This window comes from Vicia villosa, linkage group LG4 (genome assembly GCF_029867415.1).
Source record: "Vicia villosa cultivar HV-30 ecotype Madison, WI linkage group LG4, Vvil1.0, whole genome shotgun sequence".
Taxonomy (NCBI): Eukaryota; Viridiplantae; Streptophyta; class Magnoliopsida; order Fabales; family Fabaceae; genus Vicia; species Vicia villosa.
The window spans coordinates 165,925,579-165,996,838 of record NC_081183.1 but is presented as its reverse complement, the minus strand read 5'-3'; the positions used below and the strand labels follow the sequence as shown (position 1 = coordinate 165,996,838).

Below are 71,260 nucleotides of genomic sequence, written 5' to 3'. Positions count from 1 at the left end.
TGTGATTATTAAACCAATACATTCCGTGTTCTCTTTTGGATATTTTGCTTTTATATTATCATTGGATGAAATTTTAGGGTGACTATTGCAAAAGAGAGGGGAATAATTTCTATGCGTTAATATGTTTTTTTTAGAGATGACAAGCACACCTGAACTTACGGGGTTCATCCGCACCCGAACCCGAGTCAACGGATGAAAACTCGAGTTGACTGGGTTTGGGTTCGAATGCTACCCAATATTTCGAGTGTGAGTTTAGGTAGTGTAAAACCCGCACCCGAAATCCAAAATCATATATATATATATATATATATATATATATATATATATATATATATATATATATATATATATATATATATATATATATATATATATATATATATATATATATATATATATATATATATATATATATGCAATGAAATATATTGAACGAAGACGAAGCATAACGGGTGCTCCTCCCGATACAAAAAATCACTCCCCACTACTCGAAACAAGTAAGTGGTGAAATGTGCCAAACATGGAAATTACAATTATTTGCTATCTTACCGCTAGAAAATAACCACTTCCAGAAGCTAAACATAATTTCCGACATACAATTTAGGAAGTTAAATTTTTCATTCTTGAAAATGATCGCGTTATATATATATATATATATATATATATATATATATATATATATATATATATATATATATATATATATATATATATATATATATATATATATATATATATATATATATATATATATATATATATATATATATATATATATATATAAAAATATTATAGATATTGTAGGAAAAAAGTATTTTTTATATTTGCTGCGGGTTTGGGTGAAAAAACTCGAATCCAACGGGTGTGAATGTGAGTGTTATTTTTTCACCCGAACAACCTTTGGGTTCAGGTGCTGATTTCGGGTGCGGATTTGGGTAGTGCGAAACTCGTATCCGACCCGACTCGTTGCCATCCTTACTCTTTTTACGGTGACTATTGCAAACGAGAGAGGGGAATAATTTTTGTACATAAGAAAAAGAAGTCCGTTTCAGTAGAATGTGAAATATTAGACTCCATCTCTTCTGCGTCTTTTGTTGTTCCTAATAAGTTCGCTTCTGGTGCGGGAAAGGCGGTGGTCAAAGTCTATGGGGTCAATCGGAGGATTCTGCATCTTTAGGAACAACAGGAGGATATAGGAAAACTTGGGTTCTAATATCAGCAAGAAATTGTGGAAGTTCATCTCCAAAATATGGGTGGAATCTATTGATCTTAAGAAGAATTATGCTATCAGTATTGATGAAATGGAAAGTGCAGTCAAATCTAGAAAGTTGGCTAGGAAGGAGAACATCAATTTGTTGTTATGATTATTGGCTCGCTTAATATTAGAGAAGGTGGGAGTAGTACGAAGAGAAGGACGGCCAGCCATATCATTAATAAGGTAATGTTGATTTCTTTTTAATTCAAGAGACGAAATTGAGTTTGATTTCTGAGTTTGTAGCTGGTAGTTTTTGGAGGAACAAATCTCTTGATTTTTCTTTTCGGCCTTCTATTGGAGCTTCGGGGGGTATTCTGTCGTTATGGAACACAAATAGTATTCAGGTTCTATGCAGTTTTGGAGGGGGGTTCTTAGGGGTGAAAGCAATATGGAAGGGTGAGTTGTATTACATTGTAAATGTATATTCATTGTGTTCGTTGGCGGAGAAACGTTTGTTGTGGGGGAAGCTTCTCTCGTTGAAATCTATTTTCTCTAATGCAGAATGGGTCATCGGTGGAGATTTTAATGCGATTAAGAATAGGAGAGAAAGTAAGGGTAGTTTGGTGTTGAATTCTTCTTGTGAGTGGAGAGAATTTATGGAGTTCATTGATATGAGTAATTTGGTGGACACGCCTTGTAAAGGGAAGAAGTATTCGTGGTTTGGTGGGGATGGATGGACGAGAAGTAAGACTGATCGTTTTTTGGTGGCAGATAATATTATTAACAAATGGGGCGTGGTTGGTCAATTTGTAGGAGATAATGATATTTCGGATCATTGTCCGGTATGGTTGGTTAGTGAAAAATCTAATTAGGATCCTAAGCCTTTCAAAGTCAACACTGAGTGTTTTGTTCTTAAGGAGAAATTGAGACTTCTTAAAGAGAGATTGTAGTGGTGGAATGTGAATGTTTTCGGGAAGTTTGATTTGGCGGTTGAGGATGGAGTGTGTATTATGAATGAAGGAGATGAATTGGCAGAGGAGGAGGAGGATGTGGTGGATTCTAACTCCGATATTGATAGAAAAAGATGCGCGTCTAGAGATTCTTAGATAAATCTAAAAATCAAAGAGAATATATTGATCCAAAAATCGAGATTGAAGTGGTTGAATGATGGAGATTCGAATAGCAAGTTCTTCCATATGGTAATGAAAGCTAGAAGAGGCCGTAACCATATTGGTTCCATCTTGACGAAAATAGGTGTTATTGACTCGGTGGTGGAGGTAAAGGAGGAATTTAAGACCCATTTCATGAAATGTTTTCTAGGGCGGAAAAGGGTGGGTCGAGTTTGGAGGGCATCTCGTTTGGTGTTTTAAGTAGTGTTGATAAATTTTTTCTTGAAAAGCCTTTCTCGGAGGAGGAGATAAAAGAGGCGATTTGGAATTGTAAAGGATCAAAAAGTCTGGGGCCCGATGGATTTTCTTTTATGTTCATCAAGAAGTGTTGGAAGTTTTTGAAGGCGGATTTTGTTAATTGTTTCTTGTGTTTTCATAAGGATTCTATTTTATCAAAGGCTATTACTTTATCTTTCTTGTCTTTAATTCCAAAATCTTCTAATCCTTTGGGACTCTATGATTATAGGCTGATTTCTTTGATGGATTGTGTGTATAAAGCTATATCGAAGCTTTTGGCTTCGAGATTAAAGAAGGTGCTGAGCTCGGTTATTTCCCATTGTCAAAGCGCTTTTGTTTCGGGAAGGCAACTTTTAGATTGTGTTTTGGTAGCAACGAGGTTGTGGACATGGCAAAGAAGGATGGGAGCAATTGTTTACTTTTTAAGGTGGATTTCGAGAAAGCTTATGATAATGTGTGTTGGGACTTTCTTAGATTTATGATGAGAAAGATGGGGTTTGGGTTACTTGGATGAAGTGGATGGAGGCTTTGATCTTTTCGAGCAAAATGTCAGTGCTTGTGAATGGTAGTCCCACAATGAAGTTTATGATGGAGAAAGTCTTAAGGCAAGGTGATCCGTTTTCGCCGTTTCTCTTTGTCATTGTAGCAAAAGGTTTGAAGGGGTTGGTTAGTAAGGAGGTGGAGTTTGGGGAATATGTGGGTTTCAGAATAAGGAGAGCTTGTAGTATGGATATTTTACAATTTGCGGACGATACTTTGTTGATAGGCGAAGGTAATTGGAAGAAAATTTGGGCGATCAAAGCTATCTTAAGAGGTTTCAAAATTGTTTCGGGTCTTGGGATCAACTTTCATAAAAGTAAGCTTATTGGAATTAACATTAGCGATACTTTTATGGATATTGCTTCTAGTTTTTTGTCTTGTAGGAGGGAGGAAAATCACTTCACTTTTCATGATATTCCTCTAGGTATTAATCCTAGAAGGATATCTTTTTGGAACGTGATCTTGAATAAACTTAGTTCTCGGCTTTTGGATTGGAAGGCTAGATTGTTGAGTTTTAGGGGTAGGCTAACTCTTTTAAAATTCGTTCTTTGTAGTCTTTCAATCTTCATGCTTTCTTTTTATAAGACTCCCAAGAAGGTTATTAAGGAGATAACAAGGTTGCAAAGCAATTTCCTTTGGGGTGGGGTGGGTGAAGGGAGGAAAATTCATTGAGTTAGTTGGAAGACTATGTGTTTACCTTTCAAGAAGGGTTGTCTTGGTTTGATAAGGATTAGGGACTTTAATTTTGCTCTTCTTCACAAATGGAGATGGAGAATTCTCGGTGGATCGGATGCGCTATGGTATAATGTGTTGAAAGGTAGATATGGAGATATTAATCTTCATGTGGTTTCTTGTGATAATATTATAGATAGGAAGATTTCGAAATCTTCGTGGTGGATGGACATTTTATCCTTGGAGAATTACTATGATAAAAACTTGTTGGTTGATAATTATAGGTTTATTATCGGTAACGGTTTCAATTCTTCTTTTTGGCATTCGCGATGGAAGGATGATATTAGTTTGTTGCATCTTTTTCCGATGGCGTACAATTTTTCGGATTTGAAGTTTGTGTCAATCGCTTGAATGGGAGGATGGGTAAACGACATTTGGGTTTGGGGGATTTTAGGGTCTAGAACAGTAGTAGCCCCGTGACTGTCTTAGAAGTGCAGCGGCTGCACTCTTGGTTGGCTTCGGTTCAGCCTGTGTTGTCTGCTAAGGATAGCGTATTGTGGCTCCCGGACCCGACCAATGGGTATTCGGTAAGGAGTTGTTATGGTTTGTCGGATTGTTACATATTCCATTGGGCCCGGGTATGGAGTTCTCAAAAGCTTTCAAATTTTTATGGAATTTGGTTGTGCCTCAAAAGATTAAGTCTTTTGGTTGGAGATGTTTTATTAATAGAGTGCCTACAAAGGATCTTCTACTCTTGAGAGGTATTTCTTTCCCTTCCTCCTTTGATTGTGTTTTTTGCGGGGTGGAGACAGAATCTTTGATTCATATTTTGTTCAAATGTCGGGTTTTCTTGTTAATTTGGAAGGAGGTGGCTTCCTGGATTGATTTTGTTGATTATGGTGTGGATTGTATTTTAAGTAGTTATTTAGTTGGTTTAGTTTTTGTAAACTCAATATGGTGAATTCCGGTAGAGAAGGACCATAATGTTGGCAACATGTTGATCAATTTGGAAGCTTCGGAATGGGATCATCTTTCAAAATGATCCTTGGAATGTTTTCGATATGGTTTGGAGTATAAAGACTCTCATTTGGAGGTGGTCTTTTATCGGGAAAATTTCTCGAACCAATTATAATCTTTATGAGTTTAGCAAATCCCCTTTGTTATATCTTTCCTAGGTTGTATTTGGTGATGAATCTTCTTTTGTTCGAGCTTAGCCTCACTTCTTTTGTAATTGTTTGCTAGAACTGTTGGTTCTATTTATAATATATTGATTAAAAAAAATCTCTCTTATATTTATATGTTTTAGAAAGAAAGTTATATTAATTGATTTAGTGATTTATGTGCACTTTTAAAAAATTTTAAATGTTAATTTTAATAACAAAGGTAATATTATCTATTAATATATCTTATTAGTTATCATGTTAGTAATAGTTGAATAGAGTGAATTTTAATTAACTTTAATTTTCTTTCATATATGATGGTCATATGCAGTTTCAAAAATTTGTAACTGTTATATTGTAGTAGAAAGGCCATAATCGAATTTTAGAAGCTAAAGGATATATCAGAGAAGGAAATAACAAGGTATACGTGCTTCAACCAAATAAATTAAGTTATCCTTACCTTTTGATATTAAAATAACATGTTCATAACTTTAATTGTTGAAATTATTGATGATTGCATTATAATGCTTGATATCTCGTGACTTGAGTTTTCTATACGAAGATAAATTCCTATCAGGTGGAATAAATGAGTACTTAAAGCTAAACATGAAATAATTTCATTAGAAATAATGTCTGCACCCGCCTTTTGGACAAATATTTAATGTCAATTGTAGGCGTCATAATGATTTAATTATGTATGCAATAATTTCAGAACATAGGTATGGATCGTAGTTGGATGAGAGCTAATCGATTAAGTGCTGAGTACGAATATGGAGTGATGGAATTTCTACAGTTTGGTGAAAGTAATGCTAAAAAAAATCTTCCTCCTCCTAAAAGTAATGTTGAAGAAAGTCTTCCTGCGTTTTTTCTCTGTCCATGTGTATTTTGTTACAACGTAGGTTTATCTCTTATATGAATTTTGTTATAATATATATATATATATATATATATATATATATATATATATATATATATATATATATATATATATATATATATATATATATATATATATATATAAAAATTGTTACAAAAGTAATTTCATATTTTATGTGGCTTTATAAGGATTTTTTCTAAATTAATGCTTTTGGGGTTCATTAAATGGCAAATAGCAATTGAAAAAAAAGGCTACATGGCTTCCGCCAAATGTAAGCGTGATGTAAATTATAATTGTTTAATTTTATGATAAGTATTCACTAATTATGTTGTTCATTTGTAGACAAGGCAATAAGATAACTCTAATGATTGTAGGTACTATGTGATGAAAAATATGTTGGATATTGTCTCTGCCAATATAACCGAGTCTTGGATGAAGGTAATAAAAATAATTTTACTTTTTTATTTACTTTGCGTTTTACAACTTAATGTGAATTTTCAAAGAATAACTCTATATTTTTATTTACGTATTGTAGGTATTTGATGACCCAACAGAATTAACACAAGATGATTTGTATGATTTGCGACTCCGTTGGGAAAAATGTTTCTTTGAGTTATATAAAGATTAAGCTTTATCTGGTGAGTTATATGAAATTGTCTATATATATTTGATTTAAGTTTCTTGACTTTGGTGTTGTCTGTTCATGTTAATTGGTGTTATTGTTTATTGTCAGCAAATATGATTTTGGTATTGTCTACCGAAGTTACAACTCATCTTCTTGTGGATTGCATGTTGGTATTTCAAGTGTGAGAAATGACTTATAAATGGTTGGATATTTTTGTATGGTTTCACTTATTTTGTTATTGTTGTAGTAGTCCACCGTGTATAAATTTTCTTATAATTTTGTACACTTGTGTGTATCCTAGATTAATACTTTTGTAAATCAATTGTTCATTTTGAAGAATATATATATGCATCCTAGTTATTGTATGCAATGAAATTATTCTTCACAGGTTAGAAAAATATGAAAATAGTGACCTAAATATGGTCAGTGTGATGTGGGAAAAAAATAAAAAATAACGACCTAATTGTGGTCTATGTGATATTGGAAAAATATGAAAAACTAGGTACAAAAACAATTACAGTAAAAGCACCTTAATTTCGCTAAAAAGTAGAAAACATATTACATCAGGCCATTGAGAAAACCGATGTAAAAATCTATATATTACATCAGGCCATTGGGGCAACCGATGTTAAATACAATATATTACATCGGGCCACTGAGGCAACCGATGTTAAATATTGCATATATTTTTTATTTTTAAAAATGGATCTTTTTTCACATCAGACATAACATTCAACCGATGTGGTATGTGGATTTTTCACATCGGAGTATGAACCGATGTAAAATGTCTTTGATTTACTACATCGCTCAGATTTACATCGGACTTAGGCCTGGTGCAAAATGTACTTTTCGTCCGATATAAAAAGTATATCATGCACTAGTGATTTTAGAATCTCCTCCCATGGAACTGCAAAGATGTACAAAATGAAGCTTTCATAATATTTGTCTAATTTTGAATTTCTTTTCTTCCTCTAACTTCATTACAAGAAATACACGAATTACATGCGGATTTTCCTAGGACATTATTAAATAAAATAAAGTTTCCTGCGGATCAAGATTTTGCAGAAATTTCCGCATGAATACCTGCTGATTTTGTTGCAGAATATATATTTTGATAAAAAACCAAACTTTATTACAGCATCCGCACGTAATTTCGCAGGAAAATTTTCTGCGGAATTTCTATTTTCAGTAAAAAAACAAACTACATTAGTTAGTTCGCAGGAAAATTTTCTACGGATTTTGGTGCGGATTTTCTTTTGTAATTTATGTTATTATTTTTTGAAATAAAAAATAATGTAAAATATTTTTATTTTAAAATAAATGGTATGTAAATTTTGATATATATTTATTTAATTCTTCAACTTGTATTTTAAAAATAGGTTTGAATGTTTTGAATTGAAAAATAAAATTAAAAAGCTATAAAAAATTGAAAAAAAATCTGATAAAGATTAAAATTAAAAAAAGGTATAAAATTTGTTTTTTTTTATGAGGATTAGACTAGTACTAAAAATTGAACCCAATTTTAACACTTAATGCACCAAGTATCTACCACTAAAAATTTTGAAATTATTTTTCCTCCTTTTAACTCAAGTAAATTTATCTTATGATCTTCCTAGTTTTGGTTTCACTCATTCTACTCGTTATTCTACATTTGTTGAACATAATTTTGTTATTCTTTAGTTGTTGCAAGTGAGATTAAGAATAATCATAATCTCATATATAAATATATATTAAAATAGTTACAAGAAAAGCTATGATTATTAAATTTTATTTTTAAATTTAAAAAATAAAAATGATTGTAATGATAAAAAAAATCCAAAAATAATAAGTAATATTTGAATTTCAATAATTGAATAAAAGTGAAAATTTATGATAAAATATGATAAAAATATCATAAGCAAGAGTTGAATTTAAAACGTGTAAATATTAACCATTAAGCTAACGGTGATTATGTGTCAAAAATTAAGTTAATAGTGATTCTAGTTAAACAATACTAAAAATAATTTCTCAAATGCTTCAAGTTGAAACGATTAAATAAAGACAAATTCTCATCTTATTCAATGACCTTCTTATACACCACCGAATTAATCAAATTGTCCTCGTACTTCCGTATATGTACTTTCGGAAGCACCTTTTTTTTTTGTTTAACGTTGTTTTATTTCATAGCTGCACTTACGGAACTCTTCCGTAGATGCATCTACGGAAAGATTTGACGTTATTACTCGCGCCAGACCCTTCCCCTCCCTCATTCTCTTCATTTCAAACTTTTATCTCTCAAACTCTCTAAACCCCAAACACTCTCAAACACTCGGCCTACATTCTCAATATCATGTATCAAGATATTCTATCAAGTTCAAATTGTTATTTAATCGGTAAGTTTTTGACATTTTGACTTATTTTAGAGTATTTTGAAATCGAATTAGAATATGAATTTTGGTGTAGAAATGATTGGATAGGATTAGAGATATTGCTTAGAGAAAATGTAGGTTCTGTTTGCGGTTTATTTTGGACGATCAAGCAAAAACAAATGGGGTTTTTGGGTGACTAAACAGTGCAGTTACGCCATTGTTGTGTTTTTGAGCTTCAGTGGCTTCCCTAGATAAAACATCCATGTATGTCTAAACATGATTATGTATATAATTATATATGGAATTGTTAAGTGGGATAGTTAGAATAAAAAAGAAATTGTTGGAATGGAACTACATGGCAAGAATGTAAATAAGGCTTAGTTGGAGGGCAAAATAGGCATTGACATCTATTTGTATGAGCATAAGGGCATGTTTGGTGGGTTGGTAATTAAAGATCAGAATTTTTTGAATAAGATACTTGGAGACAAAGGGGAAGAGCAAGAGAGAGAGAGAGAAAGGAGAAGCTCGTGTTCATCATTATCATCTCCATTTTCGTATTCCATGAGCAGCATTCACATATCATGCCATAACTTTCTGCTCATAGCTCCAAATTAGGTAACTCTTGAAGTTTTGAATTCTACACAAAATTCCTTTCAATTTGCATATTAATTTCGTACCCATAGCTTATGTATTGATGGAGATAAGCAAGTTTGAAGTTGGATGATTCATGCTGAATTTGTGTGGAAGGGTGGTTACGGATTTGACAATGTTTGGAGAGGAATCTTGGGCAAGTTTGGGAATTTGCATGCAAGGGTTTATGTTGGGATTTGGGGTTTGAGTGATAATTCTTGATGATAAACATGTATATATGAAAATTGTTGATTCTATGTAATACATACTGACTGGATATATTGTGAATCGTTACATGCAGGTGATTTGGAGGGGTAAGAGCACCCCATTGCAGAATTGGTGTGTTATGAGTTTTTCTGCAAATTCGCTATCTCGCTAAGCGGACTTAGGTCGCTAAGCGAGTTCTGTTATAATTTTGCAGAAATCGTGAGCCCGCTCAGCGTGCCTAGCCCGTTAAGCGAGATTTCAAAAGTGGAACTTTCTCTTTTATGTTTCGGTTAGCCCACTGGAACCTTGCTAAGCGAGCCCTGTGTTGTAGAATTTCGTTATTGCTTCCCCTTAGTGCAGAATCGTTCCGTGATGGGAACTGATTGCATCCTTGACTTTGTGGCTTGTCCAGGCATAATAGAAAGAGTGTAATGTTTTAATATACTTTAAAAAGTAATTTATCATACTATTCTAGGTCAAATCTCTTATGTTTTTGTTGTAATAACAAAAAATTGCTCTCTTTATGCTCTCTTGTACTAGTGGTGTAGATCATGATATGTTATATATGAAAGAGTGGTGTACACCACCAAACTATTAAGGAAATTGAAGTTGTTACTGTTGTTAATTATATTGGCTTCAACTGTCCAGTTTTTGAAGTCTAGGTTGCTATTTTCCAAGACTTCGCTTTCCATGCTTGTTGAGTGTTTTAACCCGAGAATTGTACATGCCATGGCTTGGTTCGCTTACATAAAATGGTCACCGCATCGTACAATTTTTCAAAAAACATAAATATAAAAATTGATATTTGTTTAGTAATTGAAAGTGAAAGTATGATATAGAAGTGTTTGCTTATATCAAATAGAGGCCCTATAGTTTTTAGTTTCGTTTTAGATTTTTCATGTCAAAATCAGTTACCTATACATGTATAGATTCTCTAATGTACTACTCGATGTTCAGGTTTATGTCATTGGTGGGGATCGTATGAGTTACAGCTTGCTGGCTGCACAACTTTTGGTGGTGTTATTGATTTATAGATCCAAGCTTCTGCACTACGTAATACTAGGAGTTGGCAAAAGTAGCCTTTGGTGAGATTTACATGTCTTACTATAGTAATTACATAGTAATTACGTCAAATGGTTGTTTTGTGAAGTATTTGAGTTGAAATTTATAGTTAGGCAACATGGCTATTTTAGGAATTTGTAATATGGTCTTTTAAAGTGTTATTTTAATGATAGGTTGAAAACTACTCAACTTTTTCTTATGATACACTTTACATACTCTACCTAGGATATTTTTAATTACTTTCCGTGTATGTTATGAATGTGAATTTTATTAATTGAATCTAAGCATCTTTTTATCTTTACCTACTCTTATGTCATTTGAGTTGTATAGGATGTTAGCTGGAAATGTTAGTCCAGTGACAGGTGAACCTGTAAAGCCTGCTTATTGGATTGAAAATGAGGCATTTCTAATGTAAGTAACAAAACCAATATATGATACAATATACAAGGTGTGTTTTCGCTTTAATTATAAACTGATTACACATAATTCTTCCTCATAAGGCTTCCAAAAACTCGAACGTTCACCGTGCTAAAGAACATGAAGTTGCTTTCGGTTCCTTTGAGTTGATATTGGATGATGTTTGATTTTAGGGGTGGGGGCTGCAGTCTATATGTTGAATATGTGTGGTTTCATTGAGACTAAATTGACTTTTATGTGTTTTTTAAAATAGTAATGTTTTTTTTTTTTTTAAGAAAATACAGTCTCAATTTATTAATTAAATTTAGTCAATTTTTTTTTAAATTTTGAAATATATTTCCTGCGGATTTTCCTGCGGTTTATAAGTCCTGCAGATTTACCTGCGGATTTTTGTTTCTGCAAATTTACCTGCGGATTTTTATTACCCACAAAGGTTTTAGCTGGTTTCCTGCGGATTTTTAGCTTAATTCCATAGGAAAATCGAGTATTCCTTGGATTTTTTTATTCACCCGAAAAAAAAAAAAAGAATGACTAAGAATGAATGTTGGTTTAAGGCTATAGATATTTTAAAAGATAACTACCACATTTTTTTTAAAATGAGAGAAAAAGAATTTATTTACAACAATGATATTGAATATTGATGGTCATTTTACATTTATTAGTTAAAATTTGAACTTTGTTACTTGAGATCACAAAATCCAGTTCTTATGAACTCACATCATAAACTAATGAATAATAATTAGTTTGACAAAAAAATATTGAAATTTGCTAAACAAATTAAAAGAGATATAATATTGTTCAGATCAATGATTTTATTCATACAACACATAGCAAATTCCATTCTGAGAATTATGGTACAAAGAAGATTCAGAGAAAGAACTTTGACAATCAGCCAACAACAGCAAAAACAAGCGGAAGGAAAAGACATCACTGCAACCAATCATACAGAAAACCAACAATATTAGCCAAAGACTACAACAACGATTTAATGATAGGAGATGTTGGATCACCCTTAGTAGGATTGTTAATGCTATTCTTAAGAACACTATCTAACTCTTCAACAAACCTCTCCATGGCATGAGCTGGCAAACGAAGCGGTAAAACCAAACCTTTCTCTCCTCTACCGTTTTTAAATGGTAAGTAGTAACTAACAATGCCAGGAAAAGAACTATCGTTGGCTGGTCCACCATAAACAGCTTTCCCCCAACCAAAATCAACATCTTTAATTCCAGCATGTGTAACATTGGATACTGCAAACAATCCCTTTAAGGAAAAACTAGGTCGACCTTTGATAACCATTAAGTCGGCTAAAGAATGGATATACTCTTTGGTGACATTAGCTTTTGATTTCTGAATTAAATTCAATGCATACTCCAATGGATTTTCAATTAATTTTCTTGCTGATGTCACTGCAACAGAATACACAATAACATTACCATAGTAACCATTTGGTAGTTGTAGGTTAAACGATGTGCTACGTGCATTGACTACGCTTATCATACGAACTTCTTCGTCTGAATCTGGATGTAACGCTATTGTACGACAACGCCAAGCAAATGCAGTGATGATTTCAAATTTGGTGTACTTGTGTATCATGTTGGTCGGAAGGAGAGAGTGAATTTTGGCTACCTCGGCCGGTCCAAAGAAGAAAGTGCGTTGGACCATGTTGTCTAATAAGGATATGATTATGGCTTCATTGTTACCAGGTTCCTGTTCGATTTCAGGATGAATACATGTCACTCTTGGTGGATCTCTTGCGCTTAGAAGCTCTCGGCACCACACTGGTGAGATTGAAGGTTCATTCATCCCGCGAGATATTTCAGCTAAGGCATTCATGAATTGAACTATACCGTATGCATCACTCATCGTATGGTTCATTCGAAGAGCTAAAATGAAACCACCACACTTGAGGCGTGTAACCTAGACGAGGTTATAATTCAAATATCTCAATATTAATCGAATCAATAATGAATAATAATAGATTTATAACGATTAAAAATTAAACACGAGTATCTTCCTTAACTAAAAAGAGCTAATCTACACCTGAATAAGCAGCAATGGAGCATTAAGCAAGTCTGAAGAACCAGGAACATCATAAAGTAGCTCATCCAAGCAAGGAAATGGAGGAAGAAGATTATCACCGAAATCTTTAAGAGAAACATCAGCATCAGCTTCAATAAACAAAACACCTTCTCCAGTACAATCAACCATAAGTTTCCTACCAACACCTTCTCTCAATCTACCTGCAAATGGATAATAAAACACAAGTGTTTTCGCAAGTGCTTTTCTAATAACATCAACAGGGTCTTTCCCTGCCATATTTGGATCATACTTGTAAAATTGTATGCCAGCAATATGAAAACGTAAGGTATCATGGTCATCAAGGTCTGAGAGTAATTTTATTTCACGAGGTGTGGGTTTAGATGGAATGACCAACTCAGGGGCACGTCTCTTCACTGTGAATAACAGAGATTGAGCCATAATTGAAAATGGTTTTTGATGGTATGATATATGCAAGTACCGAAAGTGGAGATGGTGTATATATAACATAATACATTGTTAGTAATGCATGCAAACGGATTTTAAAATTGAAATTTTTAGTCTAAGTTATCACAACATGGGTGCCATTTTTATAAAAACATGTGTTGATTTTATTTATAATTTATTTCCGTTGAAATCATTTTTTAGAAATATTCCTAATACTAGCTTTACAAACAATTAAGATAACTATACAATAAATATTGGAAATGGAACATACATGGCAAATCTGTGAGATCCTTGAGCATATTACACGTAATTAAATGGGAATAATTTAAATTGCAGATGGTAATCCTTGATTTCTTCAAGTTTAATAATATACATAATCAATAGAGAATAATGAACATGGAACATGCTAATCACCCATTTTATCCGGTATTTCCTCCGGCTTTAGAATAAACAATATTTAAATTTTTGGGTAAATAGCTTTTTTTTATCCCTACCATATAGGCGAGTTTTGAAAAATCCCCTTGTAAAAAAAATGTGGCCTGGATTGTTCTAACATTTTCAAAATATTTTAATTTTAACCTTAAACAGGACACATCATAAAAAATATTGACGTGGCTTCGTTTTTTATTATTTTTACTACATGTGTTTATTTTTTATGAATTGACCAAAATGCCCTCTTTATTGGATAAGAATCTTATTCCTCTCTAAGGGTCTGTTTGGTTGGGAGTAGATGGAGGGGAGGGGAGTGGATATTTATAAAAATATGTGTTTGGTTCATTTTTTATAAGGGGAGGGGAGGGGAGCAAAATCCCTCCTAGACTCACTTTTTGCTCCCCTCCAAATTTGAGGGATTCGGAGGGGAGGGAAGATTCAATAATCATAATTTTTTATTTTCCCTATTTTAACCTCAATTATTTTTTTAATTTTAAGATTGTCCTTATTGAATTATTAAAGACTAGATTTTTTCTGTATTATTTCACGTTTATTTTTTTTTCTATTGTGCGGTTGCTATTTGTGCGTTGGTGCTCTCAGGTGAGTTTTTTTCCTTTTTATTTTGTTGAAGTTCCCTTTTTGATATTAGGTTTTTTTTTTTATAATAATAACATACTTATACTTATATCAGTTCTTATTTATAATATATGATGGTAATAACGTTTTTTTATTATACTATTAATAATAATAATAATAATAATAATAATAATAATAATAACAATATACAAAATATGCAAATATAATATATTTATTTTATAAACAAAAGTTTTAACTCTAATATTATTTGTTCAATTTTTTTAATATTCTAACATTATTTTATTTATTTTTAATTATAAAATTATTTTATTGGGTTAGATGAATCATATGATCAGATAATGGTTTGATTCGCGTTGAAGATATATAATTCAACTAATGTGTGTTGTTGTTTACGGTTATATTATAGTTTATGAATGAACAAATTTTTATTTGGTGAAATTTACTCAATACTATTGTTATTTAGAATTATTTTTACTAAGTACAAATAATAATATTTATAAGGATAAAAAGGTAAATTGATTTTAAAATCCCTCCCATCCCCTTGTGAATCAAACATACTTTTGTTAAAAATCTCTCCCCTCCCCTCCCCTCCCCTTCTTTGAACCAAACATATATTTAGTTAAATTCCCTCCCCTCCCTTCCCCTTCATTCCCCTCCCCTCGATTAAATTCCCTCCCCTCCCCTCCCCTCCCCTCCGTTGAACCAAACGGACCCTAATGCCTAGCCACAGCCTTCTTCGTTTCTTCGTTCCTCCCTGATGTTCGTCACTCTTGCACCATCGTTTCTTCATCTTTTTCTTCACCAACTCCTGAAACATGAATAACCCAATTTGCTCCAACTCAAGCATTTCTTCAAACCCCAGAACACGACAACAACGTTCAAAACTCATCACCAACAACGTTCGAGACCTTCGTCCGCGACCTACACCCTCACCAACACGAAGCTCCATCATAACCGATCAGCTCACATCCGTTCAAAACTTATCACCAGCATCTGAACGACTTTAACACCTCATCCACGCGACACTACACCAACTCTCCTTCAACCGCTTCATAACATCGAAACGCGGTCTACTCGAATTCGCAGTAGAAGAAGAGAAGTTCAGGCAGAGAGTTGAAGTAGAAGAAATTGTTTTCTTCAATTGTTTTTTTTCGATTACACTTTCTTTTCTCTTCAATTGCGTTCGAATTAGGAATCTAGGTTTTCACCGTGAATGTTTTTTTGTGTTGATTTGTTGATTTCTGTAGTTTGTTGTTTAACCGTGAGAAGAACAGAAGCAAAATAGAAGAAGATTTTTATAAGAATAAGCGTGGAAAGAAATTTGCAGAGGAGAAATTTGACAAGAGAAGAACAAGGTATGGTCAAGTTGGAAAGAAGAAGTTGATTCCATCTCTATGTGTGTTTTTGTTGTTTTATGTACAAGGGCAAATTGGACTTTTCAATAGGGAATGGACACATCTGGCATAAGTTCAGAGTTAAAAATAATAAAAAACAAAGTCACACCAGCATTTTTGATGATGTGTCCTGTTTAAGGTTAAAATTAAAATATTTTGGAAAAATTAGGGCAATCTATACAACTTCTTTTTACGGGGTTTTTTTTCAAAACTCGTCTATATGGCAGGGACGAAAAAACTATTTACCCTATTTTTCTATCATTATTATTCATTATATTATAGAGAATACATTTTGGGATTTTTTAAAATTGTTTTTTATTAATTACAACAATTTCTTTACATTACAGAAAATAAATTATGAGATATAAATAAATAAAAAGTAAAAACTAGTTATTGATGGGATATAATTTATATCAAAACTTTCACCTTAATTAACAAATAACTAAAGTATAATCTTTGAGCACACTACGTTTATTTTATTTTATTTCTAAATATCATCAATTTCCTCTGTTATGGAAAACGACAGGTAGAAAAAATGACTAAGAGTGTGTTTGTTTCAAGGTTTAAAAAAATATTCCTGGGAATATGGCTATGGGAATCCTATATTCCCATGTTTGATTCAAGTTTAAAAAAATTATTCCAAGGTATTTTTTATTCCTTGGAATCTTATTTACACATGATTCTTTTTTATTTATTCCAAGGATTAAAGGGTGGGAATATAACATTCCCATGGGAATAAGTTCAACCACCCATAACTTCCCATTATCATTCACATCTACTATTATTTTTTATTTTTTTTTATAATTTTAAATTAAATCAATTTTACAATTATTCTAGGAATCAAAATTTCTACCAAACACATGGGTTGGAATAATATTCCCAGGAATAATAATCTTTGGAATATCATTCCAAGGAATATTTCTATAAACCATGAAACAAACACACCCTAAGGGAACACATATCAAAGCTCATTACTTTGCAATTTTTACTTTTATTTATTTTTTAATTGGCGTTTTTTTTAAATTTTTAAATCAATCAAAATAACCTATACTCTCTCGTTGTAACAATCAAGTTCCACCATTTTGCATTTTTACTTTTATAATTTTTCAATGAGCGCCTTTCTTATTTTCTTTTTTAGGTTAAATGCAATTCACTCCTGTCATTAGGGCGTGTTTCGGGTTTGCTCCCCTGAACCTTTTTTTTTTAAGAAGACACCCTTATAAAAGTGTAAAGCCAAATTCACCACACCCTTTTACTCCTCATGCTGACTGGGCTTTGACTGAATGACTGATGTGGCAAAATAATAATAATTGCTGACTGTGTCATCTTCTTCAAAATAAATAGAATTCTAGGGTTTTCTTACTCCCCCAAACTGAAAAATTGCTTGTACCCTGTTCTTACTTATCCATTCAATTCAATCCTTGTGGAAACATGGTTGGTTCAGAATCACTATCCATATTTACCGCACATAGTCGCCTTTCTTGCCAATTTTCCCTTTCCTACCTAAAAATCAATCCATTTCTAATACCACCAAAATTTCACTCTCCGAACCAAACAACACTCAGATTTCACACCCTTTCTTCCAATCCCTCTCTCTCTCTCTCTCAATCTCGCAATTTCTTTTTCCAGAAACTTCGATAATGGAGTCTACACCGGTGAATTGGGAAGCTCTTGATACTGTCGTAATCGAATTCCCCAAATTGGAAAACCTCATCGAAGATTCCTATTCTGCACCATCACCATCTCCTTCTTCTTCCCCTTCTTCCTCCTCTTACCACTCCAGACTCATCATCCGCCAGATCAGACGGTTCTTGGAGACAGGCGCAATCGACGTCGCCGTCAATCTCCTTCGTCTCCATGCTCCCTCCATTCTCTTCCGCTTGCACAAACAGGTTGGTACATATATCTCTATTGATTTTGTGGTTTTTGATATCGTTATTGTTATTGTTCTGATTTTTTGTTGTTGTTGTTGTGTATAAATTTGTTGAGCTTCTTCGGAAGGGAACGAGTGAGGATCGTGACTCTGCTATTGATTGTTTGAGGACTTCTCTTGCTCCAGATGTGACTGTGTTATTCCTTTGCCACATAAGCCATTCAGTCAAAGCCCAGTCAGCATGTGGAGTAAAAGGGTGTGGTGAATTTGGCTTTACACTTCTATAAGGGTGTCTTCTTAAAAAAAAGGTTCAAGGGGACAAATCCGAAACACGCCCTAATGGCAAGGGGTGAATTGAATTTAACCCTTCTTTTTTTTTTTATAGTTTTTAATGTATTTATTCTCTCAGATGAGAGTTCCAATTGAGTGGAAATACCAATTTTGTATTTCAAATGATCTCTCTCTTAAAATTTTTGTATTCCTTCAGTTTTGTATTCCATCATAGAGAGAAAATAACTATTTCAGATATTTTCCAAAAATAAACTCTACCTTCATTTATTTTTCCAACGTTTCTTTTCATCTTCATTTCTTCTACGAACGAAAGGGTCCATAAAGCAAACATATCTTGGACAATTTTCATCTTCATATGCTTCATTGATAGGCATAAAAGTAGAAAATTATACCCCGTACCCCTACATTTATCCCAATACCCCTACAATTTTAAAAAAAATCTCAATTTTGTCCTTATTAAATTTTTAACATTTTTTTTATTTTTTTTTCAATTTTACTGAACCGGATATCCCACGGGTGGGTGTTCCAGTTCCTTTTTTTTTCAATTTTACTGAACCGGATATCCCAGAATTGGGTGTTCCGGTTCTTTTTTTAAAAAATTTTAACTAACCGGATTTCCCCTAGAAAACCAAACTAAGTGGATAATGTTTACCAAGTTCAGCCTGTGCTACACGAATATACAAGTCAAGTCCTCCACTTGAGAATTGTCATATGTCAATTAGATTTCCAGTCCAGGACATACAACCAATGTCATCATCATATGAGTATGAAACACAGGAGCAATTCTCCAAACACCGACTTCTGCACGTGTCTGATGAAACTGTGAGAGACGACCCGTCTGCAAAATCAGGAACTTTAACCATCTGCAGTTTCAAAAATCCATCAGCTTTATCGTCTGCCATTACATTTTGATTTCTGCCTCTTTCACACAGCTGCAGAGGTGTCCTCCTAACACACCCACCAAAAAAGGAATCGGAACACCCAATTCTGGGATATCCGGTTCAGTAAAATTGAAAAATAAAAGGAACCGGAACACCCACCCCTGGGATATCCGGTTCAGTAAAATTGAAAAAAAAAATTTTAAAAAAAAGTTAAAAATTTAATAAGGACAAAATTGAGATTTTTTAAAAATTGTAGGGGTATTGGGATAAATGTAAGGGTACGGGGTATAATTTTCATAAAAGTATTTCTATATTCAACTCTCATCATCATAAAACAAAATGGCATCTATGTGAAATCACATACATGTTTGAAACTTCATCTCTTCCAACATCATTTACGTCATTGAAACACCAACAATGTTTGAAACGAAGGAAAAACAACAAAACTTGAATGAAGCTTCCTCCATTATTGTCATATATTCTTCATCATATTTTTAGTAGGTAACTCAATTTATTAGAAATGTTAGTTTTTGTTGTGTTGAATTGCTTATTATCTATTTATTATGTTGAGGAAAGTTTTTTTAATTTTATTTTGGAAATCTGATGATAGGTTATTTGATGAGGTGCTCTTAAGAATTAGATAAAACTCGATAAAACACGAACATATATTTTTCCTTTTTACTCTTCATGCCTTTTGGTATTTTTATTAGCAATATTTAATGTAAGAATTGAGTGCATTGCAAATATATGATTGATTTGGCTATAAGCACGTTTCATTTTTAACTTTTGCTTTGGCTAAAACTTGTATAACCTCCATGAAATCTTTAGTGTCATTTATTTTTGAATTATATCCTCATATATACCATGAGTCACCTTAGGTGACATTGTTGATATTGTGTTAAGTAAAATATTTATTGTTGTTATTTAAACAGAGATGAGTCATTCATCTAGCATCCCTCCTACTACTGAGGGCTTTTTATACAATAAAAGAACAAGAAGTACAAGAGGTGCCACCATGATAGCCAAGTTGACAAATGTTTGAAACACATGTATTAATATGTCTACCGATTTTGATTTAAAAAGTAGGAGGTGTTATGGCGAACATGCTATGACATTTAGGAGTTACATGACATTACTTGGTCAAAAAAAATTAGTATTTTTACATGATTTGGGCCAGGTAAATGATAAAGTAAAAGACAGTATATGGACCGATGTTGTGGTATAAATTTTAACTTACATGATGAGTATATATGACTTTCGCAGCGAGAAAAAAACGGAGCAAATAAATTTCCGAAAGTCAATGAAGTGGTCAATGAAAAACGTTGTTGCTGGCCCCACATGGGCCAAATAAAGCGTTGTTTGTAAGTCGCGGTAGAATAGAAAAATGTTGGTTTGATAGGTTAGAGTTGTTTTAAGGAGGAAGATACACTACTACAAATAATACATTTTATGATAAAACTTTCACCTCACTTTAAAAAAATGAGGTGTAAATCATATACGCGTCACATTTTATTTCATGTTTAAATAAATATCATATATTCCCTCAGTTGAGCTGGAAACTGAGGGGTAAAGTATTTAGAGGACACGCCTTCAAATCCCAACAATTATATTTTAAACACCTTTTAATTTTTTTTATGAATTATTACCTTGATTTTTCTGGAAATCGAGGGGTAAAGTATATAGAGAACACGCCTTCGAATCCCAACACTTATATTTTATCACCTTTTATTTTGAAAAAAAAATTATGACCTATTACCTTGATTTTGCTCAAAACTAAGGGGTAAAGTAGCTAGAGGACACGTCTTCGAATCCTAACAACGACGTTTTATCACCTTTTAATTTTTTAAATTTTTTTATGACCTATTACTTTGGTTTAGCTGAAAAACTACGTTTTATGATCAATTTGATGAAAAAAAATTAAGTAACGACTCTTTGTCGTCCATTTATAAAATAACAATGGTCAAGACATTGTCATCTCATCAATCAACATAAAACACTAGTGATCCACATGAAACTTTCACTAGCCAATGAAAATGTAAATGCTATAACTATTCTTCTTGGATGCAACATGCTGGAATTTAAACTTATATTGAAAACAATGATAATGAAAGGAACAAAAGGAAAATATTTTAAGGTTGGTTTTTTAATGTTTAATCTTTTCTCTAGTTAGGAAAGCATGAAAGTAACTTACCAATATTAGTTGTAGTTGTACGAAGTAAAATGGTTAATATTGTTGTTCTTATTGATTTTAGTATTTAAAAATTATATTGATTTTGTTTATTTGTTGTTGTTCTTGTTGCTATCAAGATTTAATGTTTAAAGAATCCATGGATTTTATTATTGTTGAGATTTAATGTTTAAGGATTCTCACTACAAGAAAAACCTTATTTAACTAGGGTTTTTTCCAGGGGATAAACTCCTCACTGAATTTATTACTTTGCCAGGTAATCAACCCCTCGCAACATACAAAACAAAAAATATATTTAATAGTACTTTGGTGTGGGGACTTTCCTCGCAAATGTATTGGGGGAAATTTCAAAATTCAAAATTCTGCATTACGAGGGGCTAAAAAAAATCGCACTATAATATTTGACAATTTCCTTAAGTTACATTTTCTCTCTCGATTTTTAAATATATTAGTGTTGTTGTTTCATATGTTAAATTTGTGTTGTTTTAAAAAATATAATGTATATTTGTAATTTTCAAAAATAAATATTATGTGTATAATCTGGTATTCTATAATTTGTTACTGTATTTTGTGTATGCAAAAAATATTATGTATGAAATGTTATATAATGGTATTTTATATAATTTAGTTTTGTGTGTGTGCGCGCATATATATATATATATATATATATATATATATATATATATATATATATATATATATATATATATATATATATATATATATATATATATATATATATATATATATATATATATATATATATATATATATATATATATATATATTGCCAGTGGCTTGACCCTAAGCAGAAGTTCTGACGCACTTTACCACTAGCTGACTCCCTAGCCTGTGCCTATGTCTGCATGTTGCAATTTGGAAAATATGGATTGCAATTTGTGAGGGGGTTAGCCCCAAATAAAATGGTGGGGTGGATGGTCCCTCGCAAATAATTTGTGACTCCCTGTTTAGCTAGGGGACCTGTCTCCTCGCAAACTTTGCATGTGAGGGATTTTCGCCATTTGTGAGGGGATTATCCCCTGGCTAATTATGTTTTTTCTTGTGATCTATTGATTTTATTTTTGTTGTTGATGATGAGGAAGGTTTAGAATTTGTTAACAAACTTGATGTTTTGCAAATTAAAACCAAACAAACAAGCCATTTTTTTAAACCGGACTTTACCCCTTAGTTATTGTTAAAACTGAGGTAAAAAGTAATGCAATTTTGAAAATTCAAAAGCTCCAGTTGTTGGGGATCGAACCCATGACCAATGTCACTTTACTCCTCAGTTTTTGAATAATCAAGGGGAAAAGTGGCAGATTTTCATGCCGCCCTTCGTTGTCTCGCCTATGTAACCGAGATTTTATCCCTTTCGCGTCCGAGGTGAAATGGGGTTATTTGTAATAGTGACAAGTGTTTGAAAGGTAAGATATATGACTTGCATTCAACACTCGAAGATTAAAGGGATATACGTCTAATTAATCATTTTTTATCCAATTTTGAAATAAAATATTTGACACAAATCGAGTCACGATTTCTTAAAGGAAGATAAGAATTCAAAAGACAAGCTATACAACTTGTATTTGAATACTCATGAAAAAACGATATACACTCATTTTTAATTATTTTTATCCAATGGAAGAACGAAATAAATTCGATCAAATTATTAAATTTTGAAAGGATGACAAGTGTTCTAAAGGCAAATTATACTATTTGTATCCGAACACTTGGACATACACATCCAATAGATCCTTTTTCATCTGAGTTTGAAATAAATTTATAATGAAGAAATCAACACGAATTGTACTCTAACCGTTCATGAGATAAAAAAAACTAACTAGTATCTAATTTTTTTTAAATCAATTGTTGTTTTAATTAAATTATTTTGAGAATTTTTGTGATAGGTCTAATTTTAACAAGCAAAACTAAATGATAAAAATTAACTAAATGGGCCTAGATGACAATAAGTTTCCAACACAAACTTCCAAAGTCCATTGTAAAAATTAAAAAAAAAAATTGTTAGTATAAAGTACTAAATTTTGTTTTTGGTCCGTGTATAAAAAAAGTGGCATGTTTTGGTTCTTACAAAATTATTATATATGTAGTTTTAATGTCTGCCATTAAATAAATGTGTATTTTGAATGATTATTTTGCATACATGTTTAAAACATTATAAAAAGTTTTTTTAAAAAAAAAAACTCAAAATTTGATTTCTAAGTCGAGATTTTTATTACTTTTATCATTATCTTTTAAAATTTTAAAAATTTATATTTAATTATTTTCATTTTAAAAACTTTTAAAATTTGGTAAATAAATATTTTACAGAATTCTCAATATGTGTGGAAAAAATTATTAAAAAATTTAAATGTTAAAGGGTAATTAAACAATTTACAAAATTTTAGAAAATAACGGGAACTAAAATTACATTCATAAAATTTTTGTAGAGATCAAAATATATCATTTATTAAAGACTGAAAATAAAATTTGAAATATTTATAAAGACCAAAAATATATTTATCCTTTAATACAAATAAAACTAAATCAAAATAAATGCATAAATGCTCACTGGTCTTCGCTGGACGAGCTTTCTCGCTCGAGTCTCGTTAGACCATCTACAATGGTTTTAACACTCAACATCCACTTTTTCAACTCCCAACACTCCACATCATTTTCTCTTTCTTCCACCTAATAACTCAACACCCATTTAACTTTTACCCTCTCCAATGGGTTTTCACTCAACACCCTACCCCACCACTTTTTATTTTCATATTCTTATTTAAATTTTATTTTTATTTTTATGATTACATAAAATTACAATTATCGATTAAAATTAAATTAAAATAATAAATACTTAATAATTTATTTTTTAATTTTTTATAATAAAAACAAAATTTATTTAATTAATTGGATACGATACAAATCATCTTAAATTAATTTAAAATACAACACACAATTAACGTAATTAGTACGTTACTAATAATTTAAAATGCAATACAACACACAAGTAACGTAATTAGTATGATACAAATAATTTAAAATGCAATACAACACACAAATAATTCAATCACGGAACATTCCAAACTTTGTCCATATGTGCTTCACTAGATCGGCTTGCAATTCTTGATGAACATTTGGATCACGGAACTCTGATCTAGCACACACATGATTTGCAAAAGCGGGTAACACCTCGGTCGAGTATGGTTGTGGTTGAAATTTGGTGGAAAACCAAAATTAGGTATGTTTTGAGGATGTTGGTTGAAAAATTGATTTGGATTTTGATAATAGTTGGGATTTTGATAATTGTTGAGATTTTGAAAATTGTTGGGATTTTGGTTAAATGGAAAATTAGCAGAATTTTGAGTGTTAAAATGATTATTGGGATCCATTTCACTAAAAAAGACACTTAACTTCAAAAAAAACACTAATAGAAAGATAATAATAGAGAAAGATAGTGAAAAACTTGATTTTTTTTCTGTGTCCAAATCAAATGAACCAAGTCTTTATTTATAGAGAAAAAAAATCATGAATTTTGGTAAAAAAAAAAAATTAATTTGCAACGAAATAATTGAGTTCAAAGTATTAAATGGATAAAAATCTGGCCAGCCAATCAAGACCAGCCACGTGGCTGCACTTATCCCCTTTCTCTTTCTCTCTCCGCGTGATAAAATGACCCACTCTCACTGCCAGCGCGTGGCCCACACGCGCCAGTCTTGAACCAACCAGCCGCTGCCACGTCAGCCCCTGCGTCAGTTTACATGGTGTTGAGTTTTCTCAACATCTCTCTCCTCCAACACACACTCAACACTACACTACACACACCATTGCACATGATTTTGTGGTGTTGAGTTCAAATAAACCCACCATTGCACATGGTCTTAGGCGAGCATGAAGCTTTTTCTGATTGGAAACTTTTTGTTTCTTCTCATTTGGCCCTCGACTTTGGTTTGATGGGCGAACTTGCCTTGGTCTCACTTGAGGCTCGCTTGATGAACTTATTTTTCTTTCTCATTGCTTTTGAACTTTTACATTGAGAAAAAGGTGGTTAACACACAGAAAACACAATCTTATCACTAGTTGAAGGTTATTTTTGTGGAATTTATATTAAAAGTTTAACAAGTGCCTATTTATAAGGGACGGAGCCAGAAAAATAAGAGTATGGGGGCAAATATATATTATTAGGTCTCTTATAATTCTTACGTCACAAGTTTTCTGAGGCCATGTGTAGTAGTTATGATTCAACCATGATAAAATAATTAGAGATCCTATTTAATCATATTTTAACCGTGACAAAGATTTATGAAATTTATTTAGTTACAGTTTAACTGCAAAAATTTTGAGAGCCTAAACGCTAATCCACCTTGCACGCCCTCAAATACGGACCTAATTCCTATAAAATATCTGTACAATATTTATTTTGTGATAATTAATTGAATATTTTTTATAATTTTTTATATTATTTGATAATATACATACTAATTAAATTATATTTTCAAATATAAGTTTATAAGTTAAGTGTGTATTATTTAAAATAAAAAAACATGATTAGTATAATAATTTTTTAGTCTTTAGAAATTATGACAATAATTACAAAAAATAAAGGCAAATATTACTAAGTCATTATTGAACTCAATTATGGATATGGATCTGTGCTCCTCAATTATATACTTAGTCAATTGTATATTTGTGTGTATTTCAAAGCAACAAATCAAATATGTATCACTTTATGAATTAAACTGACATTGTTTATTCAATATTTGTGGACAAATATCAAATATGCAATCAATATTAATACAAATGTGTAATAGGTTAGTGGGGGCATAGGCCCACAGAGTACTACAAGTAGCTCCGTCCCTAATATGAGTCTCTTCTTTGACACTTATCAATCACGGCAATACACTCTCTTAATCAAGTTTCAAATGTTTCACCGAGTGTTGTGGTCCTTTTTTTTTTATTGAGAAAACTTGGAATAATTAATATACAGCAGTTTAAGGAAGGTGGTTAAACTCAAACAACCCTAATTATTCTATTAATTAGTTAATTATTTGTTAAATTTGTTAGAATTAATTTCTCTTTGTTTGTTCGTTCAAAACCCCCATATATTGATATATAAGAAGTTTTTACTCTTGATTCATATAACTTCTAATGGTATTTTTTTTTTCAAACTGCATTTTTATTGCACTCTTTGCCATATGTTAAGAGGAACATCCTCTATTTTGGTTTTTTTCTTTTCAATACTGCATTTTTATTGCATTGTTTGTCTTATGTTAAAAGGAACATCCTCTATTCTATAATTAATCGAATCCATTATCTTATCAATGTGTTGCAGAATGTTCAAATAACTCATAAATAGCAAGAAGGCAATAGATGTACAATAGAAGTACTGATTATTTGGTTAATTTTAGCAAATCTCAAAATTCCATTTCGATCAAAATTTTAGAGTCTCCTCCAATGGAAATGCAAAGCTAGTTTTTTTTTTTTTTTTTATTATGACATTTATGAGGCTTGCAAATATTTGTCTAATTTTGATTTCTTTTTTCTTCTGACTTTGGTTATTCACCCAAAAAAACTAATGACTAGGAATGAATGTTGGTTTAAGGCTATAGATATTTCAAAAGATAAATAACACATTGTCTTTAACAAAATGAAAGATAAAAAAAATTATTTTGAACAATAAAGTTGGTCGTCATTTTACATTTATCTTAGGTAAGATTTAAAATTTGTTACTTGAGATTACAAAATTCAATTCTTATGAACTGACCTATCATAAACTGATGATAAATAATTAGTTTGACAAACAAATATATTTAAATTTGCTAATCAAATTAAAAGAGATACGACATTGTTTCTATCATTGTGATTTTATTCATGCAACACATAGCAAATTCCATTATAAGAATTATGGTATAAAAAAGTTCCTTAAACATTTGATAAAAAATTTATTGAATGATGAAATAATATGCTAATAGGGAAGGGGAAAATGCCCTAATCAACTAACACAAGAAGTGTCATACCAGAAAATAAAAGAACAAACAGACAAATTAAAGAAACAAAACGAACAAAACAAAAAATAAAGAAAGAATTACAACAATCAACCAACAACGACATAAACAAGCTGAAGGAAAAGACATCCCCGCAGCCAATCACACAGCAAACCAACATTACACAAAGACTACAACAACGATTTAATGATACGAGATGTTGGATCACCCTGGTTAATATTATTCTTAAGCACACTATCTAACTCTTTAACAAACCTCTCCATTGCTTGTGCTGGCAAATGCATTGGTATAGCCAAACCTTTCTCTCCTTTAGCATTTTTAAATGGTAAGTAGTAACTAACAATGCCAGGAAAAGAACTATCATTAGCTGGTCCACCATAAACAGCTTTCCCCCAACCAAAATCAACATCTTCAAATCCGGAATGTCTAAGATTTGACACTACAAACAATCCCCTCATGGAAAATCTAGGTCGATCATTGATAACCATTAAATCTATCAATGAATACACATACTCTTTGGTGACATTAGCTTTTGATTTCTTAATTAAATTTAATGCATACTCCAACGGATTTTCAATTAATTTTCTTGCTAATGTCACTGCAACAGTATACGCAATAACATTACCATAGTAACCATTTGGCAGTTGTAGGTTAAACGATGTGCCACGTGCATTGACTACGCTCATCATACGAACTTCTTCGTCTAAATCTGGTTGTAACGCTATTATACGACAACGCCAAATAAATGTGGTGATGATTTCAAATTTGGTGTACTTGTATACCATGTTGGTAGAAAGGAGAGAGTGAATTTTGGATACCTCAACCGGACCAAAGAAGAAAGTGCGTTGGACTAAGTTGTCTAAGGATATGATGGTTCCGTTGTTGTTTACAGGCTCATGTTCTATTTCAGGATGAATACAGGTCACTCTGGGTGGGTCTCTTGCGTTTAGAAGCTCTCGGCACCACACCGGAGAGATTGAAGGTTCATTCCTCCCGCGAGATATTTCAGCTAAGGCATTCATGAATTGAACTATACCAGATGCATCACTCATTGTATGGTTTAAACGAATAGCAAAAACGAAACCACCACACTTGAGCCGTGTTACCTACAGATGGTTACAATTCAAGTATCTTATTATTGAACACAAGTATTGCCTAATTAAAAGAGAACAATTTCATACCTGAATAAGCAGCAATGGAGCGTTAAGCACGTTTGAACAACCAGGAACATCATAAAGAAGCTCATCCAGGCAAGGAAATGTAGGAAGAAGAGTATCACCAAAATCTCTCAAACTAACATCAGCATCAGCTTCAATGAACAAAACACCTTCTCCAGTACAATCAACTATAAGTTTCTTACCAACACCTTCTCTCAATCTACCTGCAAATGGATAATAAAACACAAGTGTTTTAGCAAGTGCTTTTCTAATAACATCAACGGGGTCTTTCCCTTCCATATTTGGATCATATTTGTAAAACTGTATCAGTGGAATTTGCAAACGTAACCCATCTTGGTCATCAATGTCGGAGAGAAGTTTGATTTCATGAGGTGTGGGTTTTGATGGAGTGACAAATTCAGGGGTACACTTTTTTACTTTGAATAACAGAGATTGAGCCATGATTAATTGTTAACTAATGAAAGTGGAGATGGTGTGTATATATATAAGATGAAATTTTTAGTCTTCTGTTATCTCATGGTGCTATTTTTATAAAACCACGTGTTGATTTTGCTTATAATTTATTTCCAATGAAGTCATTTTTTTTAAAATGTTGCTAATACATTTAAGATAGCAATACAATAAATATTGGAAGTGGAACATACATGGCAAATCTGTGAGATCCTTGAGCATATTACACGTAATTAAATGGGAATCATTTAAATTGCAGATGGTAATCCTTGAGTTCTTCAAGCTTAATAATATACATAATCAATAGAGAATAATGAACATGGAACATGCTAATCCCTCAATTTATCCGGCTTTTCCTGCGGGTTAAGACTTTACAACATAGAAGTTTTTTTCTTCAATTATGATTCATTACAATATAGAGAATAAATTTAGGGACTTTTATAAAATAGTGGTTGAAAATGAAATATCAACAATTTTTATTTACATTATAAAGAATAAATTATGGGATATTAATATAATTGGAAATGAGTTGGATCAAGTCGAACTCGCCTAATTTCAACTCGACTAGTTAAGAATTGAATCAACTATAATTCGACTCGAGTTCGCCACAAACTTTTTTTAAACTCAAAGTCGATTTATTTTAAATTCACGAGGAAATCGACTCAAATCATTTGCTTCACAAACTTAAGATTCATTTTTTAAGTTTTGTTTTTCATATATACTGAACATTTTAAGTTTAGAGGAGTATATACAAATACAATCATCAACCACTATATAGAATTTTAATTTAATTATATTATTTAATGTAGAAGTTTAATTTTTAATCACTATATATAATCTTTCTTATTATTATGTTGATTTTATTTATATAACTTTTAACTATGGTATAATTAATCATTTTAGAGTATGAATATATATATATATATATATATATATATATATATATATCATAAATTAAGCTTTTTTTAGTTTATATTTTTGATGTATTATTTGTAAAATTATAGCTATTTCATAAATATATTTTTTTTAAAAAAAACTTAATATATTTAGCGGGGGTTACAAACCTCTGTAATTTGTTTTAAAATCTTCACAAAGTACATATTTATTTTTAAATACACATCACTTTCAACCACAATGAACACAATTGAAAATCAACTAACAATGCCTTTTATGTCCAACTCCAAAAATTGAGGATATGGTTCTTTGTTTATCCTAGACGAGTTTTTCTATTCGTTTGGAAGCTTATTCGTTTGAACTGACAACAGTTTGAGGTATGTGCAGCGTAACCGGAAACCTGGCACAATGTCTTGGAGTTTGTCTTTAATCAATCCTACTTAAAGATGAACATGCATTCATAAGTCAACATGCTTGAAGTTTTTGAGAGATTAATTAAAGAAAGAAGAAAAAGCATCTTCTAGTGACCTACTCTTTCAAGGTTATCGTAAAAAGACTATGAAGGCAGTTTGTGGCTATAATTGGAAATATTCTTTGAGTTCTCAATAATTACAAAAGACTCAAGGGTAAAAATATGTTCCTTGAAGTGCCTATAATCGTCAAAGAGTTTAATTGGTTATCTGAGAGTGTCAAGATATGTCAATCAAAGATGGTCAAAACATCTGTCAAACTAGTTCATCTGAATTTTTATGAAGGAGGGTCTGACAGTATTTTTCAGACGTGCAAGAGGATTTGTATCCAATTCGTTTATGATTGATCACATTTTATCTTATGATATTATGTTGCTAATTACTAATCATTTTTGTGTGAGGCAAGTTAAGCCTAGATCGTCCAAATTGGTATGATTATTCCAACCATCCTTTATTCTTTTTGTTGTATACATGGTCAACTTATTTCTTTGCCTAGATGTATTATCTGTTTGAAATGTGTATGTGTATGTGATATGTTTGTGTATATCATGTTTCAATCATTCAATTGTCTCATGCATCGATCTACTTTATTTCGCGTGTTCATTGTATTTACGTTCTCATTATTCATCCATTCATGAATCATCAATTAATTCTTGTATTCAAACTTATTTTAGCATTTGCATCAAAATTATTTTCCATTAAAATCATCACTTAAATTTTTTATTTCATTGAAGTCATTTTTCATACATTAGAAGTTTTCAAAATTGTGCTTCAAGATCCAAGTTACCATTTAAACATGATTTGAATCATAAGACTTAAAAACGTTTTGAGTTTGGTGCTGTGAAGACTGATTTGAGTCACAGGTATAACGTGAGTCAAATCACAAACCCATTTATTTAAAAAAATTTAAAAGCATGGTACGAATCACACTTACAACATGATTTGAATCATAAAACCAAAGGTCACGCGTTTTTTAACCGTTCAACTTTTCTTTTCCTCTTCCAATTATTTATTTTCATTTCAAATCATTTTCATTAATTCTTCTCTTTTCCTTAAACGCCGTTTTCAAAAAATTTCCTCTTATCATTTATCATCGCATTTATTCATCATCTCATCTCATTTGTCATCATCATCTCATATCATCAAACTCATTTCTTCAACCGTTATCACAATGAGCTCAAGTCTTCCACAAAAGAATGAATTTGAGAAGAAAAATGGCAAGAGACAGGTATCTTTTTCAATTCAAGTCCGTCCTATTCCAAAAAAGCATGAAGAAGAAGATAGCGAGTTCCACAGATGAAGCTAGTTCATCATCTGATGGGTTACTTTTTAATGATGCAGAATCATACTTTGATGACTTGCTTAGTAAGATCATGGAAGATAATCAGAATTGAGAAGACCAGATTGTGGGTCACATTGAAGATCTAGCAACAAAAGCGGGAGAAGGAAGAGATGCAAGAAGAGATCAAATATGAGATGAAAGCAAGTGAAGCGAGAGTCATGGTTGAAGTGGATTCTTTAAAAGGTGAAAATAAATACGTTCGCAACTCAGCTTTTGTTTTCAACATTGATCCTAAAGTTGTTGCTCCCACTTATGATCCTACAGTTGTTGCTCCCACTCTCGATCCTGCAGGTGACTTACCACTATTTACCTCTTTCATGCATTGTATAACATGACATTTGCATTCTAATAATTATTGTTTTTTGATACTATCTGATGATATTTTGGATATTATTTGACATTATATTTTTGCCATGCATCTTGTGACAAGTTTTAGCCACATTTTCTTGGTATCTATGTATGATTTCTCTATGTTGTCTCTTTAATCTTGATTATTTTTTTGAAATTGTGTTGTTTGCGGTAGTTGGTATCGTGCGTAATTTTTGTGGTGCTTTGGTTCGCTAATGTGGCATTTCTATTTTTGGCTTTTATGTTATCATGGATTTAGTATTTGCATTTTCTTCTCTTTTTTTCTTTCTCTTTTTGATATTTGTCAAAATGGGAGAAGTTATCGAGATATTATTAATATTTACATGTAGTAAGTATTTAATATAAGGGGAGTGTTAGAGCTCAAGCAATATGTTGTACGTTTATATATAGTGCGCTATGGAAATTCATCGGATTCAATTTTTCTCAAGTTTCAAATAAACGCTCAAATCAAATTAATCAATAACAAAATCTCCAAATTGGCCAACCTTGTAATGATTCATGATTGATCAAGCTCCTAATAACCATCAAGGTCCAACACCCATTTTACCCAGAAATTTGAGAAAACCTTGAGTGTTCTTAATTCACCAACATCCATATTCCTTGTTGTTATCTTGTGAATTATGGAGTAGATGTGTGAGATTTATTTTGCATTGTTCACCATCTTCAACCTTAGTCCTTATCCATTGTTATTGACCTTCATCTCTAAAGTTTAATGTTCGGGGGAGACTAGTGGTACATTAGGGTATCTAATGTTTTTGTGTGAAGGTTACTATTTTTAACTAGTGTAGAGATCATTTCTTGATTGCGGTTTAGAAATTGTATTATTCATCAAGAGGATAACTTTACTATACTCCGTGGAATACTTAGGCAAAATCGAGTACAAATTGTTTGTGAGGCAGAGTTGGTGTTGTCCAACTTTGGTGGAAATATTGTAATGATTGGTCACAAATTTTTTTTGGGAGTTATCTAATTGAACGCTTAGCTAAAGGAAAATCTCTCAGACAAGAAACTTGTGGGATCAAGGTGGATTGCAACATACTAAAAATTAGGGCATGTTATTGGGGATAACAAGTTTATTGGATCAAGAATACTAAATATCTTGTTTTTCTTAGCAGTTTGAGTATCTACATCAATAGAAGAAATTATCGTGTGATATTTTATTGAAAATGCTTGTATCAAACTTACCAAATAGTGGAAGATCATGGTTATTTCTCGATGGTTTTAACATCATTTAAGAGTGGATTAGGAAAATCCTTGACAAACGCCGAACCACTATACATCTCTTTGTATCTTTTTATTCTTCCCTTATCTTCTTTAATTATTTGCATCCATTACTATAGTTATTACATTACTGCATTATCACATTGTTTGTATGTAATTTAGGTTAGATCTTGCTTATAGTGGTCTAATGTGTAAGCTTAGGTCAACGATGCATCAAAACTATTGGATCATCATAAATCTAATTATGACTTGAATGAATTTTTACGTAAAGTGTTTCTGAATTGCTTTGTTTAAAGTGGCTTTTGTTGTCTTGTAATTGACTTGCACTAGAAATTATCGTGCCTTTAGTGATATGTTGTAATTATTAGGTTGGACTAATTCATTAAGATACTTCCAACTCTCTTAGTTTTGTATTTTGCTTCCGTGTATTTTAAAATCTTTGATTTCGTTATTGGACCTAAAATGTTTTTGAAATTGTCTTTTTGAGAATACATATGTTCAATCTCCCCCTTTCTAGACATGTTTGTGTCCATATTATTACCTAACATACTTTGTAGCTAAAAAGCTTTAAGAGGATTATCAATAGAGTTGTGCAAAGCTATAGTATACTCACAAGTATACATAATTATGAAGTATTTGATCAAAGAATGTACGATGATGGTAGTGATCATATCAATTATTTTGAGAATATCTCAAGGTTTATGATCCTTAATGATCAATTGAATGAATATGTCTTTGACGAACTTATTCATCTTTTTATTTACCAACTCTCACATTCAAGAATGTGTAGAGAAGGATACATCATAATTTGACCTGTGTTTCTGTTTTCAAAGGAAGTGCCTATCAAGAACTCTCGATAAATGAGGTATACATCATTTTAAAGGCTGAAATAATGAGATAACTTTGATTAAACCCTTAAAATATTGGCTTTAATTTTGTACTAATCTTAATAAACTATTTTACTAATGATAAATATGAGTTTTTAAGCATTTCATAGTAAGGGGTGAAAATAATGCTAGTGCGGAAAATAAGTAAATCGAACACAAAGCCCAACATGCACCAAGGTAGGAGGATGAACTACGTAAGCTCAACATATTGGCGCGTTATGGAAATCGATTGGAAGAGCTTGGCGCACAAAATTTCATATCAAATCCAAGCCAAACTTGTGCCTCAAGCAGATCAAATTCCAACATTGACGATAAACGCACAAAATCCTATGAAATCTGATGAACCAATCCATTGGATCCCTTAGCCAATCGATTGGCACACTCAATCTGAAAAAAATTTGATTTAATTTTCAATTACCACAATCCTCATTGATTGATTTCCAGAAATACATGATTAAATCTTTAGAAGGCACATTATAAATATGTATGCTCTCTCCCTAATTCTTGCATCTCAAAACTCATATCCCATAGCTTTCTTTCTTTTTATGAGTTCTCTTGCCATAGATATCGTCATGGCCTATTCAAGACAAAAATCCAGAGAAACACCAAGAAGGAATGTGTTCAATGTGGGATTAATAAACCACAAGCAAGAGGAGAAAATGAGATTCTAGCCAAAAAGGTAATTCAACCATGGTACATGAAATCAAGTCTATAGAAGACTCGCAAACCTTATCATCAAATATGTCAAGCCTCTCTCAAGGATTTCTCCTCGGTTTCACTTTTCTCCTTAGTTGACAATTCAACGGAGAAAAAAAGTGACGCAATATTCATAACACCCTTTGTTACCTGGTCCATCAAACTGAGTTTTTCCAATGGAGATAAAACCATTCTAGTAATAGTATGGGTGATCAGTGCATTTTGATGCACATTCCTTTATGTTTGTACTTAGGCATTTCTATGGTTCGCTTTGCTTATTTTTATATTTTATAATGTTTTTCTAATTTAGTTTATTTTTGGTTTAATTTCATTTTCGCACTTTATTTTCAGCATTAGCAGTCTGCACTAAAATGATGATAACTGGAGCTCCGGGAATCAGATCGACGCATTCTAGTAATCTACGGAAAGCTAAGAGAAAGAGCTACAACTTTCATGTTGGAGCCAAAGTCAGATTCGAAGTGCATATTTTCCAGAATTTCGTTTGAATCTGCAGCATTAGTTTTATTTACTTTTGGATTGTTAGTTTTGGGCCTGGGTTATGTTTGTTTGACCCAGTTGGGTTATGACCCAAATTCTTGTTTCTCCCGTTTACCTAGGGCTAACCGATATTGTTCATTGTTACGTTTTTAATATTCACGAAATTATGAGGCAAACTTGTAGGAATTCCATGGAGAACTAATTTCTTTGAGACAATTTGCTGTATTCAGATTCCGACCTTGAGGTTATTATAATTATAATTCAGTTCTATTCCTTTCAATATTAATCGATGTCTCTTGTTTGCTTAATTCGATTTGTATAGACTATATTGATTTAATTCGATTGGTTGTATGATCCTAACTATAGTCACATTATCGTTTGCTTAATTCGTTATCGTGTCCGTTTAATTCATGTTTGCTTAATTCATAAAACTTAATCATGTTTGCTTAATTCGGATAATAGGAACATACAACTTATACCATCAATTGCGCTTGTCAATGGATATTATAATCGAATAGGAATGGATAATCAGCAAATTGTCATTTTACTTATTTTATAATCACTTAATTTAATCGCTTATTTGCTCTATTGTTCATAAATAGATCTAAAACCATAAACCCCCAATTAGATTTCTATTAGGTAATATCAAAACAAGAGTCCTTGCGATACGAAACTCTAGTTGTCGTTACCGTTAACTACAGTTTTCAAAAATACTCGTTTTTGATCCGTGCGCGACAGCGGATCAAATTGGCGCCGTTGTCAGGGATTCTTGTTGTTATTAACCGATATTAGATTCATATGTATAGTGTTCTTGCTAGGATTTTTCTTGTTTTTTTTGTTGTGTTTATTGATTTTCAGGGTTGCAATTCCGGTTGCAGTACAGTGATAAGTTTTCCAGCCTATTAGGTAAGTTTGAAAGCTACTGTTTCAAATCAATCTGAATTTTTTCCATAAAGTCAGAAAAAAATCGACGAACAGTACTTCTCAAAATCGCAAATTCGTTGTTTTTCTATTTTTTATGAATTGTTTACCGTTTTCATAGTTTCATAAAATTCCAAAATAATTCCCAAAATTCTTATTTTTCTTAATAAGATTAAATTTTGTGTTTTTATATTTTTCTTAATTTATTTTAATCGTTTTCCTTCTTTCTATTTGTTTCTGCCTGTTTGGGACATAGTTGGTATTTCTGTGTTTGTTGAAACCATGGCTGAACAAAGAACTTCGAGACAGTTGGTCGTCCCTGATGCGAATTATAATGGTTTATGCATTGAGTACCCTGATATTGATGTACCTTTTGAATTGAAATCTGGTTTAATACATTTGTTGCCTAGGTTTAATGGTTTTGCAGGTGAGGATCCGCATAAGCATCTGAATGAATTTCAGGTTGTGTGCTCTGCACCTTTTGAACCTTCACTAGAGGATATTGTCAAACAAATGGTTGCAAATAATCTCCAGTATCAACAACAAATAAATTCTACTCTTCAAACTTTGCAAACACAAATTGGACAACTTGTCACTTTGATGAATGCCATGCAGCAAGCTCAAGGATCAAACCAACAACCCTTGGAAGAGAAATCTATTTTTCAAATAGAGTTTTTTCTGAAATTGTTGATGATACTTGTACTGATTTTTTTGCAGATGATTTTCCATCATTGTCTGGTTTTGATGATGTTTACTCTTGTGATGTTTGTACTGACACTAAAATTTGCTCTATTTGTGCTGAAATTGAGGTTGCCTTGCAAAATGATATTCTTACTGCATATGAGATTGCAAATGAATTTATTCATGTAGATGAAGCTCTCGACACCTCGGCTTCCCGGAACAAATCATTCATCGAACAATCACATTCCCAAAAGCTGAAACCAATTCCTGAAAATCTTAAATATGCTTATTTAGTGATGAATGAAAAGCTACCGGTTATAATTTCTTCTAACATTGATTTTGATCAAGAAAATAAACTTTTGCAAATTTTGAAGAAGCATAAGAAGGCCATTGGGTGGACATTGGCCAACATTTTCGATATTAGTCCGTCCATGATTTTTCATAGGGTCTCAATTGAAGGGGAGGATGAAACAAAAATAGTGAGGAAGCCCCTCAATCTTTTGATATTTGGTGTTGTGGAAAAGATCACGTGCCCATTCAACACTTTTATTTATCGAAGGTTCTTCTTTGATCCTGGAATAAAAGGCGAAGGCACTAATAAAAATTTCAAGTTCAATGGGCATTACCCAAAGCTACTCCATGAGATCCCCACTTTGGAAGAAGAAAATGTAGAATATATCTCTTTGGGAAAGGCTGCTTACGTGATCACATATCCTCTTTGACTACTCGGGTGTGTTCTTTCCTTTCTCTCACTCTCATGATATATTTATGTTCTTTAATTGAGGACAATATGTGTTCTAAGTGTGGGGGAGAGAATCATTTCTTTATTTTGTTTTCTTTCAGTTTTTTGTTTTTGTTTTGTTTTCAGTTCTTAAAAAAAAGCATTCTTTTGAAAGTTTAGGCTATAGATTAATATGAGGTTAGTTGTGGAAACGTGGGAAAAATTCACAAGATCTATATCGTTTTAACACCGTAGGTCTCCTGAGTATGGAAATTATTTTGGATACTTGTATAACATAGCCTTGAATTCTCATTCTCTAATTTCTCTTGAGATGTTTATCTTTGCAGTCGGCACCATCTCACACATGCTCTACATAAGGAAGCCGATGAAAATAAGTGAGTGATCCAAGTTTTATTTGAAAAAAGAAAGAAAGGAAAGGAATGCACCTTCTAAGTTTGGTGACTCTCACCCGGCCACTTAACCCAACGGTTGTATAACCTACAAAAAAATGATTTCAAGACCCTTTTTTAGTTGGTTCAGAGGTTTCTGGTGCTGAACTTGGTAGGGCGGATTACGGTCCGATCTCCCGCAGCTACAATTGGGAAATAAAAGGGGTATACCACTTAGATACCAGAACCCCATGCAAAAAGGATCAGAGTCACTAACCGATAGCCTTACTATGAGTGTGTGGGGATAACGGACTTAATGTGATTGCGCCAGAATGAAAAAGAGTAAAGAGGATGATGAGTAAGTTGGGCGTTAGTTAAATAACATGATTCGATGTGGTTTGTGTGTTCAGGAGGCTTATGACCGCACAATTGCAGAATTGTGTTCCTACGATATCCTTAGTGTGCAAGATTAGTACCTATTGATGTAACCTTAACCGAAGAAGAGTTTGCAGCCTGAAATGCGTAACTGATGTTGTGTGTTTCTTGTGTTTGATTTTATTTTGCTCGGAGAGCAAAAGTTCAAGTGTGGGGGAATTTGATCAGTGCATTTTGATGCATATTCCTTTATGTTTGTACTTAGGCATTTCTATGGTTCTCTTTGTTTATTTTTATATTTTATAATTTTTTTTCTAATTTAGTTTATTTTTGGTTTAATTTCATTTTCGCATTTTATTTTTAGCATTAGCAGTCTGCACTAAAATGATCATAATTGGAGTTATGGGAATCAGATCGACGCGTTCTAGTAATCTCCGGAAAGCTAAGAGAAAGAGCTACAACTTTTATGTTGGAGTCAAAGTCATATTCGGAGTGCATATTTTCCAGAATTTCGTTTGAAGCTGCAGCATTAGTTTTATTTAGTTTTGGGTCGTTAGTTTTGGGCCTGAGTTATGTTTGTTTGACCCAGTTGGGTTATGACCCAAATTCTTGTTTCTTTCATTTACCTAGGGCTGACCGCTACTGTTCATTATTACGTTTTTACTATTCAAGAAATTATGAGGCAAGCTTGTAGGAATTCCAAGGAGAACTAATTCCTTTGAGACAATGTGTGTATGAATGTTTATTGGATGAATTATTATCGTCAACATTATTATTATTTCTTTATTTTTTGTATAATGACAAATATATTTAATATATGTTCTAGAGGTAAGGCATAAAATAGGTGAAAGATTTAGCAATTGGTTCAAGTCATATGCTACAATTATAATTTAAATTAGATGAAAGAATAGCTTGAATCAATGTAATTAGAATCATGTGATTACCTAAGGGAAAAGAGCACTCAAGAATAAACGAGTATACAAAATAAATACCAGAGAGAATAAATCCCAACCAGGATACAAAGCAAGATTTGTGTTGAGAGATTTTAATTAAAGAAAATGAATTGAATTTAAAGAAATTTTCCCACATGTGGTAACGACAATATCTTTTATAGGTAAGTTAGGATTAACAGCTAGCTTCATGTTGAAATTCGTACAAGAGTTGGGTGTTGAGCAAGAGAAGTTTGGGTTATTCGGTGATAATCATATTGAAATAGATCTTTGTAAGAATTCGACATTTTTTCTAGGTTAGAGGACATTGAGGCACGGTATCATTGGATACGATATTCTTTATAGACGAAGTCATTTTCACTTAGGAAGATTCATACTAACTAGAGTGGTTTAGATATTATGACAAAGACTTTTCCTTTGAAAAATATAATTAACTGTAAAAAGAAGGCCAACAGGGTTAGAGAGTTCCTTCCCACTTACGTTGTGAAGGAAAGATTAAATTTGTAGGGTGGATCCAATCTTAAAGTGGGACTTATCAGCACAACAACAACAAGAAGGATTTTATAATCCCTGATATAAAACTAACACAACAACTATAAGGCAACAAGATGAAAGAAAAACATCTACACAATAAAAGGAAAAGTGACGATTGTTGTTATAGAAGAAGAGGAAAATTGGTTTGAGTGACAAATGGGTGTGTAGCAAACATTATTCGTTTGAACTACAAATTCAGTTCATTATTCCTATCACTTATCTAATTATATCTATATGATGTTTGACTAGTTTTACCTTCTCTCAGTGTTGTTTTGGTATACCTAGATTTTGTAGAAGTGTTGTTTGAGTGTGTTTTCCCAGCTTTTTTTATTGGTGAAGATTTTTATTCCCTAGTGTTACTAGTAAAATTTTGTGTACCCATTATTTATATAGTGGATGATTATACTAGATGTATGGAAGCAAATTGACCATTTTTCATAACCTTCTAAATATCATAATTTATCTCCTATATGAAGATTCTTATCCTCTCTTTCCACAAAGCATGCCCTTATCCATTAAAGGATGAAGGCATGTTTATTAAATTGTTTGAAGTCATTTCTACCTCATAGGATGAATAATCATATAAAAGGAGTTATGTTGTGATGCCACTTGTTGAGAAAGTGGCTGCAAACATAAGAGGCGGGGTGAATTGTGATATTCAAAATTTGAGATGTATTTATAAAAACTTTTATTTTATGAAAATTTTTATGTTAGAAAATATAAAGTAACAAGGAGATAACATGGGAAAGGTAGAAATAAGATGAAAAAAAGAGATACGCAACATAAAAGTGAAAGGATATAGAGATTGCACTAAAGATTTATACATGTCCCTATCGGTTTCCTCTTGAGAGTTTCACTAAAACCAAATTGGAGCTTTTATAAAATCATTCTAAACAACCTTCAACGACATTTGGAGCTTTCACACAAGATTAACCCATGAACCTTCAACAATAAACAGAGCTTTTACACTGGCTTAACTCAATCACATTTCATTTAAATTAAAATTGAGGTTATTGAGGATCAACCCAAACAACCTTAAACAATACTAAGCACATGGCCAAGTGAGCTTTCACCCTTTTTCACTTTCAAAACTTTAAAACTTCAAGTTTCTTTGCTTGATTTAATAATAATTAGCACTCCAATTGGAACTTGAATCTTATGAAGGACGATGCTTGAAATATCTTCTTCTTGATCAGATGCCATCACCATGAACTATTGGATAGTTGCAATAAACTCACCCTTTAATTATTGTCACAAAGAATTCTTGGAGAGAATTATCAACACTCAAAAATTGTTTGACTTTTAAAGTTATCATCTTCTTAACAATGTCATCATTTGTATTCTTCAAAACCAATAGAAGGTTATACTTGCACAACACATAGATTCACATACTTTGATTCTATTGTCCCTCAACAGTTTGAATTAGAATATGGTTTCTATTTAGGTTATTTGGGTCATCCTCTCAAGAGTATTACTTTTTCCTAACAACTTCTTCAGTAAAGAGGATATGAAAGATAAAAGTATTTCTCCCTTCTAGAAATGGTATATGGGCCAGTTACAAGTTTACTTACGTACATTTTCTACTTCACTTGAAAACTCTATTCTTTGTTTAAGTCAATAATAGTTCGAGTGTTTGTGATATGAATCTTTAGGATTGTGTTCTTTCTTCGTGCTTTTAGAGGATGATATTTTGTTGATGGTGGTTCTCATTTTAGAGCTCTAACTTTTTTCTCATTGGTAGAGTGGTAGTTTGCTTGGAGTTTTTTTTCCTTCTATCTCTTTGATTTTAGGTATTGTACACTATTTTATTTTGGCTTTTTGGGCACTCCTTGTTCCTAGGTTGTTCTCTCTTACAACTTTTCTAATCTGTATAATCATACTCGCTTTTAGACAATATATATAAGTCAAGTTGTTAATAAAGATCTTCAATGCTATAAAGAATAACATATATGAAGAAAGGAAAGACATAACAGAACATAATTATTGTGTGTGAGACGATGGAACTATTTACTTTTAATCAATGTTTTAAAAATCAAACTGAACCGCTCGGCTCAATTGGTTGGACCAAGAATCAGAGGTGACTCCGCTCCGGTCAGTCTTGAAAAGCCATAGGGGGTCAAAATCATGGTAAAATTAGAAAATTAAATTGAACCGTTCAAAATCGTTCGAACCTAAGAATCTGAGCAGGTTTGTAAAATCGCCCAGTTGAAAGAAATGTTTGTCATTGACCAATATTTATATTTTTGATAAAAAAATTCAAATAATTAATATGTTAGCATCGATACTTAAAACATTTTTCATTTACAAAAAAATAAATTATTCTTTAACACAAAAGTGTAACACTAATTTCTAAGTTATAACACTATGTTATATTTTTGTTTCTTTAAGGCTATGTTTGGGAGTTTGGAGGGGAAAGGAGGGGAGGACTTTGGAAAATAGGAAGAATTGGATGAAAAGGATAAAAATATTTTGGGTAGGAGGGTTTTGGAGGGTTTGAGTTTATTCGTAACACCAAAAACCCCATAAAATGGGGGAACTCAAAAATTGTATTGAAGGAGGGTTTTGGAGGGTTTTGAAGGGCTTACATAAATTTTCCAAATATCTTTTAGGTTGTTATAGTATTCTGAAAATTAAAAATTTACTAATGATAATGACTCTTTTATCATTCTAAACAAAATCATTTTTTCAAAAAATATCAAATATTTTTTTAAAATTTCATTTTTAGAAGCCTTCCCCTCCCCTCCCCTCCAAACTCTCAAACATAGCCTAAGCGTATCATTATATTATGTAATTATGTCTACCATTGATCTCTTAATATTAAGTTTGTAATCAATTTTTAAAATATTTATTTTATTAATTTTTTTGTAAGCCAGATATATTGCAAAGAGAACTAAGGGTTCTCAACCTGATTACGAAATAAGAACCGAGACGATGCTCGTTAAAAAAGAAAGATTACAAACCAATTCAAAAACTCAAGATAAATAAAACAAAGAATTTTTTGCTAAATTCATAGAAGTTACAATTTGGATAAATAATCTTTCCAATGAACATCCACCTCCAAACCAACGCTTTAATTCTCCACACGGTATCAAGAACATTTCAAATATCGTTTCTGAAAATAATACAATTCCTCAAAATCCACATGCTCCAACACGTGGCCAACAAAAAAATATCCACCTTACCAACCTTGACTTTGGCGCTAAAACTAAAAGCTCTCCACGAAAGAAAACTCTCTTTAAAGTAATTGAAACGAGAATACTTCTTCCCTATTGAATCTCTTATCTCCCTCCAAATGAGGAGAGCGACATTGCAATCCAAAAGAAAGTGATACGACGTCTCTTCCGCCATCCCGCAAAAAACGCACTTACGATCTTCAATAGAAAATATAATTCCCTAGACAAAAGAAGATCTTTGGAAGGGAGTCTATTCCTACAACATCTCCACGCGAAAAACTTCACCTTAAGCGGTAAATCCCCCTTCCAAATTAGACCAAAAATAGAATCGTATTTATTTACCAGACCAAACAGCACACGATAATAATTCAGCAAGTTGTAAAAACTACTTACCGAATACCGTCCATCCGTTCCAGACCTCCATTCCACCGCGTCTAACCCTTACTTGATCGGCTGAGATTGCAGCAAGTCACAATACTGCTGCTGCTGTTGTGACGTTGTGGGCTGCTGAGGTAGCAGCATACCTGCCTGCTGTGGAGTGTCACCCGCGTGCTGATGCGACAAAACTGGTAACCCCAAATTACCCCACTGCCAGGAACCATTTAACCAGCCACCCATGCAAGCTATAGTCGCGTACTTCAAATCAAAAATTGAAAACAAAGACGGAAACCGATCTTTCAAACAAAAATCACCCAACCACTTACAATACCAAAAGGAGGTGTTGTAACCATTGCCTAAACGAAAGCGGCAATTATCCATGAAAAGGTTTTCCGAATATTTGGAAACAATTATGGTTAAATCTCTCCACCAAATTGATTAGTTGTCGCTCTTCTCAATCGCACTGCAACTGTTCACCATATTGAAATTAACATCACCGTAGCGAGCCTTTAGAACCTTGTACCACAAAGCGTCATTTTCCTCCAAAATCCTCCACCTCCATTTTTGGAGAAGCGCCACATTGAAGTCGTCGATTCTTTTGATTCCTAAACCACCCTTCTCTTTCAGTAAACAAACTTCCTCCCATCTAACCCAATGTATGTGCCTCCTCTCCTCCAAACCTCCCCAGAGGAAATCACTTTGAATCTTATTGAAATTCTTGACAAAAATAGCTGGAGCTTTGTAAAACGATAGCATAAAAATCGAGATACTATTCTACACCGATTTGAGAAGAGTTAACCTCCCTCCAAAACTAAGAAACCTACCCCTCCACCTCTCCAACCGATTCTTCTCATTGTCAAGAAGCCCTTTCCACATAGATATCCTTCTCGGACTAGAACCAATAGGAATGCCGAGAAAAGTGAATTCCGGATTTTCCTTTTAGCATGCAAGGAACGTAGATGCCATGTCCATTCTATTAGAGTTAATATTTATATCAATAAGCTTGCTCTTGTGGAAGTTTATCCCCAATCCTGATACCAACTCAAATCCCCTCAAAACCGCCTTTATAGACCAAAGGTGTTTCCAACAACCGTCATCCACCAACAAAGTGTCATCGGAAAATTGAAGGATATCAATGAAACAATTCCTATTGATAGCAAAACCCACAAAATTGCCATTTGAGACCGACTTGCTAACCAAACTCCTAAGACCTTCTGCGACAAGAACAGAGAGAAAAGGCGAAAGAGGGTCGCCTTTCCTCAAACCCCGTTCGACCATAAACTCCTTCGTGGGACTTTTGTTAACCAAAACCAACATCGTAGTAGAAAATATCATAACCTCCATCCAAGACAACCAAACCTCCCCAAACCCTATGTTCTTGAACATGAACCTAAGGAAGTTTCAATTCACCTTGTCATAGGCTTTTTCAAAATCAACTTTGAAAAGAAGACATTCGTTTCCATTTCCTTTAGCGAAATCCACCAATTCATTTGCAATTAAAACGCCATCAAGAAGTTTCCTACCGGGAACAAAAACACTTTGGCATTGTGACACAATAGAAATAAGCACCGACTTGAGCCTAGAAGCCAAAAGCTTAGAAAAAGCTTTGTAAATACATCCCACGAGACAAATAGGTCTATAGTCTTCTAAACCCAAAGGATTCGAACATTTAGGAATCAAGGCAAGAAAATAAGAGATGCAAGACCTTGATAAAAGAGAATTGGAGTGAAAACTCGAAAAACACCTAACAAAATCCTCCTTCATGAAGTACCAACACTTCTTGATAAAGAAGAAAGAGTATTCGTCGGGCCCCGGACTCTTGTCTCCCCCACACTCCCAAACCACCTCTCTAATTTCCTCTTCCGAGAAAGGTTATGAACATGTGGTTATGTGACTTAATTATGTATAAAATTTAGCTTGATATTGTTAATTTACTTTAAAAATAGTTAATTTGACCGAAGATTTAACTGGTTGAACCAAAAAATCTTAATTAAACTAAAATTGTCGATTGAACATCTGATCTGATTTTTAAAACATTGCTTTTAACACTTAATTGATGAATTTTTTTTGTTCCACTAGAAAAGAATTTAATTGCAACCTCACTCTAGTTACCATCATAGATTTTATTTATCGAGTGTTGCTAAATTATATATTTTATGAGTTAAAAGGTAGGGCACTGACGTGTAAAATAGTTTTACATTGTCATCTAATAGAAAGTCATCAATTTGTTATGTCATTAATTTTTTTTAAGTAAAAAAATAATTTAATTAGATACATGATAGTGATTAGTTATGAGTGTAAAAATATTTTAAACTGTTAGCTAGTGCATCACCTATTTTCTCATATTTTATTATTTAATTTTAAAAAAAACATAAATGGACTAAGAAAATATTTGATCCATATCTAGTAATTTAAATTGAAGGTATGTTAGATACTTTAACTGATATGGATAAAATGAATGAAACCAATTATTAAATTATATGTTAAACCAAATTAAATCCAAGAAAGTATTATTTTTTTTATATTTCTTTTAATATATTAATATAAACCAACTATTAAATTATTATTTATAAATCAACAATTTAAAAAATAAACACTAATTTATTTTAAATTAATCTAATCCATCAACTTTGCCATCACTAAAACAACCTGAATAAATTATTGCATGAGTAGCACAATATCTGTCATCCATTAAGGTCAACGATCTCCATTATAATGTTACATTGGACATTAAACTTTGCACAGAATTCATGTAGTTTATTATGTTGATCCTTGGATCATGATAGGACATGTCTACTAGATTACAATTTTATAATTATACCGTTAAAAGTTTTAAATATTGTTTAAATTGATTTAATTAGACTTATATACAGATATGAATATTCTGAAAAATATTTTAAAGAATTTATAAACAAAATTTCTTTTCTTATACTCCATATTCAATACTTGCATGTACCATATGTTACATCCAAAACCATTGTCAAATAAAATTTCATTGGTTCATAATTATGGCCCAATCCCTGAGATTCACAGTGAAAAAGCGTGCACCTGAATTTGTAATTCCGTCAAAACCAACACCTCATGAAATCAAACTTCTCTCTGACATTGATGACCAAGATGGATTACGTTTTCAAATTCCAGTGATACAATTTTACAAGTATGATCCAAATATGGCAGGGAAAGACCCTGTTGATGTTATTAGAAAAGCACTTGCGAAAACGCTTGTGTTTTATTATCCATTTGCAGGTAGACTGAGGGAAGGTCCTGGCAGGAAACTTATGGTGGATTGTAATGAAGAAGGTGTATTGTTCATTGAAGCTGACGCTGATGTTAGTTTGAAAGATTTTGGTGAAGCTATTCATCCTCCATTTCCTTGTTTGGATGAGCTTCTCTTTGATGTTCCTGGTTCTTCAGATGTGATTAATACTCCACTGCTGCTTATTCAGGTAATGTATATTGATCTTCTCATAGATACTTTTATAGAATGAATTCTGTTGGTTTTATTAGAGTTTCTATATGAATATTCCATGAAAATAAGAATTATGATTGGAGTTACGACAGTTGATTATTCTTATTCTCACCCTTTAAGTGTGTAAGATGGACTGCTGCACATGATCTAAAATTTAACACATATGTTTTACAATAGGTAAATATAGTTAAATCACACCGAGTCTCCGAAAACTTAAGACAACTCTGCTAACCATTAACAAAATGGTTTACCTATAGGCTGGTGTATGATGATGGATTGGGCATAGATCTAGTACAGAAAAATAATGATAATGACTTTGATAAAATTGTGATAGATCATTTTTTTCAAACACACACATGATAGATCAAAATGTACATAACCTAATGTATTTAACTCATTTGCATTTCCAGTAACTAACTCACATTTTACCATGTGCAGGTCACACGCCTCAAGTGTGGTGGTTTCATTTTTGCTCTTCGTCTAAACCATACAATGAGCGACGCATCGGGTTTAGTTCAATTCATGAACGCCTTAGGAGAAATATCTCGCGGGATGAGCAAACCTTCAATCTCACCAGTGTGGTGTAGAGAGCTTCTTAACGCAAGAGATCCCCCAAGAGTAACATGCACTCATCATGAATACGAAAAATCACCTGATAACAAAGGAACCATCTTTCCCTTACACAACATTGTTCATCACACTCTCTTCTTTGGTCCCACCGAGGTAGCCGCAATTCGCACTCTTCTTCCATCTCACCAACGACAGCAACATTCCAATTTCGAAATCATCTCCGCTTACCTTTGGCGCTATCGTACAATAGCATTACAATTACCTACTAACCAAGAAGTTCGGATAATATGCGTAGTCAATGCGCGTAGCAAATCAGTAAACCTGCCATTACCAAAAGGTTACTACGGTAACACCTTGGCAAAACCTGCGGCAGTTACAACAGCAGGAAAACTAATTGAAAATCCATTGGTTTACGCGTTGAGTTTAGTAAAGAAAGCAAAAGCTAGTGTCACACAAGAGTATATGCATTCGGTTGCAGACTTAATGGTGATCAAGAGTCGACCTCACTTTACTATCGTGGGATCGTATCTAGTGACTGACGTGACACGCGCTGGATTTAGAGAGGTTGATTTTGGTTGGGGGAATGCTGTTTATGGAGGACCTGCTAGAGCAGGAGAAGGTGGTATTCCTGGACTTGCTAGCTTTCATTTACCTTTTAAAAATGCTAAAGGAGAAGAAGGGTTGGTTATACCGTTTTTTCTACCAAGTCTAGTCATGGAGAGGTTTATAAAAGAGGTTGATAGTGTACTTAAGAGAAACATTAATCAATGTATTAAGGGTGATTCAAAATCTAGTATCATTATTTCTTCAATGTAGTGTTTAAAAAATGTTTGTTTGAATTTAATTACTTTGTATTGAAAATCATTCAATGAAATTTTATTCTTTATGTTTGGTGTGATTATATATGCTTGCAGACACTACATGTTATACGAGAAAAATCACCATGATTAAAACAATAACATAGGGATTTTCTGGATTGGTTTATTTGAGCTTATTGTATGTAAGTTTTATGACACTGTTTCGTAGAGCTTATTCAAACATCTTATAGCATTATTCATAATAAATTTTAAGTTTATTTTTATATATAAGTTCTCAAAGATAACTGATGAAAATAATTTAGAACACATATAAAATAATAATATATATTTATATTTTTTTGTTAGAAAAATAGTTTATGTAAGTTTTTTTTATAAGTGCTTATTTGATAAGCACTTATACTATATGGTACAAATAAACTGTTCAGCCAAACAAACCCATTGTCTTTTAAACATGTACTTTATTACAACAAAAGTTACTTATAATTACTAGGTTATTTAAATGAGATATGATATTGTTACACTCATTTGTGAAACTTACACCGTACTTTATACGGTCTTGTAATTTCTATCATGTTTAATAATTATTTTTTTCTTGACACAAATAACACATGCCTAGGGTGTATTTTAGAAGAAATTGGATCATCTGCAGTCGCTAGTTTGCCCTAATCACGCAGTCAAAGCATTAGCAGCCGTTAGATTTTCATAGAACAATTCAGATTGAATGCATGTCTGATTTTTTTAAAAATAAAAAATACTTAATTTTAGTATATGATCCATTAGATGTTAATCAAACAATCATGTAATCATGACAGGGTGAATTTGTGTTTTCACGACTGCAGAGAATCGTTATCCATTTTAGAAGTTAGAAGGTGTAAAGATACAGTGTTGGAATTTTAGGCTATGTTTGGGAGTTTGGAGAGGAGGGGAGGGGAAGACTTTCAAAAACAAAATTTTTAAAAAATGTAGGAAAATATTTGACATTTTTTGAAAAAATAAATTTGTTTAGAATGATAAAAGAGTTATTATCATTACTAAATTTTTAATTTTCAAAATAGTATAACAACCTAAAAGATATTTGAAAAATTTATGTAAGTCCTTCAAAACCCTCCAAAACCCTTCTTCAATACAATTTTTGAGTTCCCCCATTTTATGGGGTTTTTGGTGTTATGAATAAACTCAAACCCTCCAAAACCCTCCTACCCAAAATCTTTTTATCATTTTCACTCAATTCCTCCTATTTTTCAAAGCCCCCCCCCCCCCTTCCTTCCCCTCCAAACTCCCAAACATAGCCTAAGTGTCAAAATAGCAGCCCTCTATTTAAATATAGTAAGTTTATTATTAGTATCAATGGTAAATGTTTAAAAGAATAAGAAAATTTTTTTAGCCACCTCCCTATGGGGGTCACCCCCAGCGAAAAACCAAAACTACCCCTGCTTCGGAAATGAACTTCCGAAGTTTTTTTTTTTTAATTTTTTTTTACTTCGGAAATGCATCTCCGAAAACACCACTTTTTTGGTGTTTTCGGAGATGCATTTCCGAAGTCATAAAAAATTCAAAACCGTGAATATTTTCGGAAGTTCATTTTCGAAAATATTTCTGCATATACAAATTTCCCTCCTTCACTATTTCATCATTTTTCTCCAAAACTTTTCCAAACCCTCTCCAAAACCCAATCAATCTCCATCCATTTTTCGTCCTAAAATCAAGTTTCAAACCGTTGATCACGTTAAAGGGAGCATAGAAAGCTACAATTTCAGGTAAACATCACTCATTTCATCCCCTATTTCACTACATTGATTGAACAAATTTATGCTGAAAACTGATATGGTTCGGAAGTTCATTTCCGAAATATGATACCTAACATATTTCGGAAATGAACTTCCGAAATAAGCCCTGGCAGTAAAAAAAAATTGTTTTGGCCAACTTTTGATAATTTTTTTATTTGTTAGGTATGGTGCATCCGGACAACATTGTGCAAGACGATGACATTGGACTTGTCAACGTTAATAACGATCATGTTATCGACGTTAATCCTATGATCAATGCGGTTGATGTTCGGCAAGAATTTACAAATGATCGGAGCTTCGATAGTCGCGAACAATTGATTGATTGGGTTCGGAAGGAAGCTACAAACATGGATTTGGAATTGTTATTTTAAGGTCGGACACGGAAATAGTAGGCGGAAAGCTTTCGTTGTTTTGAATTGTGAACGGGGTGGGAGTTATGTACAATCAAACCGGGTGCTAAAACACGAGGACACGGGGTCGAGAAAGTGCGGGTGTCCCTTTAAGTTGCGTGCTACTCTGAGGGTTGATGATTTGTGGCGGTTAACCGTGATTTGTGGAATTCATAATCATGCCTTGGATGTCAAGTTACACGGACATCCAATGGCGTGTCGTTTGTCCCGCGAAGAGAGGAATGTGATATCGGACTTAACGATAGTCAAAGTGGCGCCTCGCAACATACTTGCCGATTTGAAGCGTAAGAAACCGGATAGCGTTTCAAATATCAAGCAAGTTTACAATGAACGGCACAATCTCAAAGTTTTGAATATGGGTCCTCGGTCGGAAATGCAACAACTTTTGAAACTATTAGGCGATAACAAATATGTTTCAAGCTTCCGAACTTCCGAGGACAAAGTTACGGTGCATGATATTTTTTGGACTCATCCCGAAAGTATCAAATTATTCAACACATTTCCAACCGTTCTAATCATGGGTTCGACGTACAAGACAAACAAATATAGTCTTCCTCTTCTAGAGATAGTCGGTGTGACCTCGACGGACAAGACTTATTCGGTCGGGTTTGCTTTTTTGGAGTGTGAAAAAGAAGACAACTTTACATGGACCTTGGGAATTTGTAAGTCTTTGTTAGTTGATCAAGAGGTTATGCCAAACGTCATTGTCACCGACTGAGACAATGCTTTGATGAATGCGGTCGACACCGTCTTCCCAACATCTACCGCGTTACTTTGCCGGTATCACATAACTTGCAATGTTAGAAGCAAGTTGAAACCCGCGGTTGGGACAAAAGATAGGCCGGATGAAAATGGTAAAGTTGTCAAAGTCGGTGTTATGGTTGATAGGATAATGGCGGCATGGAGGGAAATTTTGGATGCATACTCCGAAGAGGTGTATACCGAGAAATTGATACACTTTAGGTCTTTGTGTGGTTCCATTAAGACTTTTTGTCATTATGTTGAATCCACCATTCTTGACAAAGTTAGAGAAAAAGTCGTGTGCGCTTGGACAAATCGAGTTAGACATCTTGGTTGCACCACGACTAACCGAGTTGAATCCGCACATGCGGTCTTCAAGATGTGGTTGGGTGATAGCAAGGGAGATTTGTGTCGGGGATGGGACACCGTCAACCAAATGCTCCAAAATCAACATAATGAAATTCAAACATCGTTCGGTCGGAGCAAGACGGTTATGGAACACCGGTATAAGGGCCAAATTCTATTCTCCCAATTGATTTACAACATATCTCGAACGGGTTTGAATTTTTTGTTTCATGAAGCTAAGCGGTCGGAGACCACGGGGCGGGATAGTTCATTATGTGGGTGCACCATTAGAAATACATACGGCCTTCCATGTGCTTGTATACTTGCAAAAAAGAAGAAGTTGAATTCACCCATACGCATGGATGAGGTAGCCGACCATTGGAAGAAACTTCGTTTTGATGATTTTGACCCGCCGAAAGAAAATGACTCCAAAATCACCATCTCCGACGAGTTGGAAGTGATAATGGAGAAGTTTGCTAAAGCGGACGACACAACAAAAATGCATATAAAAGAACAATTGCGAAAGATCGCATTTCCGAAGACCACCGATTTGAAACCGCCATCTCAACCGGTTAAGACGAAAGGTGCACCGAAAAAGTCCAAAATTACACAAGATGACACGTTGTCATACCCCAAAATTTGCCCGTACTATTTCTCCTACCCAAATTCAAAGTCAAGACATTATAGTCAATAAAAGGCCATCTTTTTCAAAAGCTTTGAATATGAACATGGAGGACTCAATTGAGACAGAAACAAAAAAAGTCATTTAGAGGACATTCTAAGCCTTCTAAAAACGATCGAGGACACCTCCATATGATAAATATCGAAGGAATTATGACTTATTAAAGTTGACAATTTTGAAGGAAGTTTATGAGAAAAATGTTGGCCAAATTTAAATTTTTTCTTCTTTTAGGCCCATAATCATTTGATCCAAATTTGCTTCTAATGTTGTTGGAAGCCTACTAGCCCAATCCATGCCATTTTATTATTTATTTTTATTATCTTGATTTTAATCCATTTTTTCAATTTAATCAAAATAAATAATAGGAAAAAATCAAAGATTTGGTCTATGTTTATTATGTGGTCAGAACATCAGAATTATGCCAATATATTAAGTTCAGATTCGTAATCAAAGGAGATTGGAAAGAGAAGAGTGAGATTGAACCAAATTGGAAAGATCGGGTGATTGATTTCAATCAAATCTCAATCTCCATAATTCAGAGAGATTGAATCCAATTTCTTAAACCTAATCTAGTGACATATATATGTGGAAGAATAACAGAACCAAGGCGGATTCGGCAACCAAGAATAGGCAAGAAAATTCATAAAACCTCAAGAACAAGTGGAAACCGGTTTCAAAAAAAACGGGGGATCCAGAGCATCTTAAGGCTTCAAACGCACTCCTGGGACGTTGCCGAAGCGTTCCAGATCATCGCCCCAACCAACAACGTCCAGAATTGCCCCTCACAAACCACGGTTTGCTTGTTCTCACTTTGCTTCAATTACGACTCATCATGCATCATAAATTGATTTCAATTGCATAATTGTGTTTCCCTTGATGTTTACGATCTTTCTGTGTAATTAATTTGATTTTGGTTACGTTTTAAGAGCTATGCCATTGTTAGGGTTCATGAGGTCCGAATTGGGGGTTATTATTTGGAGGTAAAATTAGCCAAAATCGACGGCCCCTTTATGCTTAGGAGGAAATTTCGGTTGGATCCATGGTTTCCTCTTGGATTTATATTGTATATTGCTGATCTTTTGAATGTTGCAGAGTTATGGCCATGTTTTGGAACCGTTGCCAAAGGTGCTGTTTCTGGAAAAATTCACGAAGAAGAAAAGCAAGGGCTGGGCGCGTTCTTGTTTCCTTTTTAAAATTTATTAACGTCATTTGATGGTTTATTTTAATCAAGGTTCAGTTTAGTATCAGCAAATGTCATGTGCTTCAATGGTAGAAGGCGTGTATAATGCCCAATCGCGGGGTCCCGGGATCGATCCCTACTGGGCGCGTTTGTTTTCTTTATTTTCTATATTAAGTCTCACTTGCAGATCATGTGCGCCTATTCTCACGCGTCTCTATGGTGCACCTTCGATTCAAACCATCAGATCTCTTGTGAATCCAAATCTGATGCTTCTGATGACGCATGGCCATGGTGGACGTCCAGAAGACAACCACACTGAATAAAAAGCTGAGTTTTCCAAGAATGTTCTCTTTATTTATGTAATTTGCTATTTTGTCTTTTCATATATATTTTGTTAAATAGTTTTATACTAAATTCTTTTTCATAAAATATTCTAATAAATAAAAATAGTTATTTTTAATTATTGTAAATAATTTTCATTTATTTCTATTAAATTAATTTAATCTGTTATTTTGTTAAAATTAGGGAAATAATTTTTGTTAATTGATAAAAATATATATTAGAATTAGAATATTTAATCAAAATTTTATTTGCATCGATTTAATTAATTAGGTTGGAAACCAATGATTAATTAAATTGATTTTTTATTCATTCTATTAAAACTTAGTCAATTTGTGCCCGAATCAGGGTTTACGAGAATTTGCCCTACACTAAAAAATATTTCTTTGCCTGTGCCTTTTTTTTCAGGGTTAGCAACATGATTCCTCCCGACTACGCGCCTTCAGAAACCCGAAGCTAAGTATTCGACTCCAAAATGCAAAGTCTATTTTATTTTCTTTATAAAGGTTTGTCTTTTTAAATGAACATTGCCTATACTCAATTTTTCTCTGCCTTGCCTCTTTTCAGGGTTAACCTTAAGGCGCTCCCGACTGTCAACCATATCAGATCAAATGCAAAAAGCTAAGTACCATTCATTTATTTACTCATTTCAATTTGTTGTCTCGACCTTCTTATTTTAGGGTTAGAGATGTTCGCTTCTGAATTAGCCATACACTCACCCAATTTTGTTATTTATTTGCCTTTTCAGGGTTTGTCGAATGCCAAAGCGACGAGTCTGGTAACCCTGAACCCTATCTTAAATGTTTTTTCTATTTTATTATTATTACTTGTGTCAACCCTGATAAGGGATCCGCTGGCTACAATTTCCCGCCCCCTTTATTGCTTTATGTTATTATATACTGCGTGGTTAGTAATCTTAGGGAGTGCAAGCCTTAAATTGAACTAGAATAACTAATTAAAAGATAAATATCTGAATATAATCACGTGATTGTTGCACACACGCACCCTTTTGGGTAACCCCCTGTTGCCTGTTGCCTGTTGCTTTCGTATTTTTGCAGAATAAGCCAAGTCCCTCGAATACGAGGATACCTCAGCCATGTTGCCTCGATAAAAAGGTCATGACCCTAAATGATGCTGCCTTCGATACACAAATGACCTCGACCCTCGGAAGTTGCCTACGGAAAAAGGCTGAGGTATCTTCTGGTTGCCTACGAAAAGGCTTATTCTGATCCTTACCTTAGACTACCTGCCCTTCTATGGCATGGGACAGTCTTATGGCAAAGGATGCTTCGATGACCCTTCAACCTCCAAACGAAAGGCTTCCTGCCCTCTTATGGCAAGGATAGACCCTTTCATTCTGAAAGGCAAAAAGAGACCTATCATCTGAGTTTAAGGTAATTGCCCCTAATTGCCTTGCAATGCTCAAACCTTTTTATTATATTCTTTCTCATAATTTTTCAAAAGGGCAACGCTTATTCACAAGCTAAAGTCCCTATCTCTTTCATCTACATTTTCTAAACAAACGAGCAAGCAAAGCAATTAAGAGCCCATGGAAAACCATGGATGCAAAGGGTGCCTTACACCTTCCCTTTGCATAAATTACCCCCCGAACTTGGATTTCTTTAAAAAGGTTTTTTTCTGTTTCTTTTAGCCTTTCCGAATTTGTTTGGATAAAATAAAAGTCGGTGGCGACTCATGCTTAACCGCGACATTTTACATTATTAAAAAGTCAGTTCACCGTATGACAGAACTGGCGACTCTGCTGGGGAGAATTTTCTTATAAAAGAGGGGTTACCTTAAAAGTTTAGGAATCACTTAAATGTTTTCTACTGTTTGCTTTGCTTGTTTTATTTTTCGGGGCTGTTTTGGGAAAATTGAAGGACGAATCCTATTCCCGGATTCAAGAACACTTAAGTTTAGGAGCGGCATAGTCATGGAGACCCCCCTTGTGCATGCTTGGGGTTGGTCAAAATGAAGTTCGCACTTGAGTTAGGCCTCCACTGGTTATTGTGTACCTCTTTTGCATGAGAGAGGTTTATGCATGTATCTTTGGGCGCGTCGGAGCTCAAGGACCTTTAGTCACCTTTAACCCATCTTGGCCTTTAGGAACGTAGTGGGAGGACTACTCTTGATGCATGTTAAGGGCATAGTCGCTACCCGATACTACAACTCAGATAGGTTCTTTCTCAAAGTATCATTGCGTGGTATGCATGTACCATGTTCGAGGGTGCTTTAGAAGGGCTGACAATTCTGGGTCACCTGGTAGAACCCGTTGCTGATATCATCCTTATCCCTAGAAGTACCTTTGGGGGAAGGGTAGTCACCTGGTCATACTTCATGCAAGCCTTTAAACTTAAGGACTCTTGTGTGACTTGCTTGTTATCTAACCTTTTGGTTTCCTTGCAGGATTTGCTTGTAGGACATTTCGTCCTTATTACCATATGCTCTACCTTTCTATTTCCTTGCAAGATTTGCTTGTAGGACATCTCGTCCTCGTTACCTTATGCTCTAACCTTTTATTTCCTCGCAGGGTTTTCCTGTAGGACGTCTCGTCCTTATGACCTTATGCCTTACTTAATGCATTGCATCTGCATGACATCATAACATCATAACATCACCTGTAAACTAACCCTTTCAAGGATCTTAGGGATTCAAAGTGCACAATCTCTTATCAAGGACGGAATTCCTAACTAGGGGCAAGAAGATTTACTTTCCTTTGGCCACGTACCTTCCAATTCAAAGACACCGTACCCATCAAAGGGGCAAGAGGATTTATTTTCCTCTAGCCATGTATCCTGAATCAGAGGCGATGACCCACTCGATATGGTGAGCTTGATTCTCAAAGAAGGATGTTCAAAGACAAAAGTCGTAATTCTTCAAACAAATATGCGACCGAATCACTCTCCAATGCTGCTAACTAAATTCCTTAAAGATCCTTGAAAACATTTCATTTGCATTCATGACATTGCATATTTCTAACTTTGTTTTCAGGTTCCGCCTCGACAATCATTCGTCTCAAATATAATCGAGCTGGAGATTCATTCTGACAAGCCCTTTTACATTCCAAAACTTCGTCGAATAACTCATCGACTCTAACAAGCAAGCATTCTCTATCAGATATGGTCTAATGTACGACCCGTTCCGGTATTCTCTATCAGATATGGTCTAATGTTCGACTCGTTCTGACACCCTTCATCAGACATGGTCTAATGTATGGCTCGTTCTGATGTTCTCTTCAGATATGGTTTAATGAATAACTCGTTCTGATTTCCAACTTCCAGATATGGTCTAATGTACGACCCGTTCCGGTATTCTCTATCAGATATGGTCTAATGTACGATTCGTTCTGACACCCTCCATCAGATATGGTCTAGTGTATGGCTCGTTCTGATGTTCTCTTCAGATATGGTTTAATGAATAACTCGTTCTGATTTCCTACTTCTAGATATGGTCTAATGTACGACCCGTTCTGGCATTCCTCTTCAGATATGGTTTCATGAATAACTCGTTCTGATGTCCTACACCAGTTCCACAACAACAACGCAAGCCAGATGCACCTAAGCGTCAATTCACCAAGATCAATATATCGTTGGCTCAAGCATTACAACATCTGTTGAAAATCAGATTGATTATTCTGAGGGATGCTCCTAAGAATTCTAACACCTACTATAAACCCAATGCGAGGTGCGCGTGCCATTCCAACAGTCTTGGACATTACATAAACGATTGCTGGACATTAAAGAATAAGATACAAGATCTGATCAATGACGGAGAAATCAAATCCAACCCTCTTGAAACCCCTGTGGTGATCACCGCTCCTATGCCTAGTCATGACAAGATTGATTGACATCTCGACGAACGAACTTTTGGATCATTAGATCTACTTTCATTTGCATGTTTCTTCTCTGTTTGTTTAAACATTCGAATTATGATAGACATTATCTGTTTTAATAATCATCATCAGTGCATTGCATATATTTGTCTTGAATAAATTATTTCGTTATCGCTCATTTTAAATTACGTCTTTACTTTGCATATGTTTTATGATACTCAACTCTGGCTAAAGCTGTATACCTTTTGAGGGAGGATGACGAAAACGATACCGCAACCTCATACAGTATGCTTTTGAGCGGACTATGCTGACGATGTACAGGCATTGTTTCAATTCCTAAACAGTGGAGATATAAGGATGTTAATCCCTCGTCAACCCCTTTGAGCCTAAGAAGTAGAAGTTTATTTCTTGTACTAATTAAAACCCTTGATCATAACCTGGGGCATGGTAGTTCTCAGTTAATTTGGCTGTGCATTCTAGTTTAAGAGAATCATTCAGTACACCTTTCAACAAAGGCTTCAATCACAAACGGTCATCCGCACACATCAAAGAAGTGTTGGAGATGTCAATCAAAAGACAATGATGGTTCGTCAATCATCAAACAAGACAGTCAATATCTTCAAAAGAAAAAATGAAAAATATATATACAAAGAAAAGCCTGCTAAGTCAAAAATCAAAAGACGACTTAGGCAAAATCAAGGCATCCCGCTGACTGTAAGCTCCGAAATAAACAGTTCAGGCAAAAGTTAGGGATATCAAAAAGATGAAAAAAGAGAAGTCAATATACAACACAATGTTGTGACTACCAAAGGAAGAAGCGACTGCCATCTCAAAAGCTTCCCTTGCTTGTGAACCATCATCATTATCAAAGGTGCAAATCCAAAAGTCTCTTGGAACCTGAATGCATAAGTTGAATTAACTGAGCTTAGGATCGAAGATCATCACGAAGAGGGGTGGGTACAATCAAATTTTGAGCCTTTATCCTTCGTTTCTTAAACCGTGAACCAAGCCACGTTACAACCCTTAAAAGTCCTAACTGAAGCATGGTTAGTTCGAAAGCATACTGTCACAAAAAAGGTATCCTGACTCCTTAAGGTTTACCACAAATGCTGAGTTGACACTTCGTTTTTTACAAACATCACGTTTTTATAAACATCATGCTTTTACATATCCAGTTTTAATGTTTTTCAACAAACTCAAGACAGACATATGCATTGCATCTCATGAATTCATTATTAAGCATATTCTGCTATATAATTTCAAATGTTAGCATCAGAAAGAACTTGCACAGGGTACAACTAATGACTGAAAGTTATCCCGACAGACAATATTACTCCAAGAAGCAATGTCTCTTACGTATACAAGGGGCATGATACGTTTTTTCCAATCAATCTGGGGCAATCAAGTCAAGATTCCAAGAATATCTCAAAAGCCAAAACAATCAAAGGCATACACCTCAAGTGGGTTTCAAGCTATGTTCTTGATCAAACTGAGGCAATCAAGTCAAGATTCTGAGAATCTCTCAGGATGCCAAAATAATCAGGGGCATCATCCTGAGTTTACGATTACTAAGGGCATGTCGCCCATAGCGCACATCTCATAAAGTCCTCGTGAGGCGAATCTTTCCAAAGCTCTTACTAGCGGGGGCAAACCTATGCAAGTCCAGTTTGACATCTTGATCAACATTCAGTGACATGTCCTAAATCCAGGAATAGCAGGTACTATAATGCTAGGGGCAACTTTCACCCATGTCTCCCCACAAAGCCGGGTTCACAAGATCATATCCCCACAGAGTAATCATTAAGAAGATATCTTCAAACGCTCCCGATAAAGACATGGCTGCCCAACAGAGTTTACATCTTCAACACTGTCGCTCTCCTCCAACATGATTTATCAATATCTTTATCACCAATCAGGGAACATCAAGTCACTGATCATCTCCAATCATAAATTCCCAGCTGAGCATCTTCAAGACAAGATCAGACAGTACAATTACAAGGACATAAAGATCTACTTTCTTAATCAAAGACAACATAAATCATATTCACATATCATATGTCATAAACATATTCATACACTGCATACATTACCTCATACATAACATGCAAAAGCTCTCATTTATTTTGAGGGATTCATTACATAACTCATGCATCATGACATTGCATAAAGATTAACCTTACCTTTTTCAGAATACAGGTACCGACAAATGAACGAAATCTCCAACTTTCCAAGATCTAATTCAGCTACTACGAATGGTACTGACACGATCAACGCTCGAAGATCTAATTCATTTACCACGAACGGTAATGACACGATCACTTTCAAAGTCTAATTCAGCTACTACGAACAGTACTGACACGACAAAAGATCTAATTCGGTTACTACGAACGGTACTGACACGGTCAACGCTCAGAGATCTAATTCTATCATCACGAACGGTGTAGACACGATCAATGACCAACTAAGTCTAATTCAGTTACTACGAACGGTGCTGACACGACAAGAGAATCTAATTCTATCATCACGAACGATGTAGACGCGATTATCTCCTCAAGATCTAATTCCATCATCACAAACGGTGTGGACACGATCAACTGCTTCTAAGGTCTAATTCGGTTACTACGAACGGTACTGACACGATCAACTCTCAGAGATCTAATTCTATCATCACGAACGGTGTAGACACGATCACTGACTTTCCCAGTCTAATTCAGCTACTACGAACGGTACTGACACGACAAAATATCTAATTCGGTTACTACGAACAGTACCGACACGATCAACCTTTAAAGAGATCTAATTCCATCATCACGAACGATGTGGACACGATCAAATATTTCCTAAGTCTAATTCAGTTACTACGAACGGTGCTGACACGATCAAACTCTCAAAGATCTAATTCATCTACTACGAACGGTAATGACACGATCAAAACACAAACAACACTTCTCAAACACTTCAAACATCCAGATGGCATCTTCAAGCCCATCTCCAACAAACACTTTTCAATACTTCGAGCTCAGATATAGTCTAACGCACGACTTATTCTGAATTTCGTATTTATCCAAACTGGATGGCATCTTCAAGCCCATCTCCGATAAAAGTCCCTACTTCAACTAGGGCAAATTTCTTGGTATTCTAGTGTTCAATCATCTTCCACCTTCAGATACCGACTGGCATACAAACCACTCTACATCTTCAGGTTTAAGATAATTGAACAGGGGCAGCTGTCATACCCCAAAATTTGCCCGTACTATTTCTCCTACCCAAATTCAAAGTCAAGACATTATAGTCAATAAAAGGCCATCTTTTTCAAAAGCTTTGAATATGAACATGGAGGACTCAATTGAGACAGAAACAAAAAAAGTCATTTAGAGGACATTCTAAGCCTTCTAAAAACGATCGAGGACACCTCCATATGATAAATATCGAAGGAATTATGACTTATTAAAGTTGACAATTTTGAAGGAAGTTTATGAGAAAAATGTTGGCCAAATTTAAATTTTTTCTTCTTTTAGGCCCATAATCATTTGATCCAAATTTGCTTCTAATGTTGTTGGAAGCCTACTAGCCCAATCCATGCCATTTTATTATTTATTTTTATTATCTTGATTTTAATCCATTTTTTCAATTTAATCAAAATAAATAATAGGAAAAAATCAAAGATTTGGTCTATGTTTATTATGTGGTCAGAACATCAGAATTATGCCAATATATTAAGTTCAGATTCGTAATCAAAGGAGATTGGAAAGAGAAGAGTGAGATTGAACCAAATTGGAAAGATCGGGTGATTGATTTCAATCAAATCTCAATCTCCATAATTCAGAGAGATTGAATCCAATTTCTTAAACCTAATCTAGTGACATATATATGTGGAAGAATAACAGAACCAAGGCGGATTCGGCAACCAAGAATAGGCAAGAAAATTCATAAAACCTCAAGAACAAGTGGAAACCGGTTTCAAAAAAAACGGGGGATCCAGAGCATCTTAAGGCTTCAAACGCACTCCTGGGACGTTGCCGAAGCGTTCCAGATCATCGCCCCAACCAACAACGTCCAGAATTGCCCCTCACAAACCACGGTTTGCTTGTTCTCACTTTGCTTCAATTACGACTCATCATGCATCATAAATTGATTTCAATTGCATAATTGTGTTTCCCTTGATGTTTACGATCTTTCTGTGTAATTAATTTGATTTTGGTTACGTTTTAAGAGCTATGCCATTGTTAGGGTTCATGAGGTCCGAATTGGGGGTTATTATTTGGAGGTAAAATTAGCCAAAATCGACGGCCCCTTTATGCTTAGGAGGAAATTTCGGTTGGATCCATGGTTTCCTCTTGGATTTATATTGTATATTGCTGATCTTTTGAATGTTGCAGAGTTATGGCCATGTTTTGGAACCGTTGCCAAAGGTGCTGTTTCTGGAAAAATTCACGAAGAAGAAAAGCAAGGGCTGGGCGCGTTCTTGTTTCCTTTTTAAAATTTATTAACGTCATTTGATGGTTTATTTTAATCAAGGTTCAGTTTAGTATCAGCAAATGTCATGTGCTTCAATGGTAGAAGGCGTGTATAATGCCCAATCGCGGGGTCCCGGGATCGATCCCTACTGGGCGCGTTTGTTTTCTTTATTTTCTATATTAAGTCTCACTTGCAGATCATGTGCGCCTATTCTCACGCGTCTCTATGGTGCACCTTCGATTCAAACCATCAGATCTCTTGTGAATCCAAATCTGATGCTTCTGATGACGCATGGCCATGGTGGACGTCCAGAAGACAACCACACTGAATAAAAAGCTGAGTTTTCCAAGAATGTTCTCTTTATTTATGTAATTTGCTATTTTGTCTTTTCATATATATTTTGTTAAATAGTTTTATACTAAATTCTTTTTCATAAAATATTCTAATAAATAAAAATAGTTATTTTTAATTATTGTAAATAATTTTCATTTATTTCTATTAAATTAATTTAATCTGTTATTTTGTTAAAATTAGGGAAATAATTTTTGTTAATTGATAAAAATATATATTAGAATTAGAATATTTAATCAAAATTTTATTTGCATCGATTTAATTAATTAGGTTGGAAACCAATGATTAATTAAATTGATTTTTTATTCATTCTATTAAAACTTAGTCAATTTGTGCCCGAATCAGGGTTTACGAGAATTTGCCCTACACTAAAAAATATTTCTTTGCCTGTGCCTTTTTTTTCAGGGTTAGCAACATGATTCCTCCCGACTACGCGCCTTCAGAAACCCGAAGCTAAGTATTCGACTCCAAAATGCAAAGTCTATTTTATTTTCTTTATAAAGGTTTGTCTTTTTAAATGAACATTGCCTATACTCAATTTTTCTCTGCCTTGCCTCTTTTCAGGGTTAACCTTAAGGCGCTCCCGACTGTCAACCATATCAGATCAAATGCAAAAAGCTAAGTACCATTCATTTATTTACTCATTTCAATTTGTTGTCTCGACCTTCTTATTTTAGGGTTAGAGATGTTCGCTTCTGAATTAGCCATACACTCACCCAATTTTGTTATTTATTTGCCTTTTCAGGGTTTGTCGAATGCCAAAGCGACGAGTCTGGTAACCCTGAACCCTATCTTAAATGTTTTTTCTATTTTATTATTATTACTTGTGTCAACCCTGATAAGGGATCCGCTGGCTACAATTTCCCGCCCCCTTTATTGCTTTATGTTATTATATACTGCGTGGTTAGTAATCTTAGGGAGTGCAAGCCTTAAATTGAACTAGAATAACTAATTAAAAGATAAATATCTGAATATAATCACGTGATTGTTGCACACACGCACCCTTTTGGGTAACCCCCTGTTGCCTGTTGCCTGTTGCTTTCGTATTTTTGCAGAATAAGCCAAGTCCCTCGAATACGAGGATACCTCAGCCATGTTGCCTCGATAAAAAGGTCATGACCCTAAATGATGCTGCCTTCGATACACAAATGACCTCGACCCTCGGAAGTTGCCTACGGAAAAAGGCTGAGGTATCTTCTGGTTGCCTACGAAAAGGCTTATTCTGATCCTTACCTTAGACTACCTGCCCTTCTATGGCATGGGACAGTCTTATGGCAAAGGATGCTTCGATGACCCTTCAACCTCCAAACGAAAGGCTTCCTGCCCTCTTATGGCAAGGATAGACCCTTTCATTCTGAAAGGCAAAAAGAGACCTATCATCTGAGTTTAAGGTAATTGCCCCTAATTGCCTTGCAATGCTCAAACCTTTTTATTATATTCTTTCTCATAATTTTTCAAAAGGGCAACGCTTATTCACAAGCTAAAGTCCCTATCTCTTTCATCTACATTTTCTAAACAAACGAGCAAGCAAAGCAATTAAGAGCCCATGGAAAACCATGGATGCAAAGGGTGCCTTACACCTTCCCTTTGCATAAATTACCCCCCGAACTTGGATTTCTTTAAAAAGGTTTTTTTCTGTTTCTTTTAGCCTTTCCGAATTTGTTTGGATAAAATAAAAGTCGGTGGCGACTCATGCTTAACCGCGACATTTTACATTATTAAAAAGTCAGTTCACCGTATTACACACGTCAACAAAACGATCTCCTTCCTACTTTGAACATGTTGATGCATCGTTCCCGGAAATTCATGAGACACCTAAGTCCAAGTGTAGTGGTAACAAAGGTGCCCGTATTTCGAAGCCACCTCGCACACCGCCGATAAAAAAATCACCCATTGTCTACATTGATGAGATGCCACTTTTTATGCACAAATATATTGATAACATCGTTGATGTTGGAGGCGACGGCAATTGTGGATATCGGGCCGTTGCGGGTTTTCTCGGTAAAAGGGAAAATAATCACACTTTAGTCCGACGGGAACTTCTTGCGGAGTTGACTTCGTATCGGGACATCTACGGACGACTATATGAAAATCAAGAAAAGTTTGAGAAAATTCATGATTCACTTGTTCCATCACTTACCGGTATCGCTCCGGTCTCGAAGTGGATGTCATTCCCCGATATGGGTCATCTAATAGCAAGTGCATATGATATTGTATGCGTCGATTTGACGAGGTTTGGACTAAGTGAGACTTTCTGCCGGATCATATGCATCGGGTATCTACGATCGCGGCACTTCGTCCAAGTGTTTTTGAAACCGGGGTGTCCTATACCGGCTACTTATTGTCAATGGACCGCACATCGTTCAAATGAGGCGGAGACTTGGCCGGATCCTTTCGTTTCAAGAATGGCGGAGTTTGAAGAAATGATGAGCCAAGAGCGCGAGCAAAATAGAGAGCGGTCGAAGAACGTGCCTATTTTGGACTTAGGATCCACCGATTGGTTCGGTGAATTTTAGTTCGTTCCGGATCGTTTTTTGTTTGTAATGACCATTTTTGTATGTCTTGTTGTTTATCATGTAAAATCGGACCGATTCAATACATATATAATATAAGTATGTTTTATGTCATCTTTGTCTAATTTATGTTTAATGTCAATTCCATTTGTTCAATTTACACAACACACTATGCAATCAACAAAATGTAAAATTTATGTCTGTTTCTGCATAATTCGGAAATGAACTTCCGAAATATACATCTCTGCCTCCAATTTTCAGAAGTTCATTTCCGAAAAGTCCCCTGAGGCAGGATAAGGTTTGTTGGGCCATCAATGCTCCAATAAGTCTATAAATACTACACACTCTTCTTCATCCTCTTCACACCACAAAACACAAATGACACAAACCTACCCCCACCTAGCATTCGTCTACTTTGAAACCGGCTACCCGATGCCGTTCCAATTTCGCTTCTCGCGCGACACGCCGTTTGCGGAGTTGATACCGTCGCTCAACACGCTTTTGCACTATCCCGAGAATCGAAACGTTGTCAAGCTCGAGTACCGCTCGCCATCGCTTAACGACGAGGGAGGCATTAAGTTCACACCTTTTGAGATCAAGAACGACGAAGATTTAGTGGTTTTGTGGACAACGTTCGACCGATTTTCTTCGAAAGGCCCGATCGAGTTGGACGCGAAACTTCAAAGATCGGCGGACGACGTTATCAAAATGTTGACTCATCCCCACCTACCCGTGTTCAACAATATGTAACTTTAATTTTATGTAATATTATCGTTGTAATCTTCACCCGATTAAATAAAGCGAATCGTTGTTGTTTTTCATTTTTCTTCTGTCCAGACATAATTTCGGAAGTTCATTTCCGAATTCCTCCAAGGGGGGTGCGTTCGGAGATGAACTTCCGAAAACACCACATTTTCTGAAAAGTAACTTTATTTCGGAGATGCATCTCCGAAATCAATATTTTATATTAAAAAAAACACGTTTTCGGAGATACATTTCCGAAAACACCTTTTTTTAGAAAAAAAAAATACCTTTTCGGAAATGAACTTCCGAAACAAGGGGTATTGTAGTAAATTCACCAGGGATGGGCAAGAAGGTTAGGAGGTGGGTGAAGAAATTTTTAAGAATAATAAGTAGAATTTACCAACTAAAATATCCAATGTACAATTGATCTTAAATTTTTAGACTACAAAATCACGTTAGTCGTATTTATTTTCAATATATGTGGAAGTAAAATCACATAAATACTTTTAATAAGATTTACATTCATACAATATTATTAATAATGTCAATAAATTATTATATAGAAATGCATCTTTAATTATAAATTAAGGGACTCCAAACAAGTTACTAATGCAATCTTGCAAAAAGATAAAGGTCTTACTAATCAGTGCCCTCAGGATAATGGTTAAGTATTTCAAAAAAAAGAAAATGTATTATAGAAAGTTTAATATTTGAATTTTCAAGGCATTAAATATGCAGATTACCGAGATAAATTTTAAAAGTCTTAACCATTACCCTGAGGGCACTGGTTAGCATTTCTCAAAAGATAATAATGGAGATTCAGATATTCTATAATATGTTAAATTTGTCTTTTAATAGCCAACAAATTGATTTCCCAACTTCTCAAATTTAACTTGGTAATCACCAACAAAACTTTTTGTTTTAATTTAAATAATTATGTATGCTGATTAGTATAAGTGGAAGGGCCAAATCCTAATTCCAATGCTTTGTAAATAAAAATAATTCTAAAATTGATTATTCACCTTAAAACAACCAGTCTAAAGTATCCATTTAAACCAGCATAGAGCTTCACCTTTCATGTAGGAAGTAGTTAATGGTAAATATTTTTGCATGGTAGCTGATAAAAATTTAAAAAATGTTCACCTTAAAACAACCAGTCTAAAGTATTAGATCCATCAAACGCGCCAAATTATAATTTGGTATTCTAAGTGGGGGTGGTTGGGTATGCTAAGAAATCTATAGTTAGGAATATGGATGGAAATTGGGGAAATCATAAAATGGTTTATTTGAAAAGACATTTGGGGGATTTATGTAGGTAGGTCTCATAAAGGTTTAGGGAAGGTATGTGGTGGTGATGGTGGTGGAGATTGTGTTGTTGTATTTCTCTTAGTAGCAGTTAAATTAGGTTAATTATAGTTATTTAAATTAAAAGTGTAATTGTGTGGGTATGGATGGAACTAGCATGAGTAATTATAAGGGTAATAAGTGAAACAATATGTGTAATAATATATCCATGACCATGGACAAATTGAGATAGGGTAGGTATATCTGAAGAGGCTGGTTGAACATTGGTGATTTGTTACCGTCCACTTTAAGTCATTAAATTGGTGAGAAGAATCATAATATATTCATGTCTAGAATCTAGAATTTGCTTATGATTATCCATTTTAGTGTGGACGTTTCCTAAATTATGTTTCAAATTCTAACTTTCTTCGTGAAATCTTTCATCCATTTGACGATGAATATGGTTGATTACATCTTCAATATGTTCATGTGCAACTTGAATAGCACTGTCTGATACGTTAAATGAAAAACTTATAGGTTTACAAGGCATTGAATAAGGAATAAGAATACTAATGATAAATTTTAGCTAAGATTAAAATGTAGATCTATGTTGCAAAGAAAGAATACATAAAATAAACTTCAGAATTTTCATTAGCGATTACGAGAGCAACATTTTCATTTAAATCTAACGATTTTCTAAAAAGTAATGGGCCTTGACCGCTTTTGAAAATGTAACAAACTAGAATAATAAAGCAGAAACAATTGTTGATGCACCCCCTTTAATACTTTTAATACTAAATGAAGTCCATAAAACAAGTTGATTTTTTTATCTCTTTTTTGGACCTATGATTTGGCTATCTAACAATTTCATTCTTTAAAAAACAAAAGTCTTGATCCATATGAAATAATTAATTGGGTTCGGTTTATGCTATTTTCATATTAAATTCAAACCAAACTAAAGTTGTAAGAAATGAATTGGATGGAATGGTTCAACCAAATAGATATTTTAAAAGTTTTAATTAATAATATTAGATACCTAAAACTTTAAAAAATTTAAAACAATATATTTTGTATACTATCAAAAAATAAATTTATAAATTAAAACTAAAAAAATAAAAGGAATTGAAAAAGAATACATTAGAAAAAAATATTAAGATGAAACTACTAAATATCTCAGAATAATCTTGGTGTAGTATATTTTTGTTCCAAATATTATATATTCCCTACAACTTTTGTTTTAAACTTTAATTTATTTTACTGTGTTATATGAAAATTGCCTATGTTTTGTATTCTATTAACTTATATTACTGTGTTATTTTACTGTCTTTTACAAGTTCAAAATTTTATTTGGTGGGATGTTGTTTTCAGGGAGATTCTAATGGATTTTGTTAGAAATTTAATTGGTCGTTCTTACTATAGAGTCACTCATTAAGGAATTTTGGTTTTGGTTTGGTCCCCCATATTTTCTTCTCTGTATTATTTTTTTTTAATATATTTTGTGGTGGGGTTAGTCCACCTTTCAATTAAAAAAAAACTATTGTTTTAATTAAAATTAAATAAAAATAATTTATTTTAATGTGTATATAGACTGGAAAAAAGTGAATAGATATATTAATATTAAAAAATTGAATCAATTTAATTAGTTTCTATGAAGTCATTAATTTGGTTCATGAGTACAATTGAAATTAACTTTTTTTACTTTGTTTAATAAATTTCACTTTAAAAAATATATAAAATATTGTATATTAAGACATGTAATTGTATGTTATTATATATGTATCAACTAAATTGTGTCCGAGACAACTCTTTATGCTCTCTTTGTTTTAATTTCCTTTTAATTTTGATTTTTGAGTCTACGCTACTTTTCTTTAACAACAAAAACAGAGTCATATGAGACATGAAATAAAGTAAGAAAATGGGAAAGTTGCAGTAGTGGGTTGTCGTTATTGGCTTTTTCTTTTGAAAATTAGTCACATGGTTTATTGTTTACTATTACACCAAATATCAACCTGTCGTTTCTGTATATTTCTAAAAATGATATATGAACCATGATACAACAACTGTTTTTAATTAGTAATAATAAATAATTCTTCTAAAAAATACTACTACCATCCAATCTATATTCTTTCTTTTACTGGCAAATCTTCATAGTTGCATTATATTATTAGTTTAAAATACAAAACAAAATATTATGTTAAATTTAAGAGAATTTCTTTAGCCACCTCCTAACCTTCTTGCCCACCCCTAGTAAATTTACCACACTACCCCTTGTTTCGGAAGTTCATTTCCGAAACGGTACTTTTTTTTGCAAAAAAGGTGTTTTCGGAAATGAACTTCCGAAAAAGTGTTTTTTTTAATATAAAAAATTGATTTCGGAGATGCATCTCCGAAATAAAGTTAAATTTTCAGAAAATGTGGTGTTTCGGAAGTTCATCTCCGAGCGCACCCCCCATGATGGAATTCGGAAATGCACTTCCGAAGTTATGTCTGGACAGAAGCAAAATGAAAAATAACAACGATTCGCTTTATTTAATCGGGTGAAGATTACAACGATAATATTACTGAAAATCAAAGTTACATATTGTTGAACACGGGTAGGTGGGGATGAGTCAACATTTTGATAACGTCGTCCGCCGATCTTTGAAGTTTGGCGTCCAACTCGATCGGGCCTTTCGAAGAAAATCGGTCGAACGTTGTCCACATAACCGCTAAGTCTTCGTCGTTCTTGAATTTGTTGAATCAATGTAGTGAAATAGGGGATGAAATGAGAGATGTTTACCTGAAATTGTAGCTTTCTATGCCCCCTTTAACGTGATCAACGGTTTGAAACTTGCTTTTAGGGCGAAAAATTGATGGAGATTGATAGGGTTTAGAGAGGGTTTTGATAAGTTTTTGGAAAAAAATGATGAAAAAGTGAAGGAGGGAAATTTGTATATGCAGCAACAGTTTCGGAAATGAACTTCCGAAAATATGCACGGATTTTGAATTTTTTTTAGTTCGGAAATGAATCTCCGAAAACATCAAATTTTTGATGTTTTCGGAGATTCATTTCCGAACTAAAAAAAATAACAAAAAAAAATAACTTCGGAGATGCATCTCCGAAGCAGGGGCAGTTTTGGGATTTCGCTGGGGGTTTCCCCCATAGGGAGGTGGGTAAAGAAAAATTCAAATTTAATAGAAGAAAGTTTACTGAATATTCAAATTTTATGGTGACAAATGAATATTCAAATTTTAACTGAATTATATTTAATATTCAACATGTCTCAAATAAAACAATTTTTAATAAAAGGTTTTAAGAAGATTGAAAATTCAAACAAAAATCATTTGAAGCTAGTGGTTAGTAATAACCGGGAAGATTCTTGAGTGACTGTATGATTGGTTGTTGAGAATATTATTTTTCTTGATGATGGATCCATTGACTATATGAGTTATTAATTCTACAATTATATTGGAATCTATAAAAATTAGAAATGTTGTACAGTTGTGACCATTGACCTCTCATTTGAATGCAAATAGTTATCATCTCAAAGACTAGTTAGTTGCGTTTTTCACAAATATTGGTCGAACTCCTTCAAAGAATTTTATTTTGTCAATATTCATAAATATCGATAAGTCTATTAAGTTATTGAAATCAATAGAAGTACTCTCTTCAGTCTTTAATATAAAAGTTATTTTTTGAATACATTAAATAATTAATATATCAGATATGTCTCTTGAAATAATTGTTTATTTTATATTAAAGTAGAATAATACTTAGTAATGTTGAGAGGAATAATTCAAGTGTAAGTTAGAGTCTCAAATTGATTATAAACATTGAGATTTAAACATTTATAAATAAAAGAATTCATACACCTATTATTTTAAGGATTTGAAAATTAAAAATAATGTAAAAATTTTAAAATATGAAAGAGTTTCCTTCAATCCAATGGGTCATCGTGAGTAGGAGTATATCTAAATAACAAGATTAGCAAAAGAAATTTATGTTAAAAATAGAAAAAAATTATAAAATTATTTTTCATCAAATAATTATAATTATATATCAACTCAATCATAAATAAAAAGTTTGTTTTTTAACAAATATTATAATTATAAGTACCGCTAAAAAACTAAAATAAAAAAATGAATAATACAATTGCAAAACAAAACAAAGAAATAACGTAAAAATTTTAATATATGAAGAAAAAAAATTAAGGTCATTTTAAAATAACAACTAAATATAATATTATATAAAATTTGTTATAAATTAAAAATGCTTTTAACTTGTGTGTTTTATAACACCAACAAAATAAGTCACCCTCGCATTCACATATAGTAAGTTGAGATAGGTGT

At 33.5% G+C, this 71,260-nt stretch overlaps 4 protein-coding genes across 4 annotated transcripts; 1 reads left to right on the top strand and 3 right to left on the bottom strand.

Annotated features, from left to right (window-relative positions):
• Nucleotides 1-11,967: 11,967 nt before the first annotated feature.
• Nucleotides 11,968-13,620, bottom strand: LOC131600170 (benzyl alcohol O-benzoyltransferase-like). Its single transcript, XM_058872370.1, has 2 exons — nt 13,183-13,620; nt 11,968-13,059 (listed from the first exon to the last, which is right to left on the bottom strand). The coding sequence occupies exons 1-2, from the start codon at nt 13,618-13,620 to the stop codon at nt 12,112-12,114; spliced, it is 1,386 nt and encodes a 461-aa protein (XP_058728353.1). The 3' UTR covers nt 11,968-12,111.
• A 13,831-nt stretch (nt 13,621-27,451) lies between these two features.
• On the bottom strand, nt 27,452-28,900 carry LOC131598258 (benzyl alcohol O-benzoyltransferase-like). Its single transcript, XM_058870875.1, has 2 exons — nt 28,463-28,900; nt 27,452-28,387 (listed from the first exon to the last, which is right to left on the bottom strand). The coding sequence occupies exons 1-2, from the start codon at nt 28,898-28,900 to the stop codon at nt 27,452-27,454; spliced, it is 1,374 nt and encodes a 457-aa protein (XP_058726858.1).
• Nucleotides 28,901-43,471: 14,571 nt separating this feature from the next.
• On the bottom strand, nt 43,472-44,725 carry LOC131598257 (uncharacterized). The gene is made up of 4 exons (XM_058870874.1): nt 44,447-44,725; nt 44,233-44,344; nt 43,873-44,145; nt 43,472-43,764 (listed from the first exon to the last, which is right to left on the bottom strand). The coding sequence occupies exons 1-4, from the start codon at nt 44,723-44,725 to the stop codon at nt 43,472-43,474; spliced, it is 957 nt and encodes a 318-aa protein (XP_058726857.1).
• A 1,691-nt stretch (nt 44,726-46,416) lies between these two features.
• LOC131600169 (benzyl alcohol O-benzoyltransferase-like) lies at nt 46,417-48,263 on the top strand. Its single transcript, XM_058872369.1, has 2 exons — nt 46,417-46,854; nt 47,316-48,263. Exons 1-2 carry the CDS (start codon nt 46,417-46,419, stop codon nt 48,261-48,263), a joined length of 1,386 nt encoding a protein of 461 aa, XP_058728352.1.
• The last annotated feature ends 22,997 nt before the right edge of the window (nt 48,264-71,260 follow it).

Excerpts from the sequence above, each read along its gene's own strand:
- LOC131600169 (XM_058872369.1), top strand. The coding sequence starts at position 46,417 with ATGGCCCAATCCCTGAGATTCACAGTGAAAAAGCGTGCACCTGAATTT. Across the intron at positions 46,855-47,315 it reads CTCCACTGCTGCTTATTCAG|GTCACACGCCTCAAGTGTGG; the intron begins GTAATGTATATT and ends TACCATGTGCAG.
- LOC131598258 (XM_058870875.1), bottom strand. The coding sequence starts at position 28,900 with ATGGCTCAATCTCTGTTATTCAAAGTAAAAAAGTGTACCCCTGAATTT. Across the intron at positions 28,388-28,462 it reads CTCCATTGCTGCTTATTCAG|GTAACACGGCTCAAGTGTGG; the intron begins GTATGAAATTGT and ends AACCATCTGTAG.
- LOC131598257 (XM_058870874.1), bottom strand. The coding sequence starts at position 44,725 with ATGTTGGTTTTGGTTAACAAAAGTCCCACGAAGGAGTTTATGGTCGAA. Across the intron at positions 44,146-44,232 it reads TCGGTTGGAGAGGTGGAGGG|CTCCAGCTATTTTTGTCAAG; the intron begins GTAGGTTTCTTA and ends CGTTTTACAAAG. Across the intron at positions 43,765-43,872 it reads CAATATGGTGAACAGTTGCA|GCAATGGTTACAACACCTCC; the intron begins GTGCGATTGAGA and ends GCTTTCGTTTAG.
- LOC131600170 (XM_058872370.1), bottom strand. The coding sequence starts at position 13,620 with ATGGCTCAATCTCTGTTATTCACAGTGAAGAGACGTGCCCCTGAGTTG. Across the intron at positions 13,060-13,182 it reads CTCCATTGCTGCTTATTCAG|GTTACACGCCTCAAGTGTGG; the intron begins GTGTAGATTAGC and ends AACCTCGTCTAG.